A 69,898-nucleotide genomic window follows, 5' to 3' on the forward strand; every position below is an offset into this window, starting at 1 on the left:
AAAACAAAAATAATGTCTTGGGAAAACGGACTTTGGCCCAGTGGTTAGGGCGTCCGTCTACCATATGGGAGGTCCGCAGTTCAAACCCCGGGCCTCCTTGACCCGTGTGGAGCTGGCCATGCGCAGTGCTGATGCGCGCAAGGAGTGCCATGCCATGCAGGGGTGTCCCCCGCGTGGGGGAGCCCCACACGCAAGGAGTGCGCCCCATAAGGAGAGCCGCCCAGCGCAAAACAAAGTGCAGCCTGCCCAGGAATGGCGCCGCCCACACTTCCCGTGCCGCTGAGGACAACAGAAGCGGACAAAGAAACAAGACGCAGCCAATAGACACCAAGAACAGACAACCAGGGGAGGGAGGGAAATTAAATAAATAAAAATTAAAAAAAAAAAAAAATGTCTTCATTTCTTCCACCCATTGAATACCTCATTTCCCTTTGGAACTTTAGAGGTAGTCTTCCAAAGTCTTTTTTTTTTTTTAAGTTTATTTTTATTTATTTATTTCTCCCCACCCACTTGTTGTTTGCACTTGCTGTGTCTGTTTATCTTCCTTGTTTCCTTCGGTGGCACCAGGAGCCAAACCTGGGACTTCTGGTGTGGAAGGAAGGAGCTTAATTACTTGAGTCACTGCCATTCCCTGCTTTGTTGTGTCTCTCATTATGCTTTCCTCATGTCTCTTGTTGTGTCATCTCGTTGCGTCAGCTTGCCACACCTGCCCGCCATGCCAGCTCACTGTCTTCTTTAGGAGTCATGGGGAACCGAACCAAGGACCTCCCATGTGGTAGGCGGGAGCCCAATCATTTGAGCCACATCCACTTCCCTCCAAAGTGTTTTAATACCCAATATGATGCCAATTTAATATTATTTAATTAATGATCTGCTTTTTCTCTCCAGAAACTTTTAGGCCTTTCCCTTTATCTTTGTTGTTCAGAGATTTCATTATAAGGTGTCAAAGTGGAGTCTTTTTTTTTTTCCCGGGCACATTCAATCTGATGATAATGTCTTTCTTCACCAACTAAGAAATTTTCTTTAATGGGTTCTTTAATGATTTCCTCCCTTATGCTCTCTGAGGTTCTTTCCTTCTGATGATGAGAAAGAGATTCAAGTTCTTGAGGTAGACTGCCTACCTCGCAGACTTGTCTGTGGCCAAACCGCAAATGCCCAGGATCTCTAACAGCCAGACCCCTCTTGCTGTCAGTGAATGGGTGCTGGGTGGTGTGAGGATGAGGAGTCTGAGGGACATCTTTGGACTGAAGAAGGGGGAGAAGTCACAAAACTCGTTGGGGAGAACTCAAGCACAGAAGAGGTACGGCAGGTCCCCCTGCGTGGAGCTGACGTGAGGGACCCTGCAGGCCCCTCTTCCTCCCCCGCCCGCAGTAAGATCTGCCAACCCCTGAGATCAAAATGGGACCAGAAAATTCGCCCATCTGAGGCTTTCTTTCTTTTAACTTTAATTGCTATCCTCCTGAGGGGCCCAGCTCTGGTTCTGAGGCGATCTATTTGCTGGTTAGATTTTCAGTAATGATTATTATTGTTCCCGTTTAGAAGAATACACTCATTGTCTCCAGCGAGCCCACAGCGCTGCACAAGCTGACCTCATCTCTCCACTGAACGGGGCAGGTATTGTTAGTTCTGGTTTCCAAAAACGACACGGAGGTCCATTGTGGTCCAACGCCTTGAGCAAGGCCACCCATCGAGAGGGACGGGAGATGGACCCAGGCCCGGGGCCTCTCCTGTGGGGGTCCCCAGGCTCTGTGTACTGGTCAGTCCCTCAGGCTCCCTTACGGCCTTAAGGGTCTGCAGAGATCAGAGCAGTCAGCGTCACCAACCTCAGACGCCAGGGGAGGGAAAATCATTCCTTTGCAGAGGTTCAGCCAAGGCCAGATTCCAGGCTCGGCTCTCAAACCGTCCCTGGTGGCTCCAGCCTCACTTGACTGCAGCGCAGCTGACTTCCATTCCCATTTCCCGCAACAACTTAGCGCACCCGAGGACTCCACCTCCTGGGTCCACTCCGACCTAAGATCCTGCGCAGCCAGGCCCGTCCTCCTGCCGCGCGAGGCCTGCCTGCTGCCCGCGTGTTCCCCGGGCGCCTCGCGGTGCGCTCTGGCCACCGGGCTGTCCTTCGGGCCTGGCCCTCCGCGTGCCTTTGCTTCTGCTTTTCCCAAAGCGCCGCCCCAGGCCCTCTGCCCTTCCCACCCAAGCTTCACCACCCACCCTGCCCGGGACCCCTCCCCTTCACCTTCCCAGGGAGTCCCTCTCCCTCCCTCAGCTCCCGCCACCCTTCTCCGTTCAGTCCACGGGTTTCCACTGCGGGCTTTCTGGGTGCCAGGTACCCCGGGAGATGATGGGGACGCCTAAGCGAACGGGCGGAACAGGGTCTCTCTCCTCGTGGAGCTTACGCTCGAGAGCGGGAGACAGAAAAACAAGAGTAAACGATTCCGCAAGTCACACATCTACAAGTCAATCTAAGTACATACGCGAACGCCCCAAGTAAATGCCAAAAACAACAATAATAATAATTAGGGCCTCCGAAACATATCCCAAATCTGTTCCTGACTCTGTCTGCTACCCTGCCCAGGGAAGCGCTTGGCTTAGCCAGGTACGTCAGGAAGCTCTGTGCGGCTGAGGGGGCCGGGGCCCAGGCAGCGTGGTACAGGCGGGCTGAGGAGGGGGCGGGCTGGGCCACACGGCCTGAAGCCCCCCCAAGCGGCCGCGTGCCAGGCCCGCCGCCACGGGAGCACGGCGCGCTTCCAGCCGGGGAGGAACCGAGCTGTGCACCTCCAGGCGGTGCTCCTCAACGGGGCGAGAGAGAGAGGAGGGCAATTTTGCCCACGGGGGCAGTGTTCCCCCCAGGGACCATTCGGCAAATTCTGGAGACATTTTTGGTTGTCACAGCTAGGGGGTGGGCTGATACTGGCATCCAGTGGGTAGAGGTCAGGGATGAGGTTCAACATCCTATAATGGGCGGCGGACGTGGCCCAGTGGTTAGGGCGTCCGTCTACCGCATGGGAGGCCCAAGGTTCAAACCCCGGGCCTCCTTGACGCGTGTGGAGCTGGCCCATGTGCAGTGCTGATGCGCGCAAGGAGTGCCCTGCCACGCAGGGGTGTCCCCCGCGTAGGGGAGCCCCACGCGCAAGGAGTGCACCCCGTAAGGAGAGCCGCCCAGCGCGAAAGAAAGTGCAGCCTGCCCAGGAATGGCGCTGCATACACGGAGAGCTGACACAGCAAGATGACACAACAAAAAGAAACACAGATTCCTGTGCCGCTGCAACAACAGAAGCGGACAAAGAAGATGCAGCAAATAGACACAGAGAACAGACAACCGGGGGAGGGGAAGGGGAGAGAAATAAATAAATAAATAAATAAATCTTTAAAAAAAAAAAATTCTATAATGGACAAGACAGCCTCCACAACGAAGAATCATTATACCCGAAAGTCAGTAGGGCCAAGACTGTGAAAGCTTGCTTTAAGATGGAAAATAGACACGGGGCCCCAAGCATGGAAGTGGGGAGACCATTGGGAAGGTCATTTAAATTAACTTCATGTAACTATTGCATTTATCTGCCCAAATCTTCACTCCAGGTCTCCCAAACCTTATGGAAAATAGACACGGGGCCCCAAGCATGGAAGTGGGGAGACCATTGGGAAGGTCATTTAAATTAACTTCATGTAACTATTGCATTTATCTGCCCGAATCTTCACTCCAGGTCTCCCAAACCTTATCCTCCCCGATCTGGGGTCTCAGCTTTCCGCTGGGTGTCAGTCAGTCAACCAGGCCAACTCCAGTTCCCAAGAAACAGCTTTGCCTTTTTAACAGGAGCCTTCTGGAGACAGTGCTATAGCCCAAAAGAACACCTAGGCTGGGGAAGCGGGTGTGGCTCATGTGATTGGGCCCCCGCCTACCACACGGGAGGCCCTGGCTTCGGTTCCTGGTACCTCGTAAAAAAAAGGAAGACGAACATACAGTGAACAGACAGCTAGTGTAAACAATGAGGGGGTGGGGAGAAATAAATCAATTAAATTAATTGTGGAAAAATAAAGGCCAAACAGGGGAGGAGCCGTCCTGAGGCCTCGCTGTGGGAGAAGGAAGGTTACACAATAGCCCAAAATGTGCCTTCCTCCCCTGTAGGCCCCGCCATGCCCCTGTCGTGCCAGCGCAGTGCTCTCCTCCTCCCTGAGCTGCAGGCTTGTTCAGGGTGGCAGAGGATCTGGGCACCTAAACCCACGCGGCCCTGTGCTTACGGCGTGTTTATGAGTAGTTACGCCAGCTTGTTAACCTACCATTTACGGCCTGGCCATGGGAATCCACGTGGAGGTACAGAGCTCTCCTCCCGCCCTCCCCTTCCTCCCACTTGAGGTTGATTTAAAGATTTGGGAAAGACGTGATGGACCTGATGGTGGCAACAGGGACGTCTGTGTTAGAGGACACCTCTTCAAGGAGGAGGGAAGCTACTCCTCAGGGCAGCTGGTCACCCGAGGACCCCCAGTTAGGATGATTCTTCTTCCACAGCACTAGAAGTTTTTAACCCTTCGGGGTGTCATGGAGACCTTGAAGAAAGTGATAGGAAATCTCTCTCTGAAAATAAAACGGACCTCGTATGGAAGCAAGTTAGGAGATTTCCATGGGGCCTTGAAGCCTACCCATGACCTTAGGAACTAAGTCACACCACGTGGCGATGTCTCCCGAGGTTCACAGCATTTCCATTTTAATGGGGGGTGGCGATGATGGTGCCGAGGGTGGGATAAGCCAGGAGACCCACATCCGCTGGCGGGTTGAGGCACGTTCTAAAGGGGATGGCAAAGCATGTTCTCATGTCGGCAGCCTCCCCAATTCCTGATTGTACCAACATATAAAACTGTTTAGAAAAATAAAATAAAATAAATGAATGACTCAACAACTGCATTTAGAGATGGGGAAGCACTAGAGAGAGGAAGGGCAACCAGGGCTGTTTTGCAGCTGATTTGGAATCGAAAGGCTGTCTGCGATTCCCCCCAGTGGGGCTTGCTGGGACCTGGGTACCAGCATCTGATCTTGTTAAGGGGTCAATAAAAATTACAGGGACAAAGGCTGAACCCTGGCAGCTCAAATGAACCCCCTCTGCAAGAGGGAGCAACCTCGTAAAGCGTGGTAACTGAGCAAAGGGAGGAATCATTGCATTTCATTAAATTTAATAGCGCTCGTTAGGGCGGCTTCCAAGGGCTGTGGGACAAGAGGGAGAAAGCCAGCCTCGTGGGCGGAGCTGGGGGCGAGCCGCTCGCGGGGACCCCCCTCCCTGCGCCCCCCGGCTCTGTGCTGGAAGCAGAGGCCCTGCTTCTCCCGAAAGCCCCCCAGCCCCACGCAGCAGCCCAGCTATGCGGGCCAGGAGCCCGGGCCTCCAGGGCTCATCCTTTCCTGCCAGGATGTGGAAAGACAGAGGCAAAGAGCTTGGGGCAAACCATCCCTGAGTCTGGGCAGGCCCCCGGCTCCCGGTGCCCATGTGGAGGCCCCGCCCCCCCAGGCACATCAGAAACCCAGCTCCAAGGTCCGCAGCCCCCACCCCAGATCCCACAGGCCCCAGGGTCCTGTCCTGGGATCACTGTCAATGCCACGCCCCTGGCTCCTCCTTCTCCTCCCCCAGGCGTGTCCAATGCCAGAAAACAAACAAACGAGGCCAGCAGAAAACACATCTCCAAACAAACCCCCCTCGCTTTGTCCTCTGCGGTGGGCTGGGGCCTGGAAAAGCCCAGACAGCCTCCCTGAGATCGCCCCAGGCTACCCCTCCTCCAGGGCCAGCCTCGCCTTCTCCCCTGCGCCTCCCTCTCTGTCTCCTCCTTCTTTCTCTTTCCTTCTAGCCGTTATGTCCTTCATTTTCACTTCTTTTTATGCCACTTTCCCCCCTTCTCTCCCATTTTCTCTTCCTACATCCACGATGATTTAAGTTCAATAAAGCGCCACACAATAAAAAAAAAATTAACACGTTGAAGAATCCTCTGGAGGGCACAGAGCCCGGAGGATATGAAGTCAGTTCATGATTCAAGCCAGCCACGTGGCTGCCTGGCTTTATGCCTTTGATTTAGTTATTTTTTGCTCTAAGGAGGTACAGGAGATTGAACTCAGGACCTCGTACGTGGGAAGCTCCATCAGCTCCCCTGCTGTATTACTGTAAAGCTGTAAGGCTTCCTGCAGCCTATACAACAATTCCAACCCTTAGCATCTGAAGCAAACAGACTCTTCATCGTCTGACCCCATGCTTTCAAATCTTCTTCGTCACCTCCTTAAATATTTGTCCCCCAGATTATTAATTCCCTGAAGACACTCCCCTCCCAGGTCCTTGCTCCACTTGGAAAGCCCTTTCACCCAGCTCCATGTACGGAAAGTCTCTGCATTCTTGGGGACCCACTTTGAACTCTGTCCTCCACAGAGCTGTCCCCATGCTTTCACCTGGATTTTTTTTTTTTAAGATTTATTTATTTATTTATTTCTCTCCCCCCACCCCGGTTATCTGTTCTCTGTGTCTATTTGCTGCGTCTTCTTCGTCTGCTTCTGTTGTTGTCAGCAGCCCTGGAATCTGTGTCTCTTTTTGTTGGGTCATCTTGCTGTGTCAGCTCTCCATGTGTGTGCGGCGCCATTCCTGGGCAGGCTGCACTTTCTTTCGCGCTGGGCGGCTCTCCTTACGGGGTGCACTCCTTGCGCGTGGGGCTCCCCTATGCGGGGGACACCCCTGTGTGGTATGGCACTCCTTGCGCGCATCAGTGCTGCGCGTGGGCCAGTTCCACACGGGTCAAGGAGGCCCGGGGTTTGAACCGCAGACCTCCCATGTGATAGGCGGACACCCTAACCACTGGGCCAAGTCCGCCGCCCTCACCTGGAATTAATCTGCCTCCTTTAGACCCTCGTGTGACTATGTTGGCACCTCCATATTTGGGCATTTACCACATTCTGCCTTATATTCTAATTATTTAGATGCAAAACCACGTCCAGGTCATCTTTAAATCCCATGCCCTTTAAATCCCGGGCACATAGTAAGTGCACAAGAAATGTCAAGCTCACGAAAAACTGAATCTATGGTTAAAAAGAAACACATATACAATTAACGCTATGTCTTGACATTACCAATGGGGGTGTATCTCATTTATAGTAATTTCATCTGAAAAAAATTTTGAGGCACCGGGTTCCTTGAGTAGGCACCCCCAGGTTAGCAAACGACAGGAGGATGATATGTTAGACAGCGGCACCTACTGGCAAAGAGCAGCATTACAGCTTGGATCCGCTGGAGACGCGACCCTGTTTCTCACTCAACCCCAGCAGGACTGGACGGGGAGAGGGGCGGGTGGGGGCAGAGGAGGACAGAGTGAGTTCCTCTCCCTCCTCAGCAGCCCTCAGGCTGTTCACGTTGCTGAGTCAGGTCAGGGCCCTGGGGGAGAGTCGCTCTCCTCCAGGGCCCTGCAGCCTCCTTCAGCCTGAATTGTGCGGAAGAGAGCGCGATGCCCCTCAGCTTTGCCCTGCCAGCTCGGCGCGTTTCTAGGGCACCTCCCCACCTAAGGCAGGGAAGGAGAGGCGGCACGAAGAAGGAAGAGCCTCCTGCCAAAAGAAGGAGGCAAAGTGTTGTCAGGCTATTACACTCGGCACAGGCGCACAGCTGGCAAACCTTCCCACCCCTTCCTTGTTGCAAGTTTTCCTTTCCAAAAGATTCTCAGTCCTACGGGAACTCCTCTTGGAGAATACAATGGACACTATTTAGGAACTGAGTTTAAATCCGCTTGCACTTGACCTGCCTGAAGCTGGTTCACGACTCCGCTCAGCTTTCCTCCCAGCACCTCCAGCCATCCTTTCTTTACTCCACGATGCCCATAGGACTGACTCTGGGAGGGGGAGAGGTCTTTCCCACCTCCCCGCCTTCTTCCTCTGCAGCGCAAACCCGGCAGGGGTCTGGAGGAGGACAGCAGGAAACGGGTCGGGGTGGCAGGGCAGGGTTGGGAAGTCCATCCCGAACATTCCTAGGCACTAGGGTACCTGCCACCAGAACACCTTGTCAAGCCTTCCGCTGAAAACACACATTTTAACTGGCAAAAGCTTAATCCTCTTGCACGGGGGTTTGGGTATTGGGGGCCCAGAGAACAAAGGTTTAGCTCACAGAAGCGACCTTCTCCTGACGGGATTTTAAGGAGCTGTAGGAGAAGGTCTTCGGCGAGGCGCCGGGGACCGGGGACTTTCAGGCCACCGCGCCCAGCGCACCGCCTCCTGCCCGGTGCTGGCGGGAGCTGCCTGCGCACCTCACCCCTGCCTTGGCGCGGGGCCTCGGGTCCCTGCGTCTGTTCCCCAAGTCTCCAGCCCTGATTTTTTCATCCAAGCTGCCAGCGTCTGCTCCTCCGCACGCTGGGGCGATGCTGAGCTCCGGCCTGGAAGGTTTCTGCTCCGCGGCTTTGTCTTCCACGGTCTGAGCGTCTCTGGCCGGGACTCCCTGCATCTCTGGGGTCTCCCTTCAGCCGGGGGGTGCTGGTCTCCACACTCCGCCTCCGTCCCACACCTCCTGAAGCACCCCCAGGCTGGCGGGAGGCAGAAAGACGGTGTCAGGGGACGCGCCCCCTCTCCTGGGAGTGCCCCTGGGCCCCAGGAGCTCCAGGAGATTAACAAACGCCCCCCGAGCACAGCTCTGTCTCCGGCATGTGCTTGAGGCTACAGGGGTGACCAGTGCGGGCCTTGCCCTCAAAGAGCTGACAAGCTGGTGGAAAGGCCAGACGGGCAAACAGACTGGGGACACCTTTGGGGTAGGTTTCAAAGCCTGCTGGGGCAGCAGGAAGACTTCACGAACAAGGCACGCTTTAAGCTGCATCCGGAAGGGCAGGAGTAGTTTTCCAGCTGGCACGGGGACGCGAGGAGGCAGACAGGAGCCAGCAAGGGAGAAGGAACGTGTGTGCGCCCGGCACGCCATGGCTTGAGTGGGTCAGAGGAGAAATATGAAAGGCAGCTGCTGGAGAGAGGGGTTCCGCTCCAGCAGGGAGGGCCACGTGTGCCCGGCTGAGGAGGTAGCACTGCCCCTGTCGTGCCACGGTCTGCAGCGAGTGCCCGGACTAAGGTGGTGGCAGCAGGGATGGAGAGAAGGGAGGGATTTCAGTGGGATTTCACAGGCCTCACTCTCAGGATCTGTTGGCCGGTTAGATGAGGGAGTAGGATACAGCCTTCAGGATGCTGGAGCCTAGGTAGGTGATGGAGCCACTGACCCCAAGAAGGAGACCAAAGGAAGAGGGACAATCAGAGGAGAGTGATGGAAAGAACGATGAGCTCACTTGGGAGGGGGAATGGGTGGGTTCAGCTTGAGGTCTTGAAAAATCCCATTGGAAATATGGAACCAGACAGAGAGGAAGTAGATTCGAAAACTGGACTCACAGAATTAGAGCTAGGAGAAAAGTGGAGGCTGAGGATATAGATTTGGGGATCGTCTGCTGAAACCATAACGCCCCCACTATGCGCTGTCCACCTACTGTGTGCAGGACCTTCCACACGAGTCATCGGTAACCCTCCAACAACCGGAAGGTAGGAATTGAATCCTCCACCTTTTCGAGCGGAGGAAGTCGAAGTTAAGAGAGGTGATGAGAATTTCCCAAACTCAGCCACCGATGGGGCTGGGGTTTACCCCTAGGACTATCTACCACCCTTGCCAGCCCTGGGCGAGAGTCCCCAAGGAGGTCACATCACGCAGGTCATAAAGGGAGCCACATTAGAAGTCCAAACCCTCCAGCATTCAAGAGGCCAGTGCAACAAGAGGCGCCAGCAGGAGACCCAGGAGAGGGGCCCCACGAAGAGGGAGGAGACTGGCCAGAGGTTTCTGAAGCTACAGGGCAGGGCTAGAAAAGGACTGGCAGACAGCCCCAGAGAGGACCATGGGGAAGCCACCGGAGACCTCGGGGAGAAGCACTGGCGGGGGCCTGGACCAGACTGTCCTAGGGTGAGGGGTGAAGGGGCAGGCATACACTCCCTAGAAGTCTGGGAGCCGGGCGAGAAGCAACAGGTCTGGGGAAGTCTGCTGCTGCTTTGGGATGCAGCAGGTTATAACCGTGTTTATAGGAGGAGGAAAAGCAGCTGCAGCCGGCGATTCTGGAGAGAGAGGCTAATTGACAGAGGGAGCTCCCTGTTAAGGCGAGAGGGTATGGAATCCTTACACATGTATTAATATATGGTGAGGTGGGCTTTGGCCAAAAGGAAGGGCCCCTCTCCAGCAGTGGAGGGAGAAGGGGATGGGGATAGGCAGTCCCTGCCAGATGGCTTCTGGCTTCTCAGGGAAGCAGGAATTGAGGGCACTGTTTGAAGATGTAATGGGGGAAAGGGGCTGGGTGCATAGAGGGGAAACTGAGGTTTGGGAGAGCAGCTGCTCAGAAGGGGACAGGGGACAGACTTGGGGCATTTTGGAGATTTGCCTTGTGATGCAGAGGGGTCTGGAAGCACATATCTGTGCTGACGCCAATTGGCAGGTTGGAGATTTTTGTTGCCCTCAGGGCAGCAGCCAGGTAGCAGGTGGGGAGGAAGCAGGTGGCAAAGTGACTCAGGTGTGGGGGGTGGACAGGGAGGAAGGGGTGGGAGGGCACGGGGGTGGGGGGCCAAGGAGGCAGATAATGAGGGGACAGAAGAAGCCAGAAGAGAGATTGGAAGGGGCATGGGCAGCTCAGACCAGGCTACCCTCTCCCTGAGTCCCTGGCAGTGAATCTCTCTCTAAAGGCAGGACTGGGAGCCTCAGGGCAAGTGACTCCCAGAATCCCAGGCCTGGGATAGACTTTGAGAGAGCACAACTTCCAATCCTCTGCCGATACGGCGAAATGACTACTGAGCCATCAAGGACAAGAACCAGTGAGGGACACCCTGTCCCCTGGCCTAGCACAATTTCCTTCCTTTTCCCCTCCCTCCTTTCCTCTAGTTCCTGTGTCATTGTTTTTTTTTTCTCTCCCTTCATCTCTCGCTGATTTTTGTTTATGCTTCTATCTCATCCATCTATTTCTCTCTGCTTAAGAGTCATCAGGTCTCAGTTCAAATCTCCCCCTGTCCAGGAAGGCTCCTTGGACGACTGACTCTTGGTCCCTCTGGCTTTCTATGCCATTTTCTGCCAGGGCCCCTCGATGTTGCATCCAGATATAGTTTTGCATATACAAACCTTCTTGAAAGAGCTCCAAACTCCTCCAGCGGGGATCACGGGTTTTATTTCTTCTAATCCCCTTAGGGGCCTGAACCGTGGGTGGGGGTGGGTGGGGACATGACGTAAGTACCATATACCACTCGATGTACGGATGACAAAGCCCAATCCTGGCTTTGTCCCTTCTCATTCTGCCATTTGGAGCAAGTTACTTAACCAACCTGAGCCTTGGTTTTCCCATCAATAAAAAGGAATAACAATGCCTGTGGAGTGCCCAGTACAGCGCCTGGCACATGGGGCACACGCGGGTGAGTGGTAGATCCAAGCTCTGATGCGTGTTTCAGAGTGTCTGTGCCTTCTTAGGGTAGGGTGGGAAGTGTAAGGCAGTGGGAAATGAGAAATTCCAAAGCTACGCTACCTGGCAGGGAAGCTTCCTGCTAATTCCCCATAACATGGAAATGTGGCTGATAAGAGCAGTGTCCTGGAATACATGGAGTCTTGGAAACCTTTTCAGTAGGAATGTATAACAGGCAGGAGGCAACTGCTGGGGGTGGTGAGAATTGGGCCCAGATGGCTGCACTCGCTCCCTGCAGCGTCAAAGCCTGACCTGAGTAAGACCACGGCTTCTCAGGCGCTCGCATACATTTGCTGCCAAATACTGTGGCCTTTGTCCCTCCAGAGCAGTAACGGAAGTGACAACAATGGCCTCCACCTATTGAGTGCCAGCCAGGTGCCAGGGGTTTCCCAAGCATTACCCCATTTAATCAACACCACAGCCCTAGGAGGCACATGTTCTTGTCCCATTTGCCAGATGAGAAAACTGAGGCTACTGAGATGAACTCACGCAGCTAGAGAGTAACAGAACTGGGATTTGGGATTGAACACCAGAGTCCCATGCCGTTAGAAACTGGGGAATGCCTGAACTATGACGTGATTATGAACATACCCATTTCCAGATGCGGAAACTGCAGCTCAGGGAGGGAAAACGTGGCTGGGCAACGGCAGGACCTGACATTGACCTTGGCAGGAGACTTGGCAGGAGAGGGCAAGTTCCTGAGTGTGGGTCGGGCCTGGGCAGCAGGGTAGAAACCGAAATATGTTCATTCTGGGTCCCTCCTGCCTCTGCCTGTCCTCTCCCCAGACATTTGCAAGTGAAGGCAGAATGAGAAAACTGTCAGCAGCATGCCGAAAGCAAACTGCAGCCTGAGAGGGGAGTGTGGGAAGCCTGGAGAACTCTGTCCATTTTGCCCCCGCGAGGGAGGGTGTGACCGTGATGACATATGCTGCTGCCTTCCTAGTACCACTTGCAAGAGCCATCTCATTGTTCCTTCCTTGTCGTCTTCCTGAGTCACTGTGCAGCTGCGAGTTCCGGCAGAAGTGGACTGCTGAGTGGGCATGGTGATCTCCACCCGATTCATGGTGCTAGGGGTAGGAGCCCTGCTTCTGCCCCTGTAGACTCTCCAGGTTCTGGGGTAGGCTGGAACAAGATGGGAGTGCGGTAGGCAAGGAAGTGCTGCTTCTGCCCAGAGGTGGGAGAAGAGCTTGCCTGGTCCCAGAGGCATGGAGGAAACAAGCAGAGGAAAAAGCTGGCCGGATGAGAAAAAAGACAGCTATCCTCTCAGAGATGCAGTGACTTGGATGGTGCCACCTGCCTGAGACTCCCAGCGCCCTCCCCCAAACCAGGGCAATGTCCACCCGCAAGGGACTGGGAAATCACGCTGAATGGCAGCGGAGCCCCCGGATGACCCATTAATCTACCCCCACAGAACCCTTGGTGCCTGCCTCAGCTGTTGGCTAAAGGTGGGCTGGGGCCACCCTTAGGGACCCAGAAGAGCTCACATTAAATTCCAAAGCAAGGCAGAGGCAGAGCAAAGCAAGGCGGAGTGCATTCTCCCTTCCCTGCCCCGGAGGGCTCCCCGGCTCTCTCTTTGTGCCCCCAGGTAGATCAGGCATAGTCTGGCAACCTCCAACTCTTTTTCCTTTTCCTTTTTTTTTTTTTTTTTTTTTAACCACTTTCTTGTTTGGGACAGAGAGGATGGCAAGTTTGCACTTGTTCTCCAGCCCTACACATAATTGGTGGCAGCAGTCAAAGCTGCTGCAGGAGGGAGGGGTTTGCCCGTGGAATGAAGGCGGAGGGCGTTCTAGAGCGACAGGGCCAGGAGGGACCCCGGAGCTCCTCCGACCCAACCTTCCTCTGACCTCCTCGCCGTTCCCATGAGCTACCTGCTACCATCCCGACCATCGCCTCTCATGCCGTGCTTCCCAGGCCTCCTCCCACCACTGAGCAAACCCGGCCCTCTTGTTTCCCGAATGAGGAAACTGAGGCCTGTTGAGAAGTGACTTCACTCCAGGATAGAGCTGGGCAAGAGGCCCACGTGCTCGAGTCTGTTTACATCCCCCTACTCTTTCTCCCCAAACCCTAGGGTTGGGAGGGCTCAGCTCTTCTCCCCGGGGACCAGGGAGGCAGCTGACAAAGCCCACCCCTCACCTATGTGGGTGCAGGGCCAAGGGTCTAAGAGCTCAAGTTATCTTCAGAGAGAACCTGGTGTCTGCCCCTTCCTCCAGGCTCCCTGAGGGCTTGGTGAGACTAAGCCTGGGTCCCCAAGTTCTCTTCCCTGCAGAAAAACGGCTCTGAAGGCATGATAAGGTAGCTGCCTGCCTCCTGAGCTGCAGCCCCGTCCTCCAAGAGAAGCTCTCGCCGCCGGTCAAGGCGTCGTTCCTCCTTCCTCTCTTATGGAAGAAGAGAAGATGCAGAGCAGCCAATGTGTCAGGAAGTGCCATTCACGGCTGGGACTCTTTGTCACCATTTGAAATATATCTTTCCTCTTTTCTTCTGCTGCCCCTGCAGTGGGAGGGACGAAGGGTCGAGAACGGATGGGTGGGAATCATGCTTTGCACCTGCCAGGGCAGCTTTGGAGGAGCGTGTTGAGCACGTCTTTGGGTCTGCACATACGGCCAGAGCCCCGTGGGTCAGCTTTGTGCCGGGTATGAGAGGCCAGGTCTATCCGGGGAGGGTGGTTCAGTGGTCTGCCTCCAAGGTCCTGACTGCTGAGAGGCCTGCCCTGAGGTGGGCAGCTTTAACAGGGGGAGGCCACCTTCTCCTCGGTCTTGGGTGAACGTGGCCTGAGCCGTGGGATGGGGATTGTGTCCTGAGGGTGGAAGTCTGGTGGAGTTTTAAGAGTTGGGAGGGCGCTTCTCGGCGGCGAGTCGGAGCCACCCTCCGTGGAGCAAGGCCTCAGGTGGCCGTGTCCTGTGGCCGTAGGCAAGCCGGGGCGCCCGAACGTCCACGTTTGCCCCAGGCTCCCCGAAACCCTTGGCCCTCTTTGTCTCCTCGTGGAGGTGCGCGTGCAAACCTGCGCCGCCCGGCCCTCCTCGCGGGCGAAAGCGGGGGCGCACCTTCGCGGCCCCCCTCCTGCCGCGGGGAGAGAGGCGAGCCGCAGCCCAGCGCTGTTTGGTCTGGAGCCGAGAGGGGTTTGCATTGATCCATTGATTGTGCGCGCTCTGCGCCTGACCTCCCTGCTCCCGGAGAAGCCGTCTCCATGGAGACCGCGCCCGCTCCCCCAGCGCCGGATTGTAAATTCCTGCCGGCAGCGGCCCGGCAGCCTGGGGAGGGGGCCGCCGCGCCCGGGCGCGCACAGGGAGCGGCCGCCGCGCCGAGGCCCCACTGCAAAGAAAAAAGGGCACGAAAAAGGGGGTGGGGGGGAGGAGGAGGAAGAAAACGCCAAGGAGCGAGAGGAGGAGAAAGGGGGAGGAGGAGAAAGGCGAAGAAAAAGAGCCGGAGCCCGAGAGAGACGGCGAAAGAGCGAGCGGGGAAGAAAGGGAGGCCGCCAGGGCGTGTTTCTGGCGCGGCGTGTCCCCTCCCCTTTCTCAGGTCCTGGGCTCGGGCTCCGCGCGCACCGCCCGCGGCAGCTGCGTGCGGGCGAGGCGGGCATCGGGTGCGATCGGACGGAGCAGCGCCGCCGCCGCCCAGCCCAGCCCGGCTTGGGGAGGCGGGGGGCCCCCTCCGGCGCGCGCCGGGCGCCCCTGGCCTCGCCGCGCTCCGCTCGCCTCTCCCCGGCGGCCGCCCGGGAGCCCCCCCCCGGCAGCGTCGGGAGCCCCCCGCGCTCGCCGCCTGGCGCGGGCCCCGGCGGGGCGCCCCGTCCCCTCCCCCTCCGGCGCCGGGGAGGCCCGGGCGGCGCGAGCGGCCCCGACGGCGCGGCGGCGCGGCGCGGCGGCCATGGGCTCGGGGCGCGTGCCCGGGCTCTGCCTGCTGCTCCTGCTGGCCCACGCCCGCGCCGCGCAGCACCGCAGAGCGGCGCAAGGTAAGCGGGCGGCGGCGCGCGGCCACGCGCTGCGGGGCCCGAGGCCCGGGGCGGGGGCGCGCTCTCCGCGGGGCCGGGCAGGTGCTCGGGAGCCGGCGGCTGTCAGGACCCGGCCTCGGGCCCCGGGGCGGATATCTGGGTGGCGTGGGTGAGTGAGAAGTTTTGGCGGGGCGGTGGGCAAGAGTGGCCAGTGCCCCTCGGAATCCTGCCTGGCTTCGCCGCCAGCAGTGCGGGGCTCTTGGAAAGACTCCTTTTCCTGCAAAGTACGAGAGAATCTTCCCTTAAACACTGCCGGGAGCTCCGGCGGTGGCCTGGAGACACCGAGGGAACGAAAACTTTTCAGCCATGCTATGTCTTTCTTCCCCTCACCCCCAGTCCTTAGGCAAAGTTAGAAATTTCGAGGTTGCAGCAGACCTATTCGCGGAAAAATGTTAAAGAAAAATAGGCTCTTTTAGAGAAAAACCAACTCGTCTCTCACGGGATGGTAGGGGGCCTGAAAAAGAGAAGAAAAATTTCTGACTCGGGTCCTGGGCAAGAATGTTGCGTTTCTGCCTCTTTGGGGGGAAATCTCTTTCGTCTTGCATGGTTTTCATTTCTTATCATAATATTTATTTATTAAGGCCTTGGGTTTCCAATTCCATTTAAATCCAGGTCAGAATTGCATTAAAATAACAAAGTAAAATTCCAGGCCCGGGGAACTCTGACAGATCCCTCTAGGAATTAGAGAGCGAGCCGGAGAGGGAGGCCCTCCTGCCCCCGTCGCTGACCCTGGGCTCATCGCCTGGCCAGTCCCGGGGCTGAGCAGTTCCGTCCCCTCTGCTAGCAGAAACCAGGCTGGTCTCTGGGCAGCCTCCCCTCCCCCGTGACCTCCTGCGCACCCCTCCCCCCATGGCATCCTCACCGATGAAAAGATTTATGTGGACCAAAAAGAAAATTCTTCCTGGCAGGGCTTTGCCCGGGAGGATAGGATTCTGCCTATTGTCCAGGGGCCCCCGGAGCCAAGCTGGGGTGAGGAGGTGACTGGGCCAGAAAGGAAAGTTGAACTTGGGAGTTGGGGAAGCCGGAGTGTCTGGCAGTGAGGTCACTGCGTCCTGGGGTCCGAGCACTGGGCTCTTAGGCTTCTCTGTGTACGCTCTGTCAAAAGGAAGGTGCTAGATGGATGCTGCTCTCCTCCGGCCAAACACTGCCTCTTCAACTCAGCCCTCTCCCCCAACCTGTCCATTTACAGAGCTGGAACCCTAGGTCCCCTCAGCTGTCAGAGATCAGACCCCGCCGCCAAACTGCCTCTTTTGGTTCCAGACAGCCCACCACCACTGCCATCCCCAGCCTGGGAGCAGCCCCTCTCCTCGCTGTGAACTTGCTGGTGTTTTCATAAACAAAGCTGGCTTTTGTAGTGCGTGCTGACTTACTCATAACATGGAATTAGCCGGGGAGTTTAGTCTGAGGGACGGAACAGATTTCAGGCAGTAATCTAGAGACAAGATAAGGGCCTCTTTCAAGTTGGAGCCAGCGTCTCTGACGGCCTAGTGAGGCCGGGGGCTGGGGGCAGAGGGCGGAGCAGGCAGTGTGTTCAAGGAGGCAGATGGAGACCCCTTGAAGGCACAGGTGCCATCAAGCCAAGGCTCTCAGGCCTGTGAGACTGGCTCATTGTTCAGGGATGGAAGGACTCAGAATCCCTCCAAAGTACTCCAGGGCTCTCCCATTCACTGGGCACCCTGCTAAGTGCTGCGGAAAATGCAGTAGAGGGTGGAGGCCCCTGCTCTCCAGGAGCTTACAGACTGGTGGTTTTGTCCATTTCTTATCTCATTCACGGGCCAACATTGGCTCAGAATGGACTGCGGGTCGCTTGGCGTCCTCTCTCCTTTTGATCCCTGAGTCAAGCATGGCACAGGCTTGATTCCCCTCATTGCAGCGACCTCTGACCCTGCTGTTCAGGAAATTTAGAAGCCGGGTCTGTAAGGGATTGCCCAATGGCAGGTGGGCTGGGTTAGAGGATGTTTCTGGACCTAACTCCGCAGGCAGATGCTTCAGGAAGGACAAGTACCGACCTGCAGGGCAGCCTTATAGCCTCAGCCGTGCACAGAGTGCTGCGGGCATCCAGGAGGACTCCCTTGTCCTCCAGTCTATCTCCCAGGTAGCACCAGTGGCAGAAAATGTGCCTTTAATGCCACATCCTTTGAAATGGAGCTCTTCATGTGTAAAATGCCGATGCCCTTGGCAAGGATCCTGCAAGGAATTACGGTTACTCTTGTGGCTATCTGGGTCTCTGTCGCGTATCTTCGGAGATTCCCACATCAGGAGAATCCAATTGGGGATGTGGGGGTAAGGGTAAAGGTGTGTGCACGGTTCACCACTATCCTCCACGCGTGACGTAGCTGCTCAGTGTGAAAAGAGACGTCGTCGTGCCTGTGAGAACCGTGTGTGGATGAATGAGTGTGTAGCTTGTGACTGGGAGTGAGAGGGCACGTGGTTTTGACTGTTTTTCAAGTATCTGTCTGTGTATTTTAAAGTAGACAGACTGGATAACCAAGGTAATTGTTAACTTAAAAGCCATGTGCTTTTTTTTTTTTTCCGGGGGTGGGGGGGCGATGACTAGGGGTGGCAGCGGTTAAAAAGACCTAATCCTTAGGGCTCAGGTTACAAGCTGAATGAAAAGGTCTCCCAGCCTCCCGGGAAACTCGTCCCCCCGGGGCGGGCCCGGGTAGAGCGGGCCTGGTCCTTTAGTTTACCTGGTTGTTTTCTCCCCTTGCTAGCGCTAGTTCCGATAAAGTCTTGCCCTTAGAGTTTCCAAATAGCACCACGCCTGGGACGTGGCTTTCATCTGGCAGCAAACAGTGTCTCTCTGTCTCGGTGCGTCTCTCGGGGTCTCTGTCTGGGTGGACGCGTCTCTCTCTCTCCCCTGCTCCTCTCTCTTCCTCTTTAATGTGGCTGTTTCCTCTCCCCTCCCCCGCCGCACGGCTTCCCTGGGCTCCTGTGGCCAGCTCTTACACAGAGGGGACTGTTCCTTCTAGCCCCTCCCTCCAAAATATGAAATGAAAACCATAACCATGTCCGCGGGTGAGGGTGGCCCCGTGGGCAGCCGGCTACTGCCTGTGCCCCGTCCAAGCCACACTGGAGAGGGAGAGTCACCCAGTCTCAGAGCCTGATCGTCCATCGGTTCCCTCCGCCCCCATCCCCATTTTTCAGAACGGGTGGAGACAGGGTGGACTGCTTAGAAATTCCTCAGGAATCCCTTTGACCTTTTCTTCTCTCAATGACATGACTCCCGGGGGTGGGGGAAAGCCTGCGGTGGGAGGAGTACAGAAACTTTTTCCTGTTTTCCACCCCCTACCCTCTACTCCTTGAGTTTCTGCAGGATGGAATAAAGAAAGCGCACTAGAAGATCCTGGGCAAGGACTGGGGAGGCCAGCATTACTGCAGGCAGAGAAAGAAGAAAGCTCAGCACCCCCCAAAGGAGACTGGTTTTTGAAGCGTCAGGAATCTGAGAGCTTGAGAACCGGTTTGAGATGTGAGCGGCCGGGACCTGTTATAAAAAGAGACTGCCCTGGGTGTGAGTTTGGGAATGTGAGGTGTGCATTCACCGGGGCGTGTAAGCGTGCATGTGCATGACTTGGTGTGAGTGTGTGTGTGCGCGTGTGTACAGTGCTCCGGGGAGAGGGAGGAGGAAGCGAGGCAATATGCGTTTTGTTTGAGTTGGAGAAGCGGAGAAGTGCAATGGCTCGTTCCAGTGCCTTGAACCGAGGCGGGGGGAAACCGACGGCTTCAGCCCCTTTGGGGAGGATGTGGCTGGAGGAGCTTGCTACCTGAACCCACCCCAGGCCCTGCCCCGAGGCTGGTCCCCGTGTGTCGGGCCTCCTTGGACGTCCTGTATCCCCAGCACATGACCGCTCCTAAGAAAGAGTCCCTGTCAGGGCTGGAAACTGCAGAGCAGCTCTGAGGCTGGCAGTGCCCACAAGAGGCCCAGACTTGGGGACGGCTTCTCTGGACTCAGTGAGAAGACAGGAGCCTGGAAACGGGGAAGGTGACTGCTGGCCTTTGTGGGAGAGACGAAACAATGGCCAGCCCAGGGATGTCTGGAGGATCCAGGCGCTGGTCACCTGGGCTCAGAGCGGTCACGGACCTTCTTTCCCCTTCGGGCCCTCTGTCACCAGATTGGCTGCTGGCCTCCTCCCACGCCCACTCCCAGCTCCAAATGGCATGCACGGGAGGCGGCTGCAGAGCCCGTGGGTTTAAGTAAATGGGGAAGCCTGGGGATGGGGGCCTCTAAGAAACTATCGAAATTCTCTTCCTCACTGGTAGAGCGGAAGGGAGGACCTGTCGAGTCCCTTTCAGCTCCGAGATTCTGCACAGCTCACCGCAGTCCTTCCTGCAGCAGACCCTGGAAAGCTGCAGTCCTGCAAGTTTACCCGCCCTGGCCCTCTCCTCTCCAGGCCCTGCTCCACTTTCCCCTGCCCGAGTCTGTTTTGTGGCTGCTCTTCCCAGTTTGCCCAGTTTGCCGGGGCCCCAATTACCTGATAGTTCTCACTGCGCCCTAACGTGAGGCACGTCCCCCCCGTGACAGCAGCCCTGACCGTGTGTGTGTGTGTGTGTGTGTGTGTGTGTGTGTGTGTGTGTGTGTATCCAGTGAAGCTGGGGCGCGGAGCTGAGCTCATGTTCTGGAACTGAGCACGATCTGGCTGGCCCGGGCCCAGTCCTTGGTCCCACATCCTACGTTCAGCTCCAAGACTTGCCCTCTATGTTTGGCCCCCACCTAGACATCTCCCTCTTCTGACCAAGGCATGGTTTGGGATTTGTTTGTTTTTTGTTTTTGACGACGTACTTAGGATTGAACCCGGGACCTTGTGGGAAGCAGGCACCCAACCACCGAGCTACACCCGCTCTTCCAAGGCGCTGTTTGGTAGTTTGCATTTGGATGCTGCAATGTGGCCTTCCAAATAGGCGAGGACCCCTGATAGGGCACGGCGGCCTCCCTCTTCCCTGTGGTGTTCCCTGGGGCTGTCCCCATAGGCTAGAGACAGCTGTGGGGCCGGGACCTCAGAGCACCAGGCCAGGGGCTCTCTGGGACTGGTCACTGACAGTGACAAGTTGAAAGACCACGGCAGGAACCGCTGGCTGGAGGGAAGATCAAGGATAAAGAAACAGGGCCCCAGAATTCCTGAGTGCAGGTGCAGTGTCGGGGGGTGTGGGCATTGGGAGGGGGGCTGGGAGAAGCGGGAGGCTTCAACGGTGGACCCTGGGGAGCAGGTTTACAGAGAGGACGTTTTTACAAGTTTCTAATTATATTTATTTGGAGTTTTCCTCTGGTGGTTTGAAGCTGTTAACAGCAGGAACCTGTATCCCTAGTGTTTGTTTTTGTTTCTAACCAGCTGCTTGGCCCCAGCATAGTGAATCCAAGGGCAGGCGACACCTGCCCACGGCCGCACCGCCCACCCCTCCCTTCCTGCAACCCCGACTATCCACCACCGCCCTCCCTCCTGCCCACGCCTCAGCCCGCTCCTCCCTGCTGCTATGCCCAGAGCCCCAGGGCATCCTCACGGCTACTGTCCATTTCCTCCCAGGAACGGCCCACGTTTCACTTCAGTTCCATCCCATGCTCACTGTCGGATGCTTGCTGCATGCCCAGCAAAGTGGGAGGTGGCACAACGATGCCGACAGCGCGGCTCCCTGCCTCGAGTGCTTGTGAAGGAGCGCGTGGAAAGAGAGCTCTGCACTGAGGGAAGGCCTGGGGCCTGAGGCTACACTAGCTGGTGGCTTTTGCCTTAGATACCCTCTTTGGGCTTCAGTTTCCTCATCCATATAATGAGAGACGGAAGTGTTTGAGGACCAAATGAAACACATGAAAGAACTTTGTGCACTTAATGGAATTATACAAATCTGATGTCATTTGTTTATGCTGTTATTTTTTCAATCAGCTTGGAGAGATCAGACTAATAACCAGGAAACTGGAGTCTGAAATTGATCGGGGTCCCCTGATGGGAGATGTGGCTCTCAGCCCCCCTTCCTTCCAAATCTCCAGGCGCCAGCCGCTCTTCCTGGCTGCTCGGTTGAGCAGACTAAGCTTGTGTGAGAGGGAAGGGGCCCTATTAAAAAAGAAGTACTCGCCCCCCTCTCCTGGGGGCTGAGTCATCTGCGAGGTTTCCTAGACTCACTCGCTGAGCTTTTCCACCCCTGCCCAGGCCTTGCCCAGGTTAAGATTGGGCCCAGACCCCAGCCCAGGCCCAGACTATGAAGACGGTCATTTTGATCTGGAGCTGGGGGTACCTATGTGCGTGCTGCAGGCTAGGACAGCATGGCCAGAGCCTGGCTGGTGCTATCTGGATGTGGCAGGATGTGGGAGGCAGCGTGGGGAAAGGAGGAGGGAACAGACCAGGAGCAGCAAGGGAATGCTAGTGGCCCAGTGCCCAGGCACCAGGGGTGTGAGCATTGAGGCTGGGGGACATCTACCTGGGGGGCTGCCGTGGCTGCGCCCCGTGATGACTAAAGACCCTGAAGCCTACGAGGCACTGGTCCTGGTCTCTTCTGGCCCCAGCACTCACCAAACCGGTGCCTGTAAGCAGCCGTCTAACCTTCTCTGAACTTCTCTCTTTACCCCTTAACTGCCCCTCTACCCAGAAAAGTTGTGGGGTCACAGGAGAGTGAATAAGTGAATTTTTCTTTCAGCGGCATTGCCATTGAAAGGGACCTCACATACTCATCCACCAACCCATCCATCCACCCACCCAGCTAACAAATATTTACTGATATTTGTTACTAATATTCAGTGTATCATTAGTCTGCCTTGTTCAGTGGTGAATCTCCAGCACCTAGCACAGTGCTTGGCATGTTATAGGTGCTCAATAAATATTATCGAATGGTTGCATAAATATGCTTAACTCTATTTTAGTTGTTATATGTGTTTCAAAGATTAATAAGCCATGGCCTCAAGGAGCTTACAGCTTCATTATGAAAATAACACACATACACTAAAACTTAAATAATGACAAAGGTAGCAATAAAAGAAGTACCACAAAATAGGGATTGGCCAGGTGACCAGAACACCTGATAGTCAAAACCATAGGAGTTAAGAGAGAGATTAGAGAGGCTGGAGCAGGCACAGCCAGCTTTGCAGCGGTGGCACCTGAACTGGCTTCTCAAAATGAGTGTGATTCGAATGCACGTACGGAGAGGGAAATAGGGGGGTGAGGATGACACGTCATACAGCCCGGGCTAGACCGACAAGGGCAAGAAGGATGTGGCAGCACATTAGGAATGGGCGCCCATTAGGAGACTGTGGCCTTCTCACTGGGCCCACAGCGTTCACTCACTGCCTCCTCCACTCCCAATTCTGGCTGTGATATTGTAGAAGGTGAGGGGTGTCTGCCTTACCACAGCCTGCACTCCTCCTCATTTCCACTTATTATTCTGGAGCTGGACCTGGGCAAAATTGTGAAGTAGAGGACGTGTTTCCTTAAGAATCCTCCTGTTTCTCTTTTGACGTGCAGCTTCCATTCCAGAAGTGAGTTTTAGGATCCACTATGTTATAATAATATGCTCTTTCTGGTTTGCCCTCCGACCCCAGCCCATTCTTTTTCCATACATTTAGAAGAATTTATGGTATGCTCTGCTAGGCGCCGAAGCAAATCCAGAAGAAATGTCAGATGGTGCTGGGAAAGCTGCTGCATTTACTGAACTTGTACCTATAGTGCCAGAAGAGGGTGAGGCAGGGACATCTCGGCTCATCTGAGTTATCTCTGTGGCTGCCACTCTCCCCGCTTCAGCTTCTGTTCCAGGCCAGTGCCCAGCGTGGGAGGTCTCCATAGCCTTCACAGGGGATTGCAGAGGGAAGCTTTTTGGTTCCCAATTGGCCTCTCCCCCACTTCACCTCCATCCTTGAGTGCTTCTGATCATGGGTAGAAGAGGCATGATCAGGGATGTGTCTCCTGGAAATTCTCACCGCAGGCTCCACTCCCCTGGTGCTGCATTTCCCCACACTAAATCTGAGCTGGGTTCTGGAAGACTGGAGGGTGTGAAAGGGGAGGTGTCCAGAAAGGATACTGTGGGAAAAGTGAGCAAGAAGGACTAATAATAGTTCACCTTTATTAAGCATTTACTGGATGCCTACCCTGTGGAGGTCAGTGCCTGATGAGGATTAATGGCAACCCCATGGTGAAGTGCTATTACGATTACCATTTACAGAGGACAGAACAGGCAAGTTCAGAGGCCGGCGGGGACCATACAGCCCCAGGTGAAACTGGCATTTGAACTGACACAGTGTCACCCCAGAACCCCTTCTCTAAATCACTCTTCCTAACCTGGGCCAAGAGTTTACACACGCTACCTGAGTTAGGGAAGAGAGCAGCACCAGCCTCCTTCTGGAGATCCTTGATTCTGGGAGGAACCTGGACGTTCAAAATTTTAAAAAGTTCCCCAAGGAAGTTCAGTGTGCAGCCAGTGCAAGAACCACTGGTCTAAACCAATCCTTGCCTAAGAGCATCCATTGGATTGTCAGCGTGGCTCCATCTGTGCCTTACGAGAACAAGCTAAAGCAAGACTAAGTCCGTGGGTGTTGAAGGGACCCCCGGCAAGGAGAAGCTCAGGGTGGGCAGGTGTGATGGGAGGGACCTCTGGAAGAGTGAACTGGCAAAAGGAGGAGATGCTGGATATACTCTGGGGCCCTACCTCACGGCTGTGCTCTAGGCCAGTACTGTTTTGAAAGATTCCGTACAAGCAGTTGAAGGGTCCGTTCCCCAGCAAGTGCCTAGCCAAGTGAAGAAAGCTGAATGTGCTGTGAGGAAAGGACTTTAAAGCATTTGCAGAGCAATTCAGCAATAGCTGCAAAAGAATAAGACAAACTGAGTCCCTTAGAACCAGGAACTCACCAGCAACAGGGCTCACCAGGAAGAGCTTTTAAGAAGACAGTTTTGGGCCAGTTTTGGCAAGTTAGGCACAGTGTGGCTGGAAGAGACAAGTGAGGCGTGCATCACAAAAGTAAAGAAGAAGTGTGAAAATGCCCAGAAAGGAGTAGGAGAATGATTAGGAGTTGTGGAGGAATTAGGGAGGAGATAAAGTTGTCCAGAGCAGAGACTCGGCTGGCGAGAGAGAAGCAATATGAGCAGGGAAACTGAGGAAGAGGGGTGAGGTGGCGGGAAAGCTCAGCTGCTGGAGGGATCTAAAGGCTCTGCTAGGACGCCTGGGTTTGCTTTGCTCAGCACCAGGGTCCATTCTAGCACTGGGTGAGTATGGGCAGAGCTGCGCCTTGGGGCTAGGAGTGGGAGGCAAAGGAAGGATCGGGACCTTGGCCTGACGAAGCACCAGCTGATTTGGAGACAGGCACGTGGCTCTGAGATGGCCCCAGAAGAGGGGCTTCCAGATGAGTTACCCTCATGGCTGTCGGGGAAGGGAGGGAGAGTGTCAAGGACCAGAAGACAGTTCAAAGCAGAATGAACATGTTGAATGCTAGTCACTGGGAATGTCCAAGTTCAGAAAGAGAAGGCCTGCCTCTCAGACTCAAGGGTTACTACAGGCACACATGGTTAGGGATACAATAGAACAAATAAGACTAAGCCTTAAGTCATTGAAAGATTGGAATTAGTAAAAAAAAAAAAAAAATTCCTTTTCCTTTCACGGAGGGCACGTGTGAAATGTGGAAACAGAGCAGCACTTGGGCCTCCAGGTGCCCTGTCTTTTTTCATACTTTTAACCACATTTGAAATTTCCCTTTTCCTCCTCTGACTGTCAACCTTATCCAGCCTCCAAGCTTGACTCTCACTCCTCAGGAAGTTGATTTGACACATCCAGAAGCAGGGAGAGCCCTTATTCAGAACTCCCGAAGCAGGGCTGCCCATTAGAACGTCCTGTGATGTTGTATCTGCACTGTCTGCTATGGTAGCCACTAGCCCCGTGTGGCTGTTTAGCTCTCGACATGTGGCTAGTGCAAATGAGGAAACGAATTTTAAATTTAAATAGCCACGTGTTGCTGCCATATTAGGTAGGACAGTTCCAGAACATCTGTTTTCTGAATCATTGATTTAATACTTATCATCTCAGGCTTCCATATATTAGGTACCTACTGTATACCGAGCGCATTATGTACTTCACACAAATAATCTCTCTGATTGCTCACAGCTCCTTGTGAGGAAGTATGATTGTACTCATTTTAAAGGAGAGGAAATGGAGAATCCGAAGCCTTCCTAGAGGGTGGTAGAGCTGGATTTGAATCTGGGACTGACTGGCTCCAGGGTTTATGGTCTTTCTATGGTAGTTCATTTCTTTGTACCGTTTTCTTTCCATCAATTGGAAACTGATTCTACACTCTGTCTCCTGGCACTTACAGAGGCCTCTCTTGTCCACTCCTATGAACTAGTCTTCCGTCCTCCCTCTTCTCTGTTCCCTCACTTTGGGATGACCTCCCAGAGTGGGCCAGCAGGCGGGCCACGACTGTCTGCAGGGTGTGCGTGCAATAGGGAGTGTGGACAGAAGGACCCAGCCCCTAGCGTCACCGGGCATGGCGGGCTGCTGCAGGGGAGAAGAGGACTGGAAGGACAGTGCAGAGCTGAAAACAGCCCAGTAGATGTGAAGCAGGGTGTTTGGGGCCTTTCTTCTAAATTTCAGTGTTCCTCTTAGCCCCAGGAAGCTTCAGCCCTACTCCCTAAGTATTTCTTGAAATATGAAAGCAGGGGACAGTGAACTGTTTGAATCAGGGGTTCATAACCTTTTTTATTCCGCAGACCCCTTTGCCAGTCAGGTGAAAACCACGGACCCCCTTTCTCAGAGTGTAGCAGCAGATAGTTTTATGACACTCAACTAGCATCGGGTCTAACAACTACTGTAATTTCAAGTTGTGGATGAGTGTAAGTGATTTTTCGAGATATGCAACTGTAATGTGAAATGAATGAATACGACTGTAATTTATTGCATACGTTCCTAAGTGAAGGAAATGCTAGACTTCAGTTAGAGGTCAGAAAATAAAGAGGAGTTGATTTTTTCCAATTCAAGCTCATGGGCCCCCTGAAACCGTTCCGCGGACTCCTGGTTAAGAATGCCGGGTTTAAAGCTGGGCCTCGTGGGCATCTGTAAGTCGGGGCGGTTACTCATCCATTCATTCAGTAAAAAGTGCGTAAAGCATCCTGAGAATTTCAATTCAGTAGGCCTGCGATAAGGCCTGCGCATCTTTTTGACAAAACCCATTTAACCCTCTGAGCCATAGATCACACTTGGAAATCAGACTGTCTCTATTTCAAATCTTCTCTCCTCCTCGCAGGGTGCTATTTACATACTGTCTTGGGTTTTCCAGTTCACAGCTAACAGTAATCTCTTCCTCCTCTGATCTTCCCTTAAACAGTGGTTTCTCAACGCTGGCTACACATTAGAATCACCTGGGGACCTTTAGAACATACTGATGGCTAGCCCCTGCCCCCTCCCCACCACTCCACCCCACCCCCACCAGGCCAGTGGACCAGAATCTCTGGGGGTGAAGCTTGGGCTTCCGTCTCCTAGGGGAGTCAGGCAGGCAGGGTTGAGGATCCCCCCCACACACACACCATCTAACGTCTTCATGACACTCACCACATCCCGCTTCCTGTTGCTTATTCTCCTTCTGCCTGAGTTGGCATCATCTTTGAGTCCCTACAACTCTCAGTACCATGCCTTTCACAAATATACTCAATTAAGTGTTTTTAAGTGAATGGAATATATTCTTCTATTTCAGTTCACTTTATGGGCACCATAATATTGCCCCAGAAGTTCGAGTCTTTTGCCTGAGACACTAATCGATTCTTTCTTATGTCCTTTTTTAACTACCCTCTTTTTGCTGAATCTTGGGTTAACTCTTTAGTATAGCCCTGTGGGGAGTAAGCACCGCGTGTAAGAGCGAGTGCTAGGGGAGAGGACTGCCTGGGGTTAGAGTGAAAGAGCTAAGGACTTGTGGGGTGGATGGGCCTGCCTTGGTCAGCTTTGGAGAGCTGCCAGGGCTGCACTTACCAGACTTTAGCTTGCTGGTGCCTACCCCTGCCGGCTCTTAGCCCCTCCATTGTTGGCAGCCCAGGGGCCTAAAAAAATCTTCCAGGATGGAACTTCTTTCCTCTAAAGCTTCTTGGCGCCATGGTGGGCAAGTGGGAGCAGGCCTAGTCTCAAGCAGAATCATGAGGCAGGTGAGGATTTCCTCCGATTTCCCATTCTGTCTCTTTCTCACCCGGGGCCTCTAGACCCTGTTGCCTTCCCATAGGCCACTGTCTCCACGCCTCTCCCACCTAGGCTTGCTGCTAAGAAAGGCACACTCATTCACACTAAGTTGAATATTTCTAATCAAGTTAAGTGTGCTAGCCAGTCCAGGATTTTTCTTTGTTTTTAAATCAAAGACCAACACTTACACAGAGAAGTGTTTCCAATTATTGTGGATTAGGTGTTTTTGAGCAGAGCGAGGGTTCTTCCCAAATCCCTGAATTCATGCCATCTGCCTGCTTTGAAATCAGAGGGGCGTGGAGCAGTACCTGTTTCTGTAGCGTTTGCTGCCTCTATTTTAGAGAAGAGGGGGTTTTGCTCTTGGGGAATCCCCCTTCAAGACACCCCTTGGGAAGCACTGATAGAAAGAGGGTCTCATGTGCCCCCTTCTCCCCCTCCCTGCCAGATGTGGATGAGTGTGTGGAGGGGACCGACAGCTGCCACATCGATGCTATTTGCCAGAACACCCTGCGATCGTATAAGTGCATCTGCAAGTCTGGCTACACAGGGGATGGCAAGCACTGCAAAGGTGAGGCTGGGCAGGTCCGGAGAAGAGGGTCCTATGGGAAAGGGAAAGCCAGGACACTGCCCCAAGTTGGCAGGTAGTATATGACCCTATACCTGAAATCCCTGCCAGTGTGAGGGCAGCTGGCCACATCTTCCCAGAGGGGACACCATCTTTACATTTGCACAAAGGCACCCTACAGGCTACCCAAGGCCCTGGTGGGGATAGCTGACAGCCCCACAACCTGCCAGGGTGGGGGATCAGGGTCATGGAACTCAGGCCTGAGGCTTCCGGTTCCTGGACTCTCACCCCTTGCCTGGAAAGTAAGGGAACAGATAATTTACCCAAGGGAAATCCACGTAGTAAACAAACATATCTTCCTCTCATAATTAAAGCAATGCAAATTAAAGGAGTCTTGAAATTTGTTTTAAATATAGTAAGGTAACATAAAAAAATACATGGCATTCAGTGCTGGTGAAGTTTCAGTGGACAAAGTACACCCATTAATTGCTGGTGACATTATAAATTGACAAGTGATTATGTAATACCTAGGAGGAATCTTAAAGGATATTTATTCCCTTTGACCCAGGAATGTCACTCTTAGAAAAAGAAATTCAAAGAAACAAAGTAATATATGGATGAAGATGTTCTTTGATGCATTATTTATGATAGTAAACTAAGGGAAGGAATCTAAATTTCTGATAGAGAAAAAGGATTAATAAATTATGATATGGCAATACAATGTAATATTCTGCAACCATTTATAATGGTAATTAGAAAGACTGAGTGCAAACATGTAAAAATGTTTATGACTTAAAGATGTACTTTAGATGAAAAAAGCAAGATGTAAAATGGTTTATAGGCTATGAAATAACTGTAGAAAATACACACACACAAAAAATGATATATCAAAAACAAACAAAAAAACCACAAGGGGATGTGGATGTGGCTCAAGCCATTGGGCGCCCATCTGCCATCTAAGAGGTCTAGGGTTTGGTACCAGGGCCTCTTGGTGAAGGCAAGCTGGTCCGTGTGGTGAGTTGGCCTACGTGGAGCCACACAGAGTGCTGCCCGCACAGGAGTGCTGGCCCACGCAGGAGTGCTGCCCCGTGCAGTGAGCTGGTGCAGCAAGACGACACAACAAAAAGAGACACAGAGGAGAGACAATAAGAGATGCCGCAGACCAGGGAGCTGAGGTGGCGCAAGAGAATGATCGCCTCTCTCCCACTCAGGAAGGTCTCAGGATCAGTTCCTGGAGCTGACTAACGAGAATACAAACATACACAGAAGAACACCCAGCGAATGAACACAGAGAGCAAACAATAGAGGGTGGAGGGAGAAAAAAATAAATCGTTAAAAAAAAACAAAAATACCCACAAGGCTGAGCCCAGGGGTAGACAGTGAGGGGCATGCCTTCACTGTGTGTTCACCTGAACCCTGTCTCAGCTTCTCTTTTCCCACAGACGTGGATGAATGTGAGCGAGAGGATAATGCAGGTTGTGTGCACGACTGTGTCAACATCCCTGGCAATTACCGATGCACCTGCTACGATGGCTTCCACCTGGCACATGATGGGCACAACTGTCTGGGTGAGCAGGGGAGAGTGTGTGTGAAGTAGGGGATGTCCTGCCGAGATGAAGATGTTTTCAGCATTTCCAGGCAAAAAGGGGAAAGTGATGGAAAAGAGCTGTGAAATAAAAAAGCAAGGTTAGCCTCCTCTTTGAGGCTAGTCATTAAGGATAAAATAATCTTGCTACTGGATGAAAAATATCAGAAGAGATGCTGCTGGAAAATACTTCCAGGGGAAGGGCACCCAGAGGTGAGAATAAGTGTGGTTTGCCACAGGGGGCGAAGCATGGTGGGCAGATGCTTTGGCTCTAGGCAGAGCATAGCTCGGCTGCTTTTTAGCTGTGAGGACTTGAGCAAATCACCTAATCTCAGCTTCCTTATCTCTAAAACGGGGATGATAGCATCCCACCCAGAGGGCAACGGGATGGCTCACAGGAGAGCACTTATGTAAAGAGCCTTGTAGAGTCCTTAGCACACAGTAGGTGCTCAGTAATGGGAGGAATGCTGAAGCCTGTGGCCAAGGAGTTGAGATTTGAACCCAGGGGTCCTTTCCCAAACTTGTTCTCTCTAGTGCCACACAGAAATGGGGACTATAAGAATAGAGGGTGAGGAGAGGAGAAGCAAGAGAAGTGAGGCCCAGAAAAGCAGGATGGGCCAGGCCCCCACTCCCCCACCTGACCAAAGAGATGACTTATCTTGAGGTTCTGTTGGCCTGGGAGAACCTCCATACTAGGAGCTGTCTCTAAATCCAGTCATACCCTATTTTTGGACCTGGGCTATGGTTTCTACTCCCAACCCAGACCTCCAAACCCTGATCCCTGCTGGGCCCCTCCTTCCAGCCCTGGCCACTCTCTCACCACTCCAGCCACCACGGAAGGGCCTCACTTGTCATCTGCCCAGTCTCCCTTGAGGGCTCCTTTTGGGACTCCTTGGGAAGAGAAGCTATGCTGGTGGGACCAGGACTGTGAGTTGCCTTCATGGGAACATGAGCTTCTGAGTTCTTTGATTGTCTTTGATCTTTCTGGGTCCCTGATTATCACCAAGTCCAGTGTCCCTGAAATTGTTTGGGGAGGATCACACTGGAGGGATAAAAGAATAAGTAGGTAGGGGTCCGGGGGAGGGAAGGTCAGAGCCTTGGAGATGGCTGTTGAGGGTTAGGGCTCAAAGTCCCAATCCCACCCTTGGCTCTTAGGGGAACACTGAGAAAGGCACTCGTGTCCTGGGCCTCAGCATCCCCACTGAGAATTGGAGGAAAGAACCTGCTAGAATAGCAAAGCCATGAAGCTGGAATAGGAGATAGCAAACAGGAGAAGAATGGAATGTAGGATGGGGCGAAAGCAGGAAGGCAGGGATGGGGAGAAGTCAGGGGTGTAGCAAGAGATGGGGCAGACATGGGAAAAAAGTAGACGATCCCTTTGCTTTTCCTTGAGGTGTATTGTGCCAGGGAGGAGCCAGCTGGATCTGGGCCCCTCTGCGCTTGGCCAGAAGGGGCAAATCTGGGCTTTCAGGACCGTAGCAGAGAGCCTGGGAAGGGGGGAGATGAGGCTCGGAGGAGCCCGAGTCCAGCTGCTCCATTTGGGGACCAGTCCCCTTGATGCCTCCAGGGCCATGGCAAACTGGAGGGCTGTGGACTTGGGAGGGCAGTAGCCAGCAGGGAGGAGGCCAGCGTTGAATCGGGGTCCCTGGGTAAGGTTGGCTCTGGAGTCTGGGGGTAGTGATTTTGGGGTGAGAGTCTGCTGTTCCCTCTCCCCTATCTGGGTGCGGCCTGGAAGCTCTTCCCCCATCCTTCTCTGCCAAGCTGCCAGACTTTGTTTAGTTAAACCAAAATAGGAGAAAGGCTAGGCGATGTGGCAGCAAGCCCAGGCATGGGGGGAAGGGAGAAAGGCCGGGGCCATGGCCTGTCCACAGGAATGGCCCTTGCTCCATAAGGAGTTGAGGCTCTCTGGCCTTTCCCCATCCTGCCCCTCCAATCGCGGCACCATGGCCATAGCTGTCCCTCAACAGAGTCATTCGCCAGGTTTTCTGGTTTTCTGGCTGCTCTTCACAACCAGCTGCCACCCCCGGCTCCCTTTCCCCGACATCTCCACCCTTATCGTCATTGCTGTTTCTCCTGCTGTGGCTCCTTTCCTGGTCTCCTCTGCCCTAGACTCAGTTTCAACAGGCGAGGGAAAGGGAAGCAAGTCCCCACCTGGGGGAACCATGTCCAAATGTCCCCTGCCCACTTCCTTAGCTCCCCACCTCTGCCTCTCCACACCCAGTGGAACGGCAGCTGATGAGGGGGGATGAGCTGCCTGGCCTAAGACTGGGCTGGGTGCGGGGTGGGGAGTGTGTGTGCGCTGGAGTTCTCAAGAACACTCTCAGCCCTTGGTGCTGAATTCCTGGGGCACGCCGTGACCCTGGCCTGCACCCCCCGGCCCCACTGACCACCTGCTCTGCACAGACGTGGACGAGTGTGCCGAGGGCAACGGCGGCTGTCAGCAGAGCTGCATCAACATGATGGGCAGCTACGAGTGCCACTGCCGGGAAGGCTTCTTCCTCAGCGACAACCAGCACACGTGCATCCAGAGGCCTGAAGGTCAGCCCATGCTTGGGGAGGGCCCCGTCCCCACCCGTCTTACCTAGACTTCTCTTCCAGTTTGCTGGGGACCCCCCTTCAGTACCTCTGAACAATCACCTTCTGTTCTCAGCTCCTCTAGCTCCTCCTTCTCCTGTCCTCAACCAAGTCACACTTTAAGGGCTTCGTGGACACTCTGTATTAGAACAGAATCTGGGAGAACCTGGGGTTGGGGACAGTGTGGGCCTGAGGTGTTCCCTGTGTCTAGACCCAGGGTTTTGACGTCCCTGCCTGCAGCTGAAGGAGCTTCTCAGAGCTGCTGCTTATCTTACCACTGGATTGGCAGGAATGGTGGGGACATTTCCCCTCACAGCCTGTGACCTTCCTGGGGACAAGGACCATGTCTCATTCAGCTGTGAGCCCCAGCACCTACCACAGCACCCTGCAGGCAGTGAGAGCTAATTAATATTTTGCATAAAACCCCATAGTACTGATACCTATACCAATCACTCTCCACTCACATTATAGATCTGTCATTTATCTTCTTCCCAGTTTGACTGCACTCTCGAGTGAAAGGACCATGTCATATTTTGGGGTTCTTCCTAAACCCACCAAGCACCCGTCACAGTTCTGGACAATCATTAGACACAGATATTGTTTGATGGTTTGAAGGAGAGGCTGACTGTGGGGTGTTCTTTAGGTCTGGGTGTGAACAGCTATTAATACACCATTTAGAATGGCTGCTGAACTATGCTTGTTAGCACCCACTCCGTGTTGCACGCAGCCTCTGGAATTCTCCTGATTTCCTGGGCCCCCCACCACCCTTTCTAGTTTTCCCTCCTCTAGGCATCCAGGGGAACAGAGGTTTCACCGCCTCCTCTTCCCTTTTAGAAGGAATGAACTGCATGAACAAGAACCATGGCTGTGCCCACATTTGCCGGGAAACACCCAAGGGGGGCATTGCCTGTGAATGCCGCCCTGGCTTCGAGCTCACCAAGAACCAACGGGACTGTAAATGTGAGATCATTGGGGTGGTAGTGGGGGAGAAGGGGGACAGGGGAGGGGTACGGGCCTGGGAGGAAAAGGGAGCATGCTGTGGAGAACCGTGGCACCCGGGGAGGACAACTGACAAGCCCCCTTACCCCTTTGTGCACAGTGACGTGCAACTATGGTAACGGCGGCTGCCAGCACACGTGTGATGACACAGAGCAGGGTCCCCGGTGCGGCTGCCACGTCAAGTTTGTGCTCCATACCGATGGGAAGACATGCATCGGTGGGTGAGGCCAGGGGAGAACGTGGTCCACCTGTGGGGGGGTGTCCTCGGCCCCGGGGTGGGGGTGGGGAAGCACACGAGGCCCAGGCGCTGGGCACAGAGCGACTGGTAAGGGAGTCGAAGACCAGACAAAGCCAGGCCTAGTCAGAGAAACCAGTAAGAGATGAAAGCGCTAACCTGCCCCTCTTGCCCTCCCCAGCCCTGTGGTTCCACCGCCCCACCCCCAGGAGCCTTGTATCCTCTTTATCCCAGGAGTGCTGCCAACCTGGGAATAATTAGAGGTGCCTATTGACAAGGCCGAGGGTGAGGAAGGAGAGGAGAGCGGGGGAAACGCAGCTGATCAGGCCTGATCAGAGGCCCTAGTTGACTTGTGTGGCAAGACGGGAGCTGCCACAGCCCATTGTCCTCACTCTGGGACTGGGGTGGGAAAAGGTGCTATTTGCTGGGACAGCCAGCCCTGAAACTGGATGGTTTCCTGGCTCCATGTATCTTTTTTCCCCTCTTATCCTTTCCCTCACTCTCCTGCTCTAAGCCCCTTTTCCACTCTCCCTACCCTTACCACCCCCACATTCCCTTCTCTCTCCAGATTCCAATGGTATTCCCTGAGCTTTGCCTGTAGCCTTTTAACTTCCTCACCAACTCCAGCCTTCATATCCTTCTCCTGGTTTGGGGCCCCTTTAACACCTAGATCCCTTTTCCTGAATTTCCAGCCTTATTTCACATAACTTCAGGCATCACAAATGAGTTTAATTTCTTAAGTTTAATTCCTAATTTCCTATGTCTTTAGATCATTAGTGAAGGCCAATTACTATGTGCTCAATGAGTGCTGATAAAGATGGTAGGACAAAGTGCCCCCTTGGAGCAGTGGGAAATGAAAGGGAGGAGTTTTGGGGGGCAGAAAGGCTGTGTCTTGAGCTATATGGGAGGTGTGCTTGCTCTTTGGGCATGGGGGTTCATCTGATGGGCTGCGACATGGTGGGAATGGGAAGGTGTGAAAAGTCACTCTGTGAGATCCTGTTTATTAGGAACACCATGATGACACTCAGCTTAAGAACCAGCCCCCCTGCCCCCACCCCGATCCCCCTCCAGAGACCAGCTCCCTTCACTGCAGACAGCACTGTCTTCCCCAGACACAGCAACAGGGGAGCAGACGATGCGCTTAAATGCCTCCCTCAGGTACCTGCTCCAAGGACTTGCACACACAGGCCTAAAGCTCTTCTCGAATTAAAATCTTTCCTGTTACATGTTTCTCTCTGAACTACCTCTTAGAAGACCGGAGAACATTTTTAGTCTTCGTGTCGCCTTCTCTAGGCTGGTTTGTTCCAGCTCCTTTCATTTTCCCTCATAGGTCTAATTTTTCTGCTTTCCAAACCTCCCACTAGCCCTGGACACACACACATCCCCAGAATCTCCCAAAAGAAACTGCCTGTAAAGAAAGCTGCCTGAACCAGCCCAGAGGCCAGGCCCCTGGATGTGAGGGCCTGCTCCCTCTTCGGTGTCTGTCTAGTCAGGCAGTCCTGGTCATGGCTGCTTTGGGAAATACCCCTTTTAAGGTTCATTCTGCCACCTGGGCCATGGCCAGGTGAGGTAAAAGAGAGCAAACGAGGCCGATCTAGGATTTTCAGCTCTGTTCTTTCCTAGTTCCTCTCCCTTGTCTCCCAGTAGGACTTACTTTACCTTCTTGCCTTATTTATCTTATTTTTCTTACCAGTCCTAGTGGGAGGAAACATCAGTGTTTGGGCCATCAAGACATTCGGATTCTGTGGGCAGACCAGTGGGCAGTATAGTTTAATAGAAAGAAGTGGGCACCCAGTGGGGGAGTCTGTAAGTCTAGGGCGGCATCCCCAGCTTTGCTGTTGGCGTGCTGTGATACTGCGTCTATGAGGCGCCCTCTCTGAGACTCAGTTTCCCACCAGTCACTTGGTGGGAGGCAGGCTTCTTTGAGGATACCAGCCAGGAGAAGGCTTGGGAGTGCAGCTGTTGTAGGGGTCCCAGGGCTCCCTGGGGCCAGAGATCTGGGCCTGTGGGTGGAGGCGGGAGGGGGAGGGGCCTGGGGCCCAGTGGGCCATAGTGGCTTCTGCCCAGCATCTAAACAGCTTTTTTACAATGTCAAACAGGGGAAAGGCGGCTAGAGCAGCACATCCCCCCTCAGGCCGTTTCTAATGGTAAATATGTCTGCTCATTCCGCTTGCTCTCACTGGCTTGCTAGGGGAAGGGCTAACCTGCTGGGGCTCCCACTAACCGCATGCCCATTGGGCCCAGCCTGACTGGCCCCCCCCTGCCAGCAGGGCTTCCCTGGAGCCTGGGCACTGGACCCTTTGGGTGACAGGAAGCCTGAGTCCCCAAGAGCTGGCCTAGAGCCTCATGTCGGTCTTTTCTTTGTTCCTGTCACTCTTCTCTCCTTCTGTTCCTTCTTCCCACCTTCTCCCTCACCCACCTTCTAACATCGCCCCCTTTTCCCACCATCTGCCTCATTCCCTCTCACCCTTTCTCTGCCTTTCTACACAGCTAAAGACCCAGCCAGCTCCACATTATTCGTCATGCCCACCAGATAGGGAGGGGGAAGGGTTAGACGCCACCCCCTCCTCGGGGCTCCTTTCTTGGGTTTTTACCCACATTAGTTCACAGTCCTGGCATTACCATTTCCCCCACCATACTGGTTAAGAGCAGGACTTTTTGGTTCAGACCGACCCGAGTTTGAGTCCTGGCTCTGTCACCTAACTGGATGACCTCAGGCAAGCGACTTTTCTCTCTGATCCTGTTTACTCCTCTGTAAAACAGGTTTGCTGTGAAGACTGATAGTGCATGTAGAGCATCTGGTCTGCACCTGGTGCAGAGAAAGCACAGAGAAGCTTCTGGTTGTTAATACTGTGAACTGGAGAGCGATGCGTTGAGGGCGTGCCATCCTGCCTTCCCCACCCTGGGACAGATACTGTGCCAGCTCTGCTGCTTCCCGGCCTAGATCCCTCAGAAGCTACCCAGACCTGGGGCAGGATTTCTGTTCCCCTCTTCTTGCTCCAGGGCTTGGAAAGCACTTTTTTATGCTAAGAGAACTTTTAGGGGTAATGGCTGGGCTTGGAGCCTGAACTCAAGGTTGCCTCCAGGTTCCCCCCCATGGCTTTAGGGACCTTTAGGAGACTAAGGTGGCAATGAAACGGAGGAGATCCTTCTGTGGCTGCTCCTAAACATGGGCATCAGAGGGCCTGGGGCCTGGCCAGGGACCCACAGGCAGAGCAGGGGGTCTTCTGGACCCCTGGCCTTGTGCTCTTCAGTGACAAGAGTGGGGCCTGAGTTTTAGGAGTCAGAGATTCAAAAAGACAGTAGTACCCTCTGGTACTTTTCTCACTCAGTTTCCCTGATTCTGAGAACCACTCTCCTCTCTTCCTTAGCTGTGACCTTGGGATTTTCTCTTCTTTAATGGGAGAATTTCTAGGCCTCCCCAGAGGAGAGCCACAACACCTCCACAGTCCCTCTGTCAGTGTCTTGCACTATCGTGAGCTGATAGTTTTTCCTTGGACTCACCTGACTCTCATGTTGCAGTTTAAACCTGTTTTTTCTTTATCTGAATTCAGAAAATGGAGTGACTCATACATACACACACACACACACCTACACACAGTGACCTCTCAGTGATGGGGAAACTTATCACTCAGTAGGGAGCGAGAGAAGGGACTTAACTGAAATAAAGAATTTGGTTTTGTCTAGTTTTGAGGTTCCCTAACTCTTTCCCTTACGTTCTTAAGAGACTCCTTTTCCTCTGGACTCTTATCCTTTGCCCCCACCTCTTACTTTGCTATTAGGAAAGTAAAACATCATCGAACAAAAAGGGCCTAGGAGGAGCTGAAGGTGGACATGAAGGGGCCAGGAAATGACCATGTGTCATCTCCTCTGAGGAAGAGCAGCCAGTCTTTGAACTGGGTTTTTATTTTAAGACAGCTGGCCAGGGAAGATGGATTGATGGCAATCCCACAGCTGTCTCAGGAATCACCAGCTTCACTCTTCCCAACCTACCTATGGGAAGATTTTCCCACCATGACCCCCCACCCACCAAAGAGATGGTTGTGGGAAAAGGAGGAAACTCCTGTCGTCCTGTCCTTTCTTCCCTGGCAGCAAGATCCACCCTTACTTAGCTCCCATCCCGTCTTGCTCTCTCCCTTCTCCACCTCCTCCACCCCCTCAGCACATTCCTGCCTGACAGCTCTGGCTTGTACCTGCCTCACTGCTGTCCACCTTGTTTCAATCAAGTAGGGGGCAGGGAAGCGGACTGCTTGGCTGCACTTGTGAGGGGATGGGGGTTGGGAGTGAGGGGAGGAAGGGGGCTGGGAGCCTCCAGCTAACGCTCTTTCCAAAGGACAGGGAGGCAGCGGAGGCCTCCCCTTGGGCCTCTGTGGTCTCCACTACCCTCGAGGGTGGGACTCCTCCAGGCCAGTAACCGGGTTACCCTCCCCCGCCTCCTGCTAAACAGAGACCTGTGCTGTCAACAACGGGGGCTGCGACAGTAAGTGCCATGATGCGGCTGCTGGTGTCCACTGCAGCTGCCCCGTGGGCTTCATGCTGCAGCCAGACAGGAAGACCTGCAAAGGTGAGGCGTTGAGAGGACAGGCCTGCGGAGACCTTGGCGAGGGGCTGGGGTGGGCTGGGGGAGGGCACCTGTGTGAAGCGCACCTCCTCAGCCCCTGGGGCCCTCCTGATTACAGGGAACGGCTGCGGTGAAGGGCTGGTGCCTGTCCATCTTCCCCATCGCGGTTTGACGGGCATGAACGTCCAGCCAGTTTCCCAGTGCTCCCCACTCCTGTGCCTATCCCCCCCCAGTTCCCTTCCCCCTCCTGGTTAAGGAACATGCCATTCGCATTCAGCCCTGGGTCTGAAAGGCTGTTTGAGCCCTTGGTGGGTGCATGAGATTCCAGGTGTGTTCCGTAACCTTCTAAACCCACACTTGCAGGGGGCTCTGGGGAAATGAGCTCTCCCCTCAGGAGTGCTGTAACGGAAGGAGAAAAAGGTGGCAGTTGAGAGCACTGACGCTGCAGCCTGACTACCTGGGTTCAAATCCCAACTCTGCCTCTTACTAGCTCTGCGATCCTAAACCGATTACTTAATGTCTCTGTGCCTCACTTTCCCCACAATAATAGTGCCTGCCTTGTGGATTAAATGAGTTAATATATAAAGTACCTAGAACAGTGCTTGGCGAATAGTAAGCACTTTGTTAGCTATTACCTTGGCATATTTTCCCACATTGTCCTTTCTATTTCCTCTCCTTTTAATTAGCCAGTTGTGGGGGCGAGAAACAGAGGAAGGAGGAAAAAAGGGAGGGTAGCTATACTGAAAGTCTGTCCCCTGGTCACAAGGAGTGGGGACTGGGAGGAGGACTGGGCTCGTTCTTTGTGTCTCTTGGCTCAACAGCTGTGAGGGGGAGGGCTGGGGCAGCAGGTCAGACAGCCAGAGTTGAGAGGTTTCCTGCTGGGAAGGACTGTTGACAGGTATGCTAAGAGTGAGGTGGAAGGCTGCCCTCCCTGCCCCCTCCTCCAAGGAGGGGTGAGTAGCCTGGGTCCTGTCTGCCACCAGCTTGGGGAACTTGACCTCAGGAAGGAAGCAGCTCACTCACCCCTGCCCCCTTTCCTTACTAGTGCTGAAAGCTGCCTCAGGCCTGAGTCTCTCCAGACCTCTCCCAGCCCAGCCCCCTGCCTGGCCCCCAACCCTCCCCCAGCGCTACCCAGCTCACTGGCGGCCCTGGAGGTCCTCCCAGCCGGCCTCTTTCCCAGCTCCTCCTCAGAAGGGAAGTCCCTTCTGAATCTCCAACTCTCCTTGGCCCCTCAGGACTGGCAGGAAGAAATAAACCCTAACCACCGGCCATTCTTGGGAATGGCATCAGTTGGAGAGTGAGGCATATGGACTAGCCCCACAGTCAAATGCCCACCTGTTCCCTGCTCTTGTCCCTACCTGTCCCCTCCTAAGAGGACTCAGTCTCAGGAAAGAGGGTGTCGCTAATAGCCACCGATCCCCTGAACTAGGAAGAAATGGAGACAGTAGAGAGGGAGTCAGAGGCAGGCCAGGCCTCTCCTTGTTTTCCCTTGTCCCCGTGAGTGCAGGGGGATCTTGTCTCCTTGTGCCCAGCCATCACTGTTACCCTTCTTCTCTCCTACTTGTGTCCTGGCCGGCTTTCCCAGACATAGACGAGTGCCGCTTGAACAACGGGGGCTGTGACCACATTTGCCGTAACACAGTAGGCAGCTTCGAATGCAGCTGCAAGAAGGGCTATAAGCTTCTCATCAATGAGAGGAACTGCCAGGGTGAGCAACTGGGGCCAATGGGGAAAGCCTTGGGAAAGGTACTTGGGGTAGGAAAGTTTCAAGAAAGCCAGAAGGCCAGAGTCTGGGAAACAGTAGGCACTATGGAGAGTTTCCATAGGCAGTGTCATGTTGCAGATTAGCAGATGGTGCCCCCTTCTTCTTGATGGACCAGCTTCACAGTGGGGTACATGGCTTGGCAAGGAGTGAGGTATGGATTTATCCCAATTCTTATCCTTGGCAGGGTCTGACCTGCAAAACCACACATGTGACCCTGATCCACAGGCACCAGATCGTTCCATTCCTGGCTCCAAGGATTCCCAATGGAAGGGGTGGTAGCCACTGCTAAGCACTGAGCCTAGGGGTGGGCCGCGATAGGGAATCTTTCTATTCGAGGGTGTGAGCTAAGTCCCTCACGTGAGCCTTTCACCGGAGCAAGAGGTCCTAGGGTCAAGTACCCCAGCACAGATTCTGTGGCTTATATCCTTGTTTCTTCTTCCAGACATAGATGAGTGTTCCTTTGATAGAACCTGTGACCACATATGTGTCAACATGCCAGGAAGCTTCCAGTGCCTCTGCCATCGTGGCTACTTGCTATATGGAGTCACCCACTGTGGAGGTAGGCCGCCAAATTGTATCCCCATCTACCCCAGCCCCTCTCACCCTACTATCCTCTGATTGAGCAAGTTCCTGAGTTGGCTATGGCTATGGGCAATCCCCAGGTGCATAGTTGTGTCTGCATCCATTGTGATGAAAAGGAAGGAATTAAAACAGCTTCTCAAGGCCAGTTGGGAGACTGGGGCATCAGGGAAGAGCATCTGCCTCTTGAATTCCATCTCCCATCCCCATCACTGCTCCCTGACCCCCACCCTCAGCTCCTAAACCACAGCCCCACAGGTAGGTAGGAATAGAAGGCTTTAAGAAACTGGTCAGCTTGACCCCTTCTCACTTGTTCCTTTGACTGGGGACAGAGATAAGGGGAGGAGGTCCTAGGTTGAGCTCTTCTTTGAGGCCAGTAGTCAGCTGGGAATGCCCAGAACTCTCATTAGATGTCCTCCCTCCCTGGTTTCTACTACTTCCCCTCCCCCCCATGTCTCTTTCTCCCTACTCCTTCCCCAGATGTGGATGAGTGCAGCATTAATCGGGGAGGTTGCCGCTTCAGCTGTATCAACACGCCTGGCAGCTACCAGTGTACCTGCCCGGCAGGCCAGGGCCGGCTGCACTGGAACGGCAAGGATTGCACAGGTGGGCGGTGCCCTCTGCTGGCCACAGCTGTCACTGCAGTTTCAAAGGGAAACGAGGGTCATGGAAAGCAATGTAAGGAAGATGCAAGGTGGAAGAGGGTGGAGAATGTAGCCATTTAAGTTGGAGACATGAAATTTCTGGTCAATAATCCGACAACAACAAGAAAATAATAATAATCCTTTCAACAGTCTCTATGGGTAGAGTAACAGTTGTGCAGGTAGTGAATTCATTTCCCCCAGATTACCCAACTGAGGGAAAGGGTGGGAGAGGGCCATCTCCTCAGGCCTCTTTCCCCTTCCTAGAGCCAGTGAAGTGTCAGGGCAGTCCAGCAGGGGCCTTGAAAGCCATGCTCAGCTGTAACCGGTCTGGCAAGAAGGACACGTGTGCGCTAACCTGCCCCTCTCGGGCCCGGTTTTTGCCAGGTACATGGAGAAAGATGCGGGGCGGGGAGAAGGGAGGGCTGGCAGCTCCCCTGGTATTGCTCCAACCCGCCTGCTAGGTCAGCGGTGACACGCCCCTTCCCGCAGAGTCTGAGAATGGCTTCACTGTGAGCTGTGGCACTCCCAGCCCCAGGGCCGCCCCAGCCCGAGCCAGCCACCCTGGGAACAGCACAAACTCCAACCACTGCCATGGTGAGCACCAGCCCGGAGGCCTTGTTTCCATCCTACTCGCTTGCTTATTAGCTGCTTAAATTTCTCTTCTTCCTCAATCCCCCTGGCCTTACATCTTGGTTCCCCCTCTTTTGCTCTGTAACTCTCCAGCCTGCTGCCTTACTTCCTCTGTCCCCAACATTTGATTCTGCTGGCTTCATAATCTCACTCCCCAACCACACCTTCTTAGTACCCAGCTTCTCAACACCTTCCACAGCAGCCCCCACCCCCATAGGCCCCCCAGGCTGTGCTGAGCTTCTCCCATCCCTCTAGAGGCTGCAGTGCTGTCGGTTAAACAGCGGGCCTCCTTCAAGATCAAGGATGCCAAGTGCCGTTTGCACCTGCGAAACAAAGGCAAAATGGACGAGGCTGGCAGAATCCCAGGGCCAGGTCTGAAATGGGGATCCCACCCCAATGGGGCTATCTGGCTACCAAACCCTCTCCTTTGTGAGATCTCTTCCAAAACCCACTAATGCCCCAAACTCTGGACAGAACAGTGGAAAAAAAAAACAATTGCGGGCATAGGGCCCAAGAAAGGCCCAGGGTATTCCCCACATGACTAGTTAGAATCCGCTACTAAGAGAGGATTGAGAAAGAGTCACAGTAAGATCTGGTGAGGTCTGGATTGGGAGGAGCAGTGAGAGCTGGGGGTGAGAACTTTCCCTGACCTGAGGGTACCCTCGGGTTGACAAGGCCTCTCTCCCAGGTGGTGCCCCCTGCTCTGACTGCCAGGTCACCTTCATCCACCTCAAGTGTGACTCCTCTCGGAAGGGCAAGGGCCGGCGGGCCCGGACTCCTCCAGGCAAGGAGGTAACCCGGCTCACCCTGGAACTGGAGGCAGAAGTGAAGGCTGAAGAAACCACAGGTGGGACTGGGGTAACTCCTGTTGCGAGAGGGTAGGTACGGGAGGGCAAAAGGGGAAATCACAGGTCCCAGCAGCAAAAGGAAGGGGCGGGGCCTGCTAAAGCCAAGTCCAGGAGCTAGCCCCTTTCTTACCATGCCACCCGCAGCTCTAGCTTTGCTTCCTTAGCTCTCCTACTCACAGCCATTCTGTCTCTTCCTTCCCTGACGTACATCACACCAACCACCAGCTGGCTGTGGACTACCTTGTCTCCGACAGCGGATGGAACGGCGACTGAAAGGGTCCCTGAAGATGCTCAGGAAGTCCATCAACCAGGACCGCTTCCTGCTGCGCCTGGCGGGCCTCGATTATGAGCTGGCCCACAAGCCAGGCCCGGTATCTGGGGAGCGAGCAGAGCTGGCGGAGGCCTGTAGGCCCGGGCAGCATCGCACTGGGGCCAAGTGTGGTAAGGGAGCTTGCTGGGGAGCTGGGGAGCTGGGAAGCAGGGGAGTGAAGAGGGCCTGGCTTGGGCTCAGCCCAGTTCCATTTCTCAAATTGTGAGGCATCCAAGACCCTCCTGCCTACCATCCCCCCTTCCCTGGTCCCAGGCTGAAATCTAGGACACCAGGCCGGGCCACCTGTCCTCACACACACGACTTTGGCCCCATACCCTGCAGGCAAGATTCTGTTTGTTCTCTGAAAAAGAGATTATCACTGAATCTGGGGGAGTGGGAAGGGGAGTCCCAGGCCTGGGTGGTGGGAAACAGGGTGGGGTGGGTGGCTAGCGCGGCCGACTCTCCCTCAGTCAGCTGCCCGCAGGGAACGTATTACCACGGCCAGACGGAGCAGTGTGTGCCATGCCCAGCTGGCACCTTCCAGGAGAGAGAAGGGCAGCTCTCCTGCGACCTTTGCCCTGGGAGTGATGCCCACGGGCCTCTTGGAGCCACCAACATCACCACGTGTGCAGGTGCCAGGGGAACAAACAATATAGACTGGGGTAGGGTGGGCACTGGGACGCCCACGGGCATGGGATTTCCCAAAGGGCAGCCCAGGCTCCAGGCCACTCTCCTAGTCGACATCCTGTTTGTATACCTCTGGCCCCTGAAACTGGGTGACCCCATGGGGGTGACTCAGGACCATCGCATCAGACTTGGGCCCTTGGTTCATTGCAGGTCAGTGCCCACCTGGCCAACACTCTGTAGATGGGTTCAAGCCCTGCCAGCCATGCCCACGTGGCACTTATCAACCTGAAGCAGGACGGACACTGTGCTTCCCATGTGGGGGGGGCCTTACCACCAAGCACGAGGGAGCCATCTCCTTCCAAGACTGTGACACCAAAGGTAGGTGGACTACTTACCCTACTGGGGGACTCCCTAACCCCAGCTCAACCCAAAAGGACTCTCCAAGTCCCTAAAGTAGACCTGAGTAAGTTGCCACACCATTTCCCCCAGACTGGGAAAGGTCTACCTGCCTGACTATTAATACTGTCCTGCTTACCAGTCCCAAGCCTGGGAATCAAGGAATAATTAACAGTCTCACTTACACCCCCCCCCCCACTTTGGAGAACTGCTGGCCCATTCCCCTCGATACCCCAAATGAGTTTCTGTATAGATTCAGCACAGTGTTCAATTCTGCTGGCACCATAGCCACCCACTCTTCAAAGTTCATTTTTTCCTGGGCTTAAAAACTTCTGCCATAAATACGAAAGGTTGGAAAGAGCTGGAAAGGAACTCTGATGACCTCAATTTCTTGATTTTCCATGACACATGTGTCCTGCCCATCCTGTGCCCCAGAACTCCCCCCTGTCTGCCACCCTTGACTCCTGCTCCCCCTTCCCTGCAGTCCAGTGCTCCCCTGGGCACTACTACAACACCAGCATCCACCGTTGTATCCGCTGTGCCCTGGGCTCCTACCAGCCTGACTTCCGTCAGAATTTCTGTACCCGCTGTCCAGGAAACACAAGCACTGACTTTGATGGCTCTACCAGCGTGGCCCAATGCAAAAGTATGTGGCAGGCCAAGCTGTGGGAATGGGAGTTGAGAGACCTGGGAGCAGTGGGCATGGGAAGAAAGGGGGCCTGGGGACAAACCCACAGGGAGCAGGGCTGGGGGTGGATGGGCAGGAAAGTCCAACCTTCTAATGGTCCCGAACCCACACAGTCTCAAGACTAGTTGCTGGACTGAGTGTTGTAGCATCTTGTCCCTGGAGACAAGCAACGGTGAGAAAAGAAAGTACTAAAAGGGCAAGAAGGAAGGTGGACCTCGAACTTGCAGAGTAAAAGATGAACTAGGAAGGCAGCTGCCTATGTTGTCGGACTCCTCTTTAATGCCCCCGTTGACTTCCCTTCTCTTTTTTGCTCTGTTCACCGGGGTTTGGCTGCAGATCGTCAGTGTGGTGGGGAGCTGGGTGAGTTCACTGGCTATATCGAGTCCCCCAACTACCCGGGCAACTACCCAGCTGGCGTGGAGTGCGTCTGGAATATCAACCCTCCACCCAAGCGCAAGATTCTTATAGTGGTACCCGAGATCTTCCTGCCATCTGAGGATGAGTGTGGAGACGTCCTCGTCATGAGAAAGAACTGTGGGTGGCTACAGAGCTGGGTCAGGGAAGGGGGGTCAGAGTCTGGTTGGAAAAGAGAGGTGATGGGTCAGGAAGAACTACAGCAGTGAATCCAGGGATCCACGAGGGCAAAATAGTGAAGGAGGCAATGAACGGTACACATTTGGTGGAGAGCAGAGTTAGGAAAGCCAACAGTGGGACTAGATGGTGTTACCTGCGTCACTTTCCTGCCCTAGGATTCTTGCCATTCCATCCATTTAATGTCAAATTTCTTACACTATGCAAGTGCCCAGATGTCAAGTAGGAGTTGTGGAGCAAGGCTAGGGCAGTGGATAGGGTCTGGGGTCTGGGGGTGGGGTGGGGAGAGGGAGCCTCTGCCTGTCGATGTGATTCCTGCCCCTGACTAGCCTCACTCCAGGAGGGCTTGGGGAGCCTACCAAGCCACCTTCCTGACCTGCCTCTTGCCTTCCCAGCCTCTCCAACCTCCATCACCACCTACGAGACCTGTCAGACCTATGAGCGCCCCATTGCCTTCACAGCTCGCTCCAGGAAGCTCTGGATCAGCTTTAAAACAAGCGAGGCCAATAGTGCCCGTGGCTTCCAGATCCCCTATGTTACTTACGATGGTGAGCAGGGCAAGAGAGCCAGGGAGGCGGGTGAGAAAGGGGAGGCCGTGCGCCCTGGGAGAGCCGGGGAGCAGGCAGAGCACTCGCCCCTATGTCCCTTCTTTTGCTTGGCTTTGCAGAGGACTACGAACAGCTGGTAGAAGACATTGTAAGAGACGGCCGGCTCTATGCCTCCGAAAACCACCAGGAGATTTTAAAGGCGAGTGCATATTAGCAATAATAGCCAACATTTAATGAGGACCTAACAATGTGCCAGGCAATGTGCTATATGCTTACGTGAATTTTCTCATTTGATACACGTAACGACTCTATGAGGTTGGTGCTTTCATCATTCCCACTTTTCAGGAGAGAAAACTGAGGCACAGAGAGTTTTCAAACCTGTCCAGGGTTGCACAGCTCCTAAGTGGAAAAGGTAGGACTTGAGCCCTAGCCTCTTTGACTGCAGGTATCCCAGATTCCCAAGGTCACCCAAACTGTTACACCTTGGGGCAGATTCAGAAGAGAAAGGGAGGATGAGATGAAATGTCCCCTATCTCTCTTCGACCAAGAGATACAGAAAGATACTTCTGCATAAATCCCTTCCTTTACTCCCCCCACCCTACCCAGGCCTCCACCCCAACAGAGAAGCAGCAGCATTTCTAGCACTGCATTTCTCCAAATCAGTATATAGAAGAAATATTTCCAACATTGAAGCCTGGACTAGACATCCATGGGTCTATGGATGCCAGTTTGAGAAAATCTTACTTAAGAAACTATGGTCCTAGTAATAGCATTATCCGTCATAAATTACCACTGCAAAAATGCTGTCTTTATTAGTAGTAAAATAATTTTTGTATAAATGAAAACCATAATGACAAAAATCTCCTAGAACTTGCAGATTTTAAAGACTATAATTTCAACAATGATTTTCATTTTTAAAGCATCTGAATCCTATTTCAAATAAAATATTCTGTGGTACTCCAATATATAATGTAGGTGGGAGTACAACTATTCATGTGAGGTGAGAGGCTAAAAGCCCCCCTCTTATTCAAACCAACAAACAAAACACTAAGGCAGTGGAAAGAAGGCTAGTAAGTAGTCTAGGAGCCAGAAGATCTGCATTCGAATTCTCAGTGTTGGGTTGGCACCTAGGAGGCTCTCCACACAATAGGGCTGTTTCAGAGCGGTCGGGAGTGCTCTCTCGGAAGACCCTGGCGTGAGGTGAAGGGGCTAACGTTAGAAGACAGGGGCACTCCCTAGCTAAGCAGCACGGGAGCAGGTTGGCGTGGAACAGCGAGGTCCGTGTGGCTCAGTGCGTCTGTTTGGGGAAGGGGAGGTGGTAGGAGAGGTCACAGGCGATGGATCACAGGCAGCCGTATGGGCCCTGCAAGGAACCTGGGCTTTACTGGGTGTACTCAGAAAGTGTTTCAAACAGGAGGAGGACATGATCTGATTTTAAAACCAGAAAACTCACTTTAGTTGCTTTGGGGGAGAACTGTCTTGTAGAGGGTTAAGGGCAGAGGCACGAAGACCGGTTAGGAGGACACTGCAGTAGCCCAAGTGAGAGATGGTAGTGATGGCAGCTCTGGAGGTGAGAAGTGGTCAGACCCTGGCTGTATTTTGAAGACAGAGTCAACAGGATTTGCTATAGCTATGAGCAAGTAAGTCTTCAAAGATGACTCCAAGAATTGGGGCCTGAGCAGTGTGGAGGGGCGCTGCCGTTGCCTAACTGTGGGCCTCCAAAGGAGCAGCTGAGGGGGATGGAGTCCAGAGTTCATCTCTGGATATGTTCAGGTGTAGATGCCTGGCAGACATCAAGAGGGGCTGTTGAAAAAGATGGTGTCCCTCTCTCCCACCCCAATGCTGAGGCTGACATTACCACCTGCCACTCTGCAGGACAAGAAGCTCATCAAGGCCTTCTTCGAGGTGCTGGCCCACCCCCAGAACTACTTCAAGTACACAGAGAAGCACAAGGAGATGCTGCCAAAATCCTTCATCAAGCTGCTGCGCTCCAAAGTTTCCAGCTTTCTGAGGCCTTACAAATAGTGCCCCGAGGCCCAGAGATCCTGGTTTTGAAGTCCCCAGACTCTTCAGCCCTCAGAGCTGGCAACCCCTACCTACAGATAAGGAATTCTCTCTTTTTGGAGAAAAAAAAATCAGTACAGACAGGCACTCTCCCTTTCTGTCTCTAGTTTCCTTTCCTTGTCTCTTTCTACCTCTGTTTACTGGTTGCCCTTTAACTACATACTCCCTGAAAAAGCCATCCAGTGCTGGTTCTGTTACCGTTAAGGGGTGAAGAAAGTCCCTTTCCCCCCCACCCAAACTGCTTATTTCACCGCCTCACATCCCTGGCCCCATCAGCTTGGACGGGTGCTAGAGGCCCACAAAATGGGCCTATGAAGGAATGGGGAGTGGAAAAGAGGCTTCCGCCATTATAGGGTTGTGCCTTGCTAGTGAGGAGCCAAAATACCCCCCAGCTGTGACCCCCAGGGTGATCCTAGCAGCCCCGAGTCTTGCCGAAGAAGCCTTTAACTTATTGCTTAATGCCAGCACTGATCCTCTGGGCCCAAGGTTTGCTGGACCACCCACATAGCCCCCCTTCTTGTCTGTACCGCTCCTCTCTTTGCTCACCCACATGTCTGCCTGGAATCTATTCCATAAGGCTGACAACTGGCCCACGCTACTGGGACAGAGGACACCAGCTAAAAGAGAAAGAGATGCTGGCATTAGCCTGAGAGAAAGACTATATCTCTGCAGGTGAGAAGACCAGGTTTTAAAGCATCAGCAACAACAAAAAAGAGAGAATGAAAAGAAAATGTATCACAAAGACTACAGACTATAGAATAATTGGGAGCCAATCTCAAACACTAATCCCTTGTCTTACTTGTCCTCCCTGGCCCAGCCACCCCTTTATCCACATCCAAATACTTTCTGGGGGAGCTCTACTGCCCTTGCTCAGTGTTGTCTTTAAAGAAACATGGCTGCTGACTGGAAGCCAGCCTGGGCCTCGCCCCGCAGTCATCTCTCCCTTGTAGTCCTAGGTGGCTGGAGGGCTCCACCAAAGAGGACACATTTCTGCAGACGGCCCAGAGCCACCTACCTCTGGCCCCAGGCTGTGGGCAGCAAGAGGAATGTGTGGGCATTTGGCAAGCCTTCTGCCCACCTTGTCCACATCTAATAAGTGCAATCATTTTGAGTCTTTCTATGTTGTCTAAAGGGAGGGGTTTTATTTGCTGGAGTTTTTTTTTGGGGGGGGGCATGATTTTTTCTTCCTCCATTAGAAACAACCCTATTTATAGCTGCCTAAGAGAGAAGAGTGTGTGCTTGAAGTGGAAGAAAAAAGGTTTTGAAATCTTATGAACCTTGAGTGCTGGAGCATGTTATTGTCTCTTCTTCCACCAGTGGCCACACAGACCTCTCAGGACTGATGGCCAGGGCTACCCAAGGCTATAGCTCAGAGGGGCCTGATGTGTAGGAGAGGAATTCTGGGGACTTTATGGAGCAGGAAGGAAAGGGACCTGTGTTTGTTAAATCAATTCTGCCATCCCTGTGCCTCTCCATGGATCCAGCATGGACCTCATGATAATAGAGATTGATGGAATTGGTCGGTGACTCTCCACCCCATGTAGGGAACCTCCATCTTCTCCCTGTCTTCATCCTCTTTTCCCCTGGTATGCATTTCACCAGCCTGCAATGGAAGAGGACCAGGAGAAACTGTCTGCGCATGCAGTATCTCAGGGTCCTGAAGCCAGAGACAAGGCTGTGGGAACCAAGAATAGGAAGTTATCCAGGTATGAATTTTGTGGAGGCACCAGATGTTTGCCCAATCTTGACTGCTCTGCCTACCTCTACTTGTTCATCATTCACTCCCTCTTGGCATTGACATCAAGCCTAGCTTCCACAACTACTGTTTTTCAAAAAGAAGAAGAACCAGGTTTCCACACCCAAGCTCAGATCCCATAGAGTCTACCCTCAATCCAACTACTGCCTGCAGAAATCACTTTCCATCTGTTCCTTCATTCCCCCAATGTTGTAGTCCTAGTTAAAGGCTACCACTTGACTCAGTTTGTTTTTAAGTGATTGTCATCCAGGAGACTCAACACTAAGTAAAGGAGCCTAACCCCCCCTCCCGCATAGTAGCATTTGCCAGCCCAAACAGCCTTAGCAGTAGGTAACCAACGCCACAGCTAGATCCCCGCACATCCATTGGCCAATACCATGGCTACTGGGAATGGAGTGTATGAATGCCTTTGTCTCTCTGGGTCAAAAAGGGCTTCTGTAAAGATGTAAAATGGCTGCTTCTAAGCGGAGTTAATGCCACTTGGCAGGAGTGTCTGCGCTTCCCAGGAAGTGCCATGAAAACAGCTTCAATCAACTTTGACCCATCCTGATTCTTCAACAGAAAACTGGGGGAACTTTCTGATTCCTCTCTCCCTGACATTTCATGTCTCTCTTGGAAAGATAAACAGTCAAGGTGTAGCCCAATTTTTGCTTTCAGGGTCTGGCTTTTCCTTGCCCCCTTCCATTCCTTTCATCCCATATACACGTCCTCCAATCATGTATTTTGTGGATTCTGGGACCTGCAAATGATTGCTATAGTAAGGAAAGTAGAAACCACTGGACGTCTTATCTGATGTCAAGGAAGATCTTCATGAGCAAGTGAAGACTGCTGTTGTCCACCAAGTTTAATTTAGGTCATCCAAGTTAAGAACCCAGGCAAAGCTTGTGCTGAACCCATGGAAGAAGCCAGCCCTGGGGCATCAAACTAAGGGCTAGGTGGGTTGAAAATGAGGACTCAACACTCAGGGAGTCTCTAGGACTTTACAGGCCAGGCAGAAAAGGTTTTCACCAGTGAAGGGAACATGGGAAAATGGATAAATGGGATCCCTTTATGAACTAGCCTAGAGGCCTCTGCAGGAAGGGCTGCTTATGGGGCCACAGTGCCATTATTTTAGTCCACAACTTAGCCTGATTTGAGTTGGGAGAATGGAAAATCATTTCCGTGAGAGATCCAAGTCAGAAAGGCACTTATATCCTCAGCAACCTGCCAATCCTTCATTGCTTCTCTGCCTCCCTCTTTCAATATTATTAGGCCAGGCCCATCTCCTAAATCTGAGAGAACTTTCAGTCAGGAGAAAACTGACTAAAACCAGGACTTGAGATGTCTGCCCTGGCCTAAAATTCCCAAAGGCTGACAATGAGCTGTGACTGCTTGTTTGGTCAGTTTGAGGTAGTGGAGGCTTAGATCGGTTGCTTAAAGTCTCCTGGTCTGTGGCCCTAATGAATTCTTTTATATCCAAGAAGTCTTTCAAATTCATTTTTTTCCCCTTTTTTTATTATCTTGGTTGTTTTTTGTTTTTTTTTAAGATACATAGATCACACAAAATCAAATTCATATTTGGAATTACTCTGGAGTAAATTAAGAGATCATGCCTCAAAATGTAGAAAATGTTATAGAGCATTCAGGCTTTTGAATCTGCTGCTTAACCTCAAAGTAACAGCCTCAAACTAGGCAGGGGAAGGGAGACAAAGTACAACTGACTATAAGAAAATAATGTTAACCTGCCTGGTTTCTTTCTCAAGCACAGTTAAGAGAAAAGGAGAAGCAAACAACACAAGGATATCCTTATATTTGACCTGTCTCAAAGGTTAACATCCTGTCCTTGGGCCACTATTTGGACTCGAAATCCTTTGAGAAAAATATATGATTAGAGGGACCAGGCCCCTCAGTTTGTTATCAGCCTATCTAGTCAATACAAATTTTAGCAGTTGGGACAAACTGAAAACTTTATTCTGTGTGAGGTGAACAGAATAATTACCATGTGGGAGGCTTTTTTTTAATGCATAAGAAATCTCAAAATATTTTATTTATATTTGCCTTCCACTGCTGCCAATATAGTAAGCATCTCCTACACAATCAACAGTAAACAGTAAATGATACAGTTCATAGAATATTTTGCACTTGGGGAAAAATATGTATCTAAACTTGTAAAAAAGAAACGTTTGGATTTTGTATTGTCTTTTTATTATTATTATTATTAAAATACTAAATAAAACTCCTCAGCTTGGCATCTTTTCCTCTGTTTCAATAGCTTATCCTAGAGTTGAAAAAAAAGCTTTGAGGAAACCTAAGTGTCTTCTGGCTTCCAGAAGGTTTTGGTGGTTTATCTTATTCCTAAAGATTTTAGAATTTTATGAAGTTTGTCACAGTGTCTATCTTTAAAAGCAGTACCAAGATTTATCCTCTGGAGGGGATCTAGGGAGTGGGAGAAATTCAGGGAAACATTCTAATTCATGATAGTGTTGTCCCCAAAAGCTGGCCAGGCCACAGATGGCTCAGATACCTCACTAGTTAAGATATCCCACCTCTAACAAAATACTAGAAGAGAGAGCCACCCAAGGTCCTTTTTTTTCAGTACACTCCTGCCCTCAAAGGTAGATTTCGGTAATATAGATCATTCAGCCATGCCACCAATCACTATTCCTACAAGTACAGGAAAGCAATCTCAAAATCTCTTTTGTAAATAAATGAACCATTTCAATTTTTAAGTTCAGAGATGATTTGTTTTAATTAAATTATCCCGACATGAAATCTTACTGGGTTTAATACTGCCATGATATAGCCATTTAAAGTATAACTTGAAGAACATGGAAAAATCTGCCCGATCAAAAAAATATGCTGGGTTGGTCTACCAAAATCCTTTTAGCATCTGTAATGGAGATAGTTGGATTCATTGCACAAATATTTACTGAGCTCCTATTACATGCTATGGCACTCAGCATATGTCTATCATAGCTTGATAACTATAAAGTGAGGCAGCGGGAAAGAGTTCCCAGGAAACAAAGCAAAGAAAGCAGCAAATGCTAAAAGGGACTTTTTTCACCTGTTTAAAGGCAAGCAATTATTTTCAGCTCTCCTCAACACTTATCCCTAAGACTAGTCATTTGTGAAAAGAAAATAATTTTCAAACAGCCAAAGCAATAAAGGTGAATAAGCTGATCCTTTTAAATCTATCTGGAATTCTTTTAGAACCACATTTTCCAAAATACACTGGATAAGCTACGAATAAAAATTTTAAGTGATTTCTTTCAAATTAGGTGCACATCTTTTAGTAAGGTAGTTAATATGTACTTTATGAAATCATATAATAAATATTCCCATTATAATCAATCTTCCTCTTCATCTCATACATTATTTACTATTTTCTACCTCCTATTAACAAAAATAAAATTGTTTCTTAGCTGCTCAACCCATTATATCATGTAAGAAAAAGTTTGGTCATGAAGTTTAACAAAATTATTGGAGTTATTTCTGATTCTTGTACATGATTCTTATTTAACTGTTTCTAAAAGCTGAACATCAGCGTTCTACACAAACACACATACACATTTACCAAGGGGATAACATGCCTTCTATCCTACTTCTCACTTAATAAACTAATAAGTTTAGCTATATGTTACATGGCATGACTGCAAAGTATATGAGAAAGTACTATCTTGTTGTTACAGTTTATAATATTAACATTAGATCTATATAATTTTAATCTTGAATAATTTTTAGTATCTATTTTACATGCTGCACTTAATTCATTTCCCAGTGGCTTTTACAATATTCTTCAAAATGAATATTAATGTGTATATTTGAATTAAAAAATAAAGTCATATTTTTTCCTCACAGAAAGCAAGTCTGATTCAGTTGGCTAGTCTGAAATAAGAGCTGGCTTTGCAAATTACATGAATGGCAGTTATTTCACATACATTGAATGAGCTGAATCAGCACGTCAATATTTTAACGAAAAGATCCTGAAAACATGAAATAACAAAAACATTTTATCAAAATTATTGTGTTGGCAAAGGAATATGGAAATCAGTATCTAATTAACAAGGCATTTCTGAGTGAAAAGGTAACAGATAATCATTTTCTATAAGACTGAAACTGAGACTATAATGATGGAATAACAAATCCTTTTACAAGTTCAATACTTTCCAATTCTTTGCTTTTAATAAAATTAAAGGAGAACTCCATTTGATGGTATTTGATAATACTATTTTGTAATAGATCACTTTTGTGAATCTTGGCATATGATTTAGAAGTTCAAAAACTTGAGGGATATCACTTTAATAAATCTCTTCCTTTCCCAGTCAATTATATGAACAAAGTTTTCAACACGTCTATAAAGATAAAAAACAAGTGGAGAATTAATGTTGAACCTTATTTCCTTCTACCATTAGGTAATATTCATAAATGAATACCTCAACTAATTGGGGAAACACATTTCTTACTGAGATGCATTTTAAATTAAGTGGTCTTTTTTTATATTTTTTAAGTTATAAAAAACGTATAATATGTTTAATAAACTGTGTACTAGTAATTACTGTGGTGATAATTCAAGCCCGAAGAAATTCTTTGAACAAAACCTGTGGTCACAGGCAATAATTTAAGTTTATACTCATTTTGGATGCAGAGAAGTGTGATAGAGTATCAATAAAATAAAGCACACAAACATACTAATTAGGATAAAATTCCATAGCGGAAGTGGAATGGAATTAGGAGCTCAGAGAAAGGGGAACCATATAAAATTTCTATTAAAGAGTTAATATATTTTAAAATGGATGATGATGGGCACAAATATTTAGGGTATTTGGGGTCCACTGGATACATTTAAGAATGATGTAATGATTTTAAAACGTAAATATTTGCAATAAGTCAGAAATTATATCCTCTACAACTATTTAAATTTATGGTGAAAAATTTAGGTATCAACTTAAAAATTAATGAGGGGGTACACAGTTCTTCATAATTCTTATAGGGTCCATTAAAAAAAAGTCTGATGACCGCTAGCCTCTATGGGGCTATGGGGGAGAGAGGGGAGGGTAGAAATTATCTTCAATCTTCCACACTGAAATAATCTTCCTCACCAGTTCTAAGTACCTAAAACTACCTGCCATTAGAATCTTAGTCCTTTCCCAGATTTCCAGACACTGATGTCCCAGATTTTTTCTTGAATATGTAATGCGAGAGAGAATTAGCCAATCAGATTAGGATCTACAGGGTATGTGAGAAAGGGCAGATGTATTTTTTCTTACGGAAGAAGGTGCGTTTGCCGCAGTGTGGGTAGGAGAAACTGGTACATCCTGAGTTCTGTTCCCTGGTGTTTCTAACTAGCACTTTGTGCCAGGACAAGCTACTTACTCTCTATGTCTATGAGAAATAACTTCTCAAATTTCCACTAAAAAGGAATGGGAAGAGGGCACCACAGTGGTCAGATTGTTTATTTCTCTGCCAGGAGGTACACAAAGGATTGTTAATCACAGGAATGGGCCATCAATTGTCACTCATTGCCCACCTATCCTAAGAACCTGATGAAAACTCTGGCCCCAGTCCGCCTCCGGAAATGTGGCAAAAGAGAACGATCAGAAAGAGAGGGTGCCTAAAATTCAAAGGGGGCTGGTTAAGTGCTTCACACAGGCGAGGAGAGGAACAAGATGCCTGTGTCCCCAAGAGCATCCAGGCCCCAAACCTAGTACTTTGTGATTCCTAGCGTTTTGGGATATTTCTTTTTAAAATTCTTTTTTAGTTAATTTTTTTTTTTTGGGGGGGGGGCAAAGGGATGCATAAGAAACGAGTTAAAAATTCTTAAGTCAAAAGGATATATAGAGAAAAGATCCCCCCCCCACCCCATTCCCCCAGACACCCAGTTCCTCCACTAAGAAGCCCCCTTTTACAGTTCCTACCTAACGCACTTCCTTTTTAATTTTTACCAAAAGCTCACTCCCTTTTAAATTTCCCTCAGGTTTTCGAAAACGTCCCCAGTGGCAGCCCCTGCCACCTCTACCGAGGCGAAGTAGTAAAAGGGCTCGGCTTGGTTCACTCCTAAGCAAGTCTGCAGGGGACAGGAGCTGCTGTGGGGGCCGGCGGGGGAAGGAGAGCCGCAGAACCCAAGAGCGCGGCCAGGGCGCCGTCCCCGAGGAGGCCAGTCCTTCGCCGCGCCTCACTTTCTCCCTTTCAGGTCGGAGCTACGAATACCTGCGATCGCCTCCTTCAGGGGCTGGCTGAAGATCGGAAGGCAATGCCTGCGGCACGCGCCCAGGAAGGCGCTTCGGGGCGGTAAGGCGCAGCCGGCGGTGAGGACGCGCGCCGGGGCCGCCAGCAGGAAGCCCGAGGGCTCCGAGGTCCGACGGAGGGTCGGCGGCCGCAGGCCCGGCGGGGCGACCTGCTTCCCTCGCCGCCTGCCCCTCCCGCCCCGCTCCGGGAGCGCGCACCTTCTGGCCCGAGGGCCGCCGCCGTGACTGCGCCGAGACCTCGCGGCCTCCACTCCTCCCCCGCCCCTCCTCAGGCCTCAGCCCCTCGGCCGGTCGCGCAGCGGCTCCGGAGCTCCAGAGCGACCGCCAGGTTCGCCCCAGCCGGGAGCGCGGCGTCGTGACGTCATCACGCCCTCCCCGGGCGCCCGGCCCAGCGGGCCGCGCGTCAGCCCGACCTGAGGGCGGGGCGGGGCTGCGAGAGGCTCCGTTTAGAACCGGGGTGGCCGGGCTCCGGGGGCCCCGGAACCAGGATACGTAGCTAGGCCGCCGCAGCGAAGGGGGGTACGGGGCGGAGCGTGTCCCGTATCGTCTATGTGGGTTCCGGGGCCCGGTAGCGGCACGCCGAGAGGAGAGGAGAGGGCGGCGGCCCTGGAACCTGGATATCGCGCGAGGCAAGCTGCGCGCGGGCGGGCGGGCTATGGCGCAGGCGGGTTGCGGGGCCCGCGCTGGTGGCTGGGCCCGGTGCATGGCGGTCTGTCGGCGGAGTCGGCCTCGGGGGCTGTCAGGTTGGTGGCTGCGGGAAGAGTGGGTCCACCGTGCCCAGGGCGGGGAGCCGGGCGGGCGCAGGGCCCCGGGCAGGTCCTGAGCCCGACGTGCCCACTCTCCTCCGGCCCTAGTCCGGCGGCTCGGCAGGCTGGAGGGCGGCCTGGCCCTTCCCCCACCCGGGGTCCCGGCCTCCATCCCTGCCCCTCGGTTCCGCCCTGCGACTCCTCCCCCGTGAGTCCCAAACCCCACCCCATAACTATACCGCCTCCACCTCTGTGACCCCCCGTATCCCACCCACTGACCCCGAGACCTTCTCAGGTAATCCTCACTTCTTATTGATTGACTCTGCCAACCCAGGAATGCCTCTCACCGCTGCCCAGAGACCCTTCAGCCTCCTCACTTCCTCATTTACAATCCAGTGACTCACACGACCCCGAGATCCCCACACTTCTTAACATCCCACACCTTCCCAACCACTGCCCGAAGACCCACCACCCCCCTGACTTCCTCAGTTATACTCCAGACTCACACGATCTCGAGATCCCTACATTCCTCCTTGGTGCCCCCCAAACCTTCCCAGTGACCCCACTCGTTCCAAAGCCCCTCCAGCTTTACCCTGTGTTCCCCTTAAACTCTGTGAGTCCCCCTCTAACTCCTCCTGGCAACTCCTAAACCCTATTCCAATAGTTTCCCACCTAGACATCGTCTATGTAACCCTCAGTATCTGATTGGTAACCCTTTCTTTGCTCTATAACCCCATGATTTTCATTCCATGTTTCCCTTTCATCCCCAAATCACTCAACACTGGCATGACTTTCTGCACCCCTGTTCCCCCAGTATCAATCAGCACATGATTACAAGTGTCCCAGCACCATCCTGGGGCTGAGGATGTAGAGATGAATATGAAATAGTAATGCTCGGACACATCAAAGAACTCTGGATTGAGTGTGTGGTCCCAGGTTCAAGTCCCAGTTGTGCCACTGTTGTGCTTTGGGAACCTCAGAGACGTCTCTCCTCACACTGGGCCTCAGTTTTCCATCAATATAGTAATAAGACTGGGTTAGAGGATCTCAGAGTTTCCTTCCAGCTGTGAAATTCTTCAGTCCTCAGACAAGATAATTCTTGTTTGCAATCATTTTTGCTTCCCACCGAAACTTACTCTTGAAACTGCACCCCAGAGTCCACTTACTTTGTGAACCTTGTTCCCTCATCCCCATGTTCCCCTACACTCCAGTAGCCCACACTCATTGCCCTTGATCAGTCCTCATCAGTTAACATGTCTCAAAGCAGAGTAGTACAGTGCTTCAGCTCAGGGCGTTGATGTCATAGAGACCTGGGTTCCAGTTTGACTCTTGCCCTTCACCTATGATAGTCTAGGCGTATTAGTTAGCCTGTCTGGGCCTGGTCTTCTCATCTGCTAAGAGGGTAATAGTGCCTGAGCTAAAATAAGTAAAAGCCTTGGCACCATGCCCAGCACATGGAGAGTCTCTGAGTGTTAGCTTTGGTCTGTTTTGTGCTGGGTGCTAAGGATTCAACAGACAGTTGCCCTTTCTTTCTGCCTCTGACCTCTTGGAAGTCCCTCTCTTCTCACTTCTGCTGTGGTCTCCTCACTTCTCTGCTTCTCTACCGTGATAGCTCCTTAAAATGGATTGCCGCTTACTGAGCACCTGCTGTGTGCCAAGCTTTGTATATGTAAATTATGTTTATCTTCAACAACCCCAAGAGGTAATTATTGTCATATCTACCACCATTTCCCCTTCCTACTGTTTGTTTCAATAAATGAAGCTGAAACTCACATGAGAGTTCCTAAATAGCAGCCCTGAACTTTGAACCACGATCTTTTCAAAACCCATGCTTGTCACTGCCTCACTGCATTGCCTTTCTTGCCCTATCCCTACCTGATTTTCACATCACCCTCAGCTCCTAGTCTGCTATTTACTAGTACTTACTAAGCCCATCTCATCCCATGACCCGTAAGGTTTCTAATATCCTTTGCCCCATGGCTTGGTGGCCTTCTCATCCCAGTGTTTGTGTCTTTTGACTCCCTATGCCCTGAGACCCTGCACCTTAATACCTGTCTTTCTCTTTGCTCAGATATCCTCTTGCCCCATGGGATCCTTGGACCTTCACAGACCACCCTGTGATTTCATTCATTCGAGGGGGTCTCCCACCTCACTGACACTTGACCCCAAATCCTCTCATCCTATTAAGTCCCTTATCCCAGGATTCCATGTACTCTAAAACCCTCTAACTTATTTCATCCTATGATCTCTTCCTATTTTCAGTCTTCTCAGTGCTGTAGCTCTACCCACTTCTGCCATCCTCAGCCACATCCTGTTACCTTCATCTAATTAGCCCTTCATCTAGTAATCTGCTATGCCCAACTTCAGTGAAATGAGCCCCTTCCTTCCCCGTGTGAACCTAGCCCTCGTAAGGTATATGCCCTCCCACTCTAGGGTCCCTCCTCTTCATAACCCTTTTCCAATTTCCTATGAGATCCTACCTCTCAGATTCCCAGATCTCATAGCATGTTTCCTCATTTTCATCAGTGATTTCCTTTTCAAACCTGAATTACCTTTCACCCTTTTGCTTTCCCTGTCTTTCTTACAGTGCCTTCTCTCTGCCAGAACTGCTCTTCTCGTCTCCCCAGCCATCCTCGCTTCACTAATCTTGATAATAAATTGATTCCAATGTAAACCCCCTCCCATTCCAACTCTGCCCCTTTCATCTCCGTTTCTCCTTTGCATGTAACTCCAAGGGCAAGTGAATGACCCTGCTGGTTTTCAGCCCTCATCACTGTCCCACCCAACAACATCCTATTCGGTTTATCCAAAGAACTACGTTCTTGTCTGCAAACTTCTGATCTCAGCCCTTTAGGTAGCAAGGAGAGAGACCTTGAAAATCCTTCTTCAGTTGATCTTGTCTCCTTGAGGCACTCCCATGGTCCTCTCTGGTTTATTAAACAGCTGCCCTATATACCCTATGGTAGAATGCAGACATAGAATTAGCCCCATTATTTTCCAAGTCCTGGAAAGATTTTCCATTCCCTTCCTCTTAGAAGACTGGATGGTGGGTAGTGAAAAGTGACATTAAAGATCCACATTCTGTGGGTCATCAAATTCCCAGGGCTTTTATAATGTACTTCGTGGTTCTACATCAATATGAACAGCAGAGGGCGAAACTAGAATTGGGGAAGACGTAAAATTCTGAGGATTACACATTCTGTAGGTAGATTTTTAAAAAAGGGACCCTTTGCCTCTGTCTTATTTAATCTTTGTTAGGGCACAGAACATATTCTGCCTGGCATCTTAGTTTTCAATGTACTTTTCTCACCACCCTCTCTCCCCACTCTGATTTCCTTGAGAACAGAGGCTGCATTTTTAAATTTTGTTAAATTTACTTTTTAAAGTAGGTTTACAGAAAAATAGTGCAGTAGAGTTCCCATATATTGGCTTTAATCTTAATTATATCCCTCATATTTAGGTGGTAGTTAGTAAATATTTCTAAAATTAACTCAGAAATTCTGCATTAGGTACAAACAAGTAAAACCAGATTATGTATCTATATTTATTTTGTCACCACAACATCCTCCTTTCCCATACCCTTCCCAGCTTATTAATGGGTAAGTCCCTTGTTTAATGGGATTTAAACATTTCCATTTTTAGCCAGTCCCCAGGCGTAGGAATAGGGATGAGTATAAGTGCTTACTGTTACTGTTTTTCTAATTGTACCTGAGAGACTGGTTGGCACAGTTACTAAATACAGTGATAAGGCCAGGGTCTGTCTTATATAGATTAGCTCTCAAAAAAATGGTCAGGTAAAATATTTATCTAGTAGGAGTTGCAGAAAGGATCAGAGACTGGAGGAAACAAAATTAGCAAAACGTTGGTAATTGCTGAAGTTGGGTAATGGGTTCATTACACTGTTCTTTCTACTCTTGTGTATGTTTGTAAATGTCCATCATAAAAAGTTAAAAAAAAAAAGATAACTAGATGAACAAGTGCGAATTCAGCACTGCTCTTTGGAAAACAACTCAAAGCAAAAGGGCTACTGTTACTGAGTGAGTTCTGTTCTCAAAGTTAGTTTATTTAGTCCTGGCCTATCTCTGGCCTTTCTGTTTATGAGATGTCAGAATGCTGAATACAAACATCAGCACCCGCTGGAATTGTCCTGGCAGTGAGCTGCCTTGCCTGCTTCTCAGCCCAGGTATGGCTTCTGATGGCGGAGGGCTGGAAGGGACCTGAGAAGGAGGAAAGCGAGGCCGTGAGAGGGAGGCCCAGGAAGCCAGGGCTGGAGAGGACCTCAGGCTCAGTTAGGGTCCTCCGTTTTTGGCCTAAAGTCACCAAAGTACTGGGAGATCCTAAAGTTAGGGAAATGCATTCATTCCACACATGGTTAGTAAATGCCTGATACGTGTCAGGTACTGTTCCAGTAAAAGATATGTCGAGAAAAATAAAGCAGAGGAGGGAGGTCAGGGAAGGGCCCACTGAAGACGTGCTGCTGGAGCAGAGACCTGAAGAAAGCGGAGGAGTGAGCCAGCTTAGACCAGCCAGAGGCCCTGAGGCAGGAGTGGGGGGGGGAGGCTGAGAATCAGGGCATTAGCCAGTCAGTGTAGCTGCAATAGGGGAGACAGCAGGAGGGGAAGGGGCCTGGGGCAGGCCGCCGTGAGGCTTCTGGGCTAGAGGCAGGGGATATGATGGAGAAGGAGCGCCCGTGCCCTGCGGAGCACAGCCGACTAGCAGCCTGGTTTGCAGCCTGGTAGAACCTCACTGCTAAGTGCAGAGGGGACAGGGCCCTGGAGTCTGACAGTCTGAGGTCACATTAGCCAGGGACTCTGGTTCTTGACCTGGATCTGGGCGGAAACAGTGACCAGACCAGACGGCATTCCAGAGGAAAAAGTAGTCAGCCCGGCTGGGGCGGGTGGAAGAGCTGGAGTGATATGATAGGATTGGGAAGGGGTGGGGAAGGGGTGGGGGAGGGCCTCTGCCAGGACCTTCTCTGAAGGAGCTCATCCTCGAGTAGTAGATGACTGGTTTCAAATCTGATGTCAGGAGTTTCAATTAGATCTGATTCGCAGTAAGTGGAACTGACTCAGGATTCCTGTCTGCACTAAAGAGCTCGGTTAGCTGTACAGCCTAATGGTATTTTTCACTTAGTATCTGTGGGCACATGCTTCGCTGGCTGCTGGTTAAGCCGAAAGGCATGCTTCCCAGGAACTTAATATCATAGTCGATATAGCAGAAAGTAGGAGTGTGTTATTTTCCCCCCAAAGAGTCGAGTGTTAAGGAAAATGCGTACCAGGAAGCCGAATGCCTTCACTGCAGCTGGAAGTTCAGTCCCCGACCCTGTTTATCCCTTGTGTCATTTAAGTGTGGGTGTTTATATTGTAAGGAGAGTCTCTAACCAGCCGAGCAAGCACAGCATACAGTTCCTTCCTAATTGGCAGGTCACTTAAAATTAGTAATCTCAATGGAAAGGGAAATTTTTGTCCTGATAAGTGAAAAAGGGAAGAAGAAAAAAAAAAAGATACAAATCCAAGTGTAGCTGAAGCTATTGCCTTTAACTTGTGGCCTTACCGTGTCAGGTGCTGTTTCCTGAAGCACCTGACAAAACACAAAACCTCGAATGCTTCTTGCTCTGGTAGCTAGCAATCAAGGTACAGAAGTAAGAGTGTCCATATAAGGGTCTGACAAATGTTGCACAGTCGTCTCTGTGTTGGTGGTGGAAGCATGGGACCTGCTCTGGCTCTTCACAGATCAGAATCGGAAAGATCAGCACTGTGTTGGATGGGTCATTCAAAGCCTCCCAGCACGTAGCCTCTCACCACCTGGAATCAGAGCGCTGCTTCTAGTTGCTGGGTTAAGATCTGCCCAGAGCTTGCCCTCTAGTAAAGGGGGTTCATCTCTTAGAATCCCAGATATAACTTATTAACTTGGTACTATTTCTCACTACACAACCATCGAAGAAATGACTTTCCATTTGTTGAGTGGTTGGTAAAGCACAAGACCCACACGGTTAAGATAAGAACGGAGGAACTGGGGGCTCCTTGAGACTGTGGAACAGACCTAAGGCTCAGATACAGAGGGTCTAAGCAGAGGTACTTGAGACCAAAGTTCTCTCCCCTGGGAAGATTATCCTCTCACCGTAGGAAGTACTGTCCTCTAGGCCACGCGGACAGTACGGGAGAAAGGCAGCCCTTGCTTAGCCTGCCTTCGATTTTTTTTTTTTTATGCCAATGGCAGCACACAAAAAGCATTTTATACCTTGCCACTTTTATTTAACATGCTTTGAATATTTCCCATGTTTGTTTGTAAGGAGTTTCCTCATTTGTTTATACCTTCATAGTTTGGAAGTACCACTATTTATTTATTTAACAATCCGATATTGATACGATTTGTTATTTCTAATTTTTTTTTCCATTATTATATGCAGGGATGCCATGAGTAACCTTGGATATGCCACTTTACGCACATGTGCATCCACATGTAGACTAGATATGAATTTGCTGGTCAAATGGTCTGTGCATTTATAATTTTGATGGCTATTGCCAAATTTCCCTCCATAGAGATTGTACCAATTTATACACCCACCAACAATGTAAGACTGCCTGTTTCCCCACATCCTTGTGGAAATTGCTTTAAGAATATACTAATTCTCTAAAGATCAACATAGGGTACTGAAGCATGACACTGTTTCACAAGACACACGGAGCAGCCCAGTTTGAAGATATTGCATTTAAGAAATATATCAAAGTGGACCTGTAGAAAGAGGTGCTTATGAGAGAAGAAAGGAGGAAACTCTGAGAGGGAAGAGTTCCCCTCCTCTGACAGAATTAGAGGAGGAATAGATACCTTGCTTTGGCAGGACCTAAAGAAGATAAGGTGCAGGCAGTAATAGGAAGGCTGTAAGGAGAATAAAGGCAAACCCCAGGACAGAGGGGCTGACCACCATAGTGATCAGGGATAGTGGCCACTGAGGAACTGCCGCTTGACTTGATGTGCTTTATTTTAAGGCAATTTTATTTGCTTATTTTTAAATTAAACTCCTTCCTTTTAGCATAATTGTTCGTACCTTCTTTGGCCTCTTTCTGACCTCCTCTCACTTGGAGGGGAGGTTTCTGTCCATTGGAATTGAGTGAACAGTCAACCTTGTCTGTCTGTGTTCACTTAGCGTTAATTTGTTCACCCTCTGCCACTGATCCCCAAGGGCCTCATCGTCCTCGTGGAGAGCATGTAAGCAAGCATCCTTGTGCAAGTCTTTCTTGCTTTCTCTGCCTTCTGTTTGCGGGGCGGATTACAAGGGTTGAGGTTAGTAGATCCCAGGTCCGAGCTTTCCCCTGGAGTTCGGAGAGCCTGGCGCTCGTCTACTGCCATCAGCAGTGCATGGCAGTGCCTCTCCAGCCTTGCCAGCACTGACCGTTGGATCGTAATACATTTATTTTTGGTGTAATACAATACACCGTGATCATTCTTTCTTGTTCTTTAATTACTAGTGAGAATGAACCTTTTTTGATACTGTTTATTTATATTAGTGTTTTCACTTATGTGAATTCATATGGTAGCCTTTACTTATTTGTCCAGGGGGAATTTGATATTGTTTCTAGTGGTTGCTATGTGTCTCTCTCTTTTTTTTTAAGTAGTTTTATTGAGATACATTCAATCTATCCAAAATGTAAAATCATTGACTTTTAGTATAATCACAGTGTTGTGCATTCATCACCACAAAAAATTTTAGAACAATTTCATTACTCCAAAAAAGAAAAACTCCACCCCCCTTAGCAGTCACCTCTCAATCCCTTATCCTTCCCCAGCCCTACATAACTATTGATCTAATTCCAGTTTTATGCATTGATTTATATTTACATTTTCCATAAATGGAATTATTCAATAAGTAGTATTGTGTGTCTGGTTTCTTTCACTTGGCATGGTGTTTTTGTTGTTGTTGTTTGTGGGGTTTTTTGCCTGGTATTAACATCTTATAACATTAACATAGCATTTGTTCAGTTTCAAAGAAAAACAGTTTTATATGTGCAGTATTACCTATATTCATATTTCACATGAGGTTTTTTTAAATTTTATTTATTTTTTAAATACAACTTTTTAAATTAAAGTTAATAGAACACATAGAATATAACATTAAAAAAACATAAGACCCACCCCCATCATTTTTGTAAATTGTATTTTTTTGATGATACATACATCACAAAAAAGGTTATGTAATAGAAAACATAAGAGGTTCCTATATACTCCCCATTCCTCCCCACTCCTTCCACACCAACAACCTCCGCCATCATTGTGGCACACTCATCGCACTCAGCGAGCACATTTTGGAGCACTGCTGTACCACGTGGATAATAGTTTACCCTGTAGTTCACACTCTCCCCCAGTACATTCAGTGGGTTATGGCAGGATATTTAATGTCCAGCATCTGACCCTGCAGTATCATTTAGGACAACTCCAAATCCTGAAAATGCCCCCACATCACATCTATTCTTCCCTCTCCCTGCCCTCAGCAACTACTGTGGTCACTTTCTCCCCATCAATGATACAATTTCTTCTAGTAGTAGTCACAAAAGTTTTATAGGAAATTATCAGTAAGTCTACTCTAATCCATACTCTATTCCTCCAACCTGTGGACCCTGGGATGGTGATGTCCATTCCACTTCTATATTGAGAGGGCGCTTAGATTCCACATGGATGGTGGATGCAGTTCTCCTGCTTGTCATTGTTGGCACTCTCAGTTCCCTGGTGTGGTGATTGACCATCCTCACCTCCCTGTTAGCTGACCTGCGTAAGTCCAACCAGAGAGTAGGAATTGCAACTCTGCTGTGGCTCAGGGCCCAGCTGGCACATGGATAGTCCAGAGATTTAAGTCTCCTGAGCATACACCAATGCTAGCACCAACCAAAGGTTCAGTAAAAGTGACAGAAGAGGCATGTGTAGAAAGGTCACATCTGAGTCCAATTCCATCACTCAGGGCCCTACTTTGGAATTTGTGTCACATGAGGTTTTGCTGTGCTGTGTAGTCCTGTCTTAGATTTGTTAGCTTTCCTTTTAGTAATAAACATGACCTTCCTTAGACTTTCCCTTTCAACCATTGTCATACCCATATAATAACAATGCTAGTTAAAACACTGTGTTATGCTTTCACCTTTTCTATTCATTTCCAAAGATTGACAATCTTGTTACCAATTCTGCACAGGTTACTAAACTTCAGCTTTCCATTCTTTAACCTCCTTCTATTTTCTGGTGGCCCGATTTCTACTTATTAACTCCATGAATTTACACAACATGTTTAGTTCATAATAGTGCAGTCACAGAGAATTTGTTGTTTTGTGTCTGGCTTGCTTCACTCAACATAATGTCCTCCAGGTTCATCTGTGTTGTCAAGATAACACATTGTAGCTTTGATTTGTATTTCCCTAATGGCTAGTGATGGTGAAACACATTTTTTCATGTGTTTTTTTCACGAGTTATATTTCTTCTTTGGACAAATGTCTTTTCAAGTCTTTTGCCCATTTTTCAGTCAGGTCATTTGTCTTTTTATTGAGTTGTAGCATCTCTTTGTATATCATGGACATTAAACGCTCATTGGCTATGTGATTTCCAAATATATTCTCCCTTTGAGTTGACTGCCTCTTCATCCATTTGACAAAGTCCTGTGAGGTGCAAAAGTGTTTAATTTGAGGAGGTCCTACATTCCTCTTTTTTCTCTTGTTGCTAATGCTTTGGATGAAAGGTCCAAGAAACCACCACCTACCACAAGGTCTTGAAGATGCTTCCCTACATTTTCTTCTAGTAGTTTTATGGTCCTGGCTTTTATATTTAGGCCTTTGATCCATTTTGAGTTGATTCTTGTATAGGGAGTGAGATAGGAGTCCTCCTTCATCATTTTGGTTATGGAGATCCAGTTCTTGCAGCAGCATTTGTTAAAGAGACTGTTTTGTCCTGGTAACATGGACTTGGTAGACTTGACAAAAACCAGTTTGTCATAGAGGTGAGGGTTTATGTCTGGACTCTCAATTCTGTTCCACTGATGGATGTATCTGTCTTTATGCCAATACCATGCTCTTGGCCACTGTAGCGTTGTTATATGTTTCAAATCAGGCAGTGAAAGTCCTCTCACATTGCTCTTCACTTTTAGGATACCTTTGGCTATTTGGATGCACTATCCCTTCCAAATAAATGTGCCAGTTCCCTTTTCTATTATATTTCTGTAAAGTAGGCTCTTGACATTTTGATTGACATTGCACTGAATCTATAAATCAGTTTAGGTAGGATTGACATCTTAACCATAGTTAGTCTTCCAGTCCATGAACAGGGAATGTCTTTCCATTTGTTTAGGTCTTTATTGATTTCTTTTAGCATTATTATGTAGTTTTGTGATATAGGTCCCATACTTCTTTGGTTAGATTGATTCCTAGGTATTTGAGTATTTTTGTAGCTATTGTAATAATGGAATTTTTTCCCCTGATTTTCTCCTCAGATTGCTCAATACTAGTGTACAGACACATGACTGATTTTTGTGTGTTGATCTTGTATCCTACCACTTTGCTGAACTTGTTTATTAGCTCAAGTAGCTTGTCATAGACATTTCAGAATGTTCTAAATATAGGATCATGTCATCTGCAAATAGTGAGAGTTGTATTTCTTCTTTTCCTATGTGAATGCCTTTTATTTTATTTTTTGTCTAATTGCTCTAGCTAGAACTTATAGCACAATGTTGGGTAACAATGGTGACAGTGGGAATCCTTGTCTTGTTCCCAGTCTTAGAGGGAAAGCTTTCAGCTTTTCCCCATTGAGAACAATGTTGGCTGTGGGTTCTTCATATGTTTTTTATCATATTGAGGAATTTTCCTTCTATTCCTATCTTTTGAATTGTTTTTATCAAGAGGGATCCTGGATTTTGTCAGATGCCTTTTCTGCATCAATTGAGATAATCATGTGGTTTTTTTCCTTCAATTTGTTGATGTGGTATATTACATTAATTGATTTTCTTATGTTGAACCAGTCTTGCATACCAGGAATAAATCCCACTTGGTCATGATGTATAAGTCTTTTGATATGCTGTTAGATTCTATTTGCAAGTATTTTGTTTAGAATTTTTTCATCTATGTTCATAAGAGAGATTTGTCTGTAATTTTCTTTTCTTGTAGTGTCTTTATTTGGCTTTGGTATTAGGGTGATGTTGACTTCTTAAAATGTTTTGGGTAATTTTCCCTCTTCAATTTTTTTAAAGAATTTAAACAGGATTGGAGTTAATTTTTCTTGAAATGCTTGGTAGAATTTACTTGTAAAACCATCTGGTCTGATGGATTCAATCTCTTCAAATGTGATTGGTTTGTTAATTTCTTATATTCCTTTAGCATTAATGTAGGTTGTTGTTGTATTTCTAAGAATTTGTCCATTTCATCTAGGTTGTCTAGTTTATTGGTGTACAGTTTCTCATAATATCTTTAAGATCATTTTTATTTCTGTGGGGTCAGTTTTAACAGCCCCCTTCACTTCTTATTTTCTAGCTAAGGGTTTGCCAATTTTGTGGATATTCTGAAAGAAACAGCTTTTGGTTTTGCTGATTTTCTCTATTTTTTTAAATTCTTTTTTTTTTTTTTTAAGATTTATTTATTTCTCTCCCCTTCCCCCCACTCCAGTTGCCTGCTCTCTGTGTCCATTCACTGTGTGTTCTTCTGTGACACTTCTATCTTTCTCAGCGGCACCAGGAATCTGTGTTTCTTTTTGTTGCGTCATCTTGTTGTGTCAACTCTCCGTGTGTGCAGTGCCATTCTTGGGCAGGTTGCACTTTCTTTTGCGCTGGGCAGCTCTCCTTACAGGGCGCACTCCTTGCACGTGGGGCTCCCCTACACGGGGGACACCCCTGCATGGCACAACACTCCTTGCACGCATCAGCCCTGCACGTGGGCCAGCTCCACACGGGTCAAGGAGGCCTGGGGTAGGTGGACACCCTATCCATTGGGCCAAGTCTGCTTCCCTAAATTCTTGATTTCATTTATTTTTACTCTAATCTTTATTATTTCTTTCCTTCTGCTTGCTTTGGGAATGGTTTGCTGTTCTTTTTCTAGTTTATGTAGTTGTCCAGTTATATCTTTTAGTTTAGTTCTTTCTTTTAATGTAGGTGTTTAGGGCTATAAATTTCTCAAGACTGTGTTTTATGTATCCCTTAAGTTTTGATAAGTTGTATTCTCATTTTCATTTGTCTCAGTATAGTTACTGATTTCACTTACAGTTTCTCCTCCAAGTCTCTCTACTGTCTTTGTTAGCTGTAAGGCTTCCTTTAATATTCCTTGCAAAGGTAGATTCTTTTTTCACAGACACTCTTCATTTTTGCTGGTTTGAGAATATTTTCAACTCACCGTTCATACTTGAAGGACAGTGTTGCTAAGTAAAGAATTCTCAGCTGGCAGTTCTTCTCTTTCAGTATCCTAGTGTCTTCTTCCTTCCATAATTTCTGAAGAGAAATCTGCACTAAAGTCTCACTGGGCATCCCTTGTATGTGATGGTTTGCTTCTCCCTTACTGTTCTCAGAATTTTCTCTTTATCTTTGACGTTTGATATTCTGTGTAATGTGTGTCTTGGGGTAGGTCTATTTGGATTTATTCTGATTGTGATATGCTATGCTTCTTTGACATGTACATTCATTTATTTCATGAGTAATGGGAAATTTTCATCCATTATTTCCTTAAATACTTTCTTCCCCTTTTCCCTTCTCTTCTCCCTCTCTAACTCCCATGACATGTATGTTGTTGCATTTCATGTTACTGTTCAACTCACTGAGTCCATGATCAATTTTTTTCCATTCTTTTCTTGCTCTGCTCTTTTCTTTCTTGAATTTCAGCTGTTCTGTCTTTCGTATCACTTATTCTTTCTTCTGTCATTTAGCATATACTGTTTTATGCCTCTAATGTGTTTTTATCTCACCTATCATATCTCTCATTCACATGAGCTCTGTTATGTTTCTTTTTTTTTTTTACATTTTTTTTCAGTCCCCTTCCCCACCCCCACCCCCAGTTTTCTGCTGTGTCCATTCGCTGTGTATTCTTCTGTGTCCCCTTGTATTCTTGTCAGTGGCACCTGGAATCTGTATCTCGTTTTTGTTGCGTCATCTTGCTGTGTCAGCTTTCCATGTGTGTGACGCCATTCCTGAGTAGGCTACACTATTTTTTGTGCTGGGTGGCTCTCCTTATGGGGTGCACTCCTTGCTCATGGGCTTCCCTACGTGGGGGACACCCCTGTGTAACACAACACTCCTTGCGCACATCAGCACTGCGCATGGGCCAGCTCATCACACGGGTCAGGAGGCCCTGGGATTGAACCTTGGGCTTCCTATGTGGTACAGGCGGATGCCCTATCCGTTGGGCCAGATCCGCTTCCCAGCTCTGTTATGTTTCTATTCAAGTTTTCAAATTCTAATTT

At 50.6% G+C, this 69,898-nt stretch overlaps 2 protein-coding genes across 13 annotated transcripts in view; both read left to right on the forward strand.

Annotated features, from left to right (window-relative positions):
- The first annotated feature begins 15,293 nt into the window (after positions 1–15,293).
- SCUBE3 (signal peptide, CUB domain and EGF like domain containing 3) lies at positions 15,294–47,857 on the forward strand. Of its 3 annotated transcripts, XM_058306607.2 has the most exons (23): positions 15,294–15,397; positions 28,002–28,124; positions 29,564–29,689; positions 32,110–32,244; positions 33,115–33,240; positions 33,380–33,496; positions 35,614–35,661; positions 37,962–38,078; positions 39,661–39,783; positions 40,283–40,399; positions 40,900–41,025; positions 41,328–41,447; positions 41,553–41,657; positions 41,949–42,065; positions 42,382–42,540; positions 42,767–42,982; positions 43,322–43,483; positions 43,689–43,856; positions 44,359–44,520; positions 44,899–45,096; positions 45,549–45,701; positions 45,821–45,900; positions 47,577–47,857. In XM_058306607.2, the coding sequence occupies exons 1-23, from the start codon at positions 15,313–15,315 to the stop codon at positions 47,724–47,726; spliced, it is 3,033 nt and encodes a 1,010-aa protein (XP_058162590.1). In that variant the 5' UTR covers positions 15,294–15,312; the 3' UTR covers positions 47,727–47,857. The 3 variants fall into 3 exon arrangements, with proteins under 3 accessions (XP_058162590.1, XP_023440141.2, XP_023440142.2); XM_023584373.3 differs by lacking the exon at positions 35,614–35,661 and having other exon boundaries at positions 15,313–15,397; XM_023584374.3 differs by lacking the exon at positions 35,614–35,661 and having other exon boundaries at positions 15,313–15,397; positions 33,118–33,240.
- An 8,269-nt stretch (positions 47,858–56,126) lies between these two features.
- Positions 56,127–69,898, forward strand: part of ZNF76 (zinc finger protein 76) — a 37,752-nt gene continuing 23,980 nt past the window's right edge. For 6 of the 10 annotated variants that reach the window (XR_011650040.1, XR_011650039.1, XM_004477442.4 and 3 more), the window contains exon 1: positions 56,136–56,488. The gene's annotated coding sequence lies outside the window, so the exon portion shown is untranslated. Of the gene's footprint in view, positions 56,489–69,898 lie in introns of all 10 variants that reach the window. The other 4 variants (XR_011650041.1, XM_058306608.2, XM_058306609.2 and 1 more) reach the window with 2 other exon arrangements.

This window comes from Dasypus novemcinctus, chromosome 11, assembly GCF_030445035.2.
Source record: "Dasypus novemcinctus isolate mDasNov1 chromosome 11, mDasNov1.1.hap2, whole genome shotgun sequence".
In the NCBI taxonomy this organism is placed as follows: Eukaryota; Metazoa; Chordata; class Mammalia; order Cingulata; family Dasypodidae; genus Dasypus; species Dasypus novemcinctus.

What these genes read in the sequence shown, in the direction of transcription:
- SCUBE3 (XM_058306607.2), top strand. Translation starts at nt 15,313, where the DNA reads ATGGGCTCGGGGCGCGTGCCCGGGCTCTGCCTGCTGCTCCTGCTGGCC. An exon ending in TGGCAGAATCCCAGGGCCAG is followed by an intron (nt 42,066 to 42,381) that starts GTCTGAAATGGG and finishes CCTCTCTCCCAG; the next exon opens with GTGGTGCCCCCTGCTCTGAC. An exon ending in CAACATCACCACGTGTGCAG is followed by an intron (nt 43,484 to 43,688) that starts GTGCCAGGGGAA and finishes GGTTCATTGCAG; the next exon opens with GTCAGTGCCCACCTGGCCAA.